The 72,089-nt window shown below is 39.6% G+C and overlaps 4 protein-coding genes, 1 non-coding gene and 1 pseudogene across 6 annotated transcripts; 1 reads left to right on the forward strand and 5 right to left on the reverse strand.

Moving 5' to 3' along the window:
- Positions 1–3,297: 3,297 nt before the first annotated feature.
- On the forward strand, positions 3,298–5,373 carry LOC143622281 (U-box domain-containing protein 45-like). Its single transcript, XM_077093472.1, has 2 exons — positions 3,298–3,711; positions 4,439–5,373. The coding sequence occupies exons 1-2, from the start codon at positions 3,491–3,493 to the stop codon at positions 5,190–5,192; spliced, it is 975 nt and encodes a 324-aa protein (XP_076949587.1). The 5' UTR covers positions 3,298–3,490; the 3' UTR covers positions 5,193–5,373.
- Positions 5,374–6,950: 1,577 nt separating this feature from the next.
- On the reverse strand, positions 6,951–9,543 carry LOC143622329 (altered inheritance of mitochondria protein 32-like). The gene is made up of 5 exons (XM_077093517.1): positions 9,181–9,543; positions 9,019–9,104; positions 7,894–8,199; positions 7,729–7,812; positions 6,951–7,618 (listed from the first exon to the last, which is right to left on the reverse strand). The coding sequence occupies exons 1-5, from the start codon at positions 9,442–9,444 to the stop codon at positions 7,318–7,320; spliced, it is 1,041 nt and encodes a 346-aa protein (XP_076949632.1). The 5' UTR covers positions 9,445–9,543; the 3' UTR covers positions 6,951–7,317.
- A 19,350-nt stretch (positions 9,544–28,893) lies between these two features.
- On the reverse strand, positions 28,894–29,822 carry LOC143622282 (uncharacterized). The gene is made up of 2 exons (XM_077093473.1): positions 29,663–29,822; positions 28,894–29,197 (listed from the first exon to the last, which is right to left on the reverse strand). Exons 1-2 carry the CDS (start codon positions 29,789–29,791, stop codon positions 29,018–29,020), a joined length of 309 nt encoding a protein of 102 aa, XP_076949588.1. The 5' UTR covers positions 29,792–29,822; the 3' UTR covers positions 28,894–29,017.
- A 2,758-nt stretch (positions 29,823–32,580) lies between these two features.
- LOC143622330 (NADH dehydrogenase [ubiquinone] flavoprotein 1, mitochondrial) lies at positions 32,581–36,849 on the reverse strand. The gene is made up of 3 exons (XM_077093518.1): positions 36,703–36,849; positions 34,602–36,064; positions 32,581–32,876 (listed from the first exon to the last, which is right to left on the reverse strand). The coding sequence occupies exons 1-2, from the start codon at positions 36,703–36,705 to the stop codon at positions 34,607–34,609; spliced, it is 1,461 nt and encodes a 486-aa protein (XP_076949633.1). The 5' UTR covers positions 36,706–36,849; the 3' UTR covers positions 32,581–32,876; positions 34,602–34,606.
- A 1,597-nt stretch (positions 36,850–38,446) lies between these two features.
- Positions 38,447–44,029, reverse strand: LOC143622283 (ABC transporter B family member 26, chloroplastic-like; annotated as a pseudogene). Its single transcript, XR_013151669.1, has 17 exons — positions 43,702–44,029; positions 43,446–43,488; positions 43,153–43,197; positions 42,920–43,042; positions 41,730–41,833; positions 41,589–41,643; positions 41,424–41,494; positions 41,222–41,324; positions 40,924–41,134; positions 40,642–40,715; positions 40,426–40,483; positions 40,269–40,343; positions 40,115–40,189; positions 40,002–40,030; positions 39,523–39,775; positions 39,363–39,418; positions 38,447–38,832 (listed from the first exon to the last, which is right to left on the reverse strand). The product of XR_013151669.1 is annotated as an ABC transporter B family member 26, chloroplastic-like (transcript).
- A 291-nt stretch (positions 44,030–44,320) lies between these two features.
- On the reverse strand, positions 44,321–44,392 carry TRNAQ-CUG (transfer RNA glutamine (anticodon CUG)). Its single transcript has one exon. It is a non-coding gene; the product is annotated as a tRNA-Gln (tRNA).
- Positions 44,393–72,089: the final 27,697 nt, after the last annotated feature.

Genomic DNA, 72,089 nt, shown 5'->3' on the forward strand with positions numbered 1-72,089 from the left:
CCAGCTGGTGTTCACGCATCAGCCTGCTCGACGCTCACTTCGCCACAAGGTGCGCGAGTGTCCCATCCTTGACAAATGCTTCGACCAAGTCCTTTACGTCTAAGCATTCTTCAGTGTTGTGACCTTTGGTTTTGTGAAAATCACAATACTTTCTCCGGTCAGCATTGTGGCGATGTCGGATGTATGGAGCCTTCGGCCACGGGAGCTCCTCCGTGGCGAATATCTCAGTCACACTCTTTGTGAGTGGCGTCCACCTGGAGTTCTTCTCCGGTTTCACGTTATCTCTTCCGCCCAACCGATGTTGGAAGCCGGACGGGGTGTCAAAGTTTACCCTTGACTGCCAAATGCCCAGCTTCCGTTTTTTGTTCAATCGGGCGGTAAGGACGTTGTTTTCCCTCGTCTTCTGGGTATAGAGGTTCGTGCTCTGCGGAAGATCTCTGCCCAGTTGCCTCTCAGTTTCCGCAAAGCGTTTAGCTGCGGTCATGATGGCATCCCATGTGGATGGCATGCCATCTTTGCCCGTTAGAGTGCGGATGAGTTCCGGGTCGTTTGCGCCTTGGATGAAAGCGGCGCGAACGAGATCTTCGCTAACGTTGCCCAGGCTTAGCTTCTTCGAGTTGAAGCGAGTGATGAAGTCAGGCAAAGATTCTTCCTCCTCTCGGACGCACTTGAGGATTGTCCACTGCTCCTCAGTGTACTTTCTTTGCTGACTAAAGTGTTGGCTGAACTTCTGTTGGAAGTCTGCCCAATCGTAGATGTGGTGGACCGGTAGACGGTCAAACCACGCTCTAGCTGCCCCGACCAGTGTCATCTGGAACATATAACACCACGTGGGTTCCGTCCAGTTACTGACGGTCGCCCCCGCGATGAATCTGTTCAAGTGATCGTCAGGGTCAGAAATACCATCATACGTGCCTATGTTGGACATTTGTTTGGCACTTCTTGGGGCGATTGCTTCCGCAATGTCCCTTGCGAATTTGGACGTTCCCGCCCTTGCCGCAGTTGGCGTGAATGTTTTGGAGAAGTCCGGTGGGCTGTTGCCCACGTTTATTGGACTGAATGCTTCTCCAAAACGCCTTCTCGGTTGGGAATCCGTTTCTTTACGCTTCCCTTTCGCCTTATGACGAGGGTTCGCGTCTTCCTCGGATTCCTCCAAATCATCGTCGTATTCGAATTCTTCCACTTGTTGGAGTGAACGTAAACGTTCATCCAACTCAGCTTGGAACTCTCTTTGACGTGCTTCGGCCCACGCTTTAACCTCATCGAGTGTTTGGCAGGGGAGCCTCGTCTGTTGATTTTCTAACTGGGTATCGGTGAATCCCAGTGTCTGATTATTTACTTCACTTGCCCCGGCTTGGGTAGCTGGGGTAGTGTTCGTAAAGTTTGTGTACTCGGTATTCCCCCTTATAGCTGGGGTCGTAATTACCGGAGTCTCTTGGTTACTCGGTTTTGGGACCGGAGTATCCTTAACCATCTTTCCAGAAATTTTGAAAAAACTGGAGAAAAATAAAGTTCTAGCTTTATGCACGGATGGCGCCAATGAAGAAACACCGGTAGAACCCCGACAGATTACGAGTAACCTGAGGGTTAGATAGACGTTTCCCACGAGGGGTTAATTCCGGCAAGATGGTTCTTCCGATAACCTGCAAAACAGACACCGTGAGCTCGTCACTAAGAAAGGGGGGGTTCCTCCTTGTGACCACCCTCCGGCGTGAGAATCAGTCTATATTACTCTTTGAATATAAAAGTATATTAAGAATACTAGAGCAGTTATCAGGTAAATTATACAAGATATTAGATGATGAAATGATAATACCATTTGATGTCTTTTATAGCCGAAGGTGGGTTTCCAAGGAGGTTTAGCCGGCCTATTACTCTGCCAACTGTGGCCTACACACGTGCCCTGCTGGTAATTGGTGGATAGGTAGCGGCTGACAGTGACCAGGCGTGCTGTTCACTTTTCCTTTTCCACCAACTACAGGCTAGGCACGTGGTATGGCAGGAGTTGGTGAGCAGGCGGCGGCTATTGGTCACAGTGCTGTGGCGTGTTGTCTGCCATGCTGCTGTCAGTGAGCTGTCGTATCGTTGGTCAGATCTTTTGTCCATACCTCGTCAGGTATCACACAAAAGATCCTCCATTATTATACGGACTGGCTCATCTAGGCGGGAGTTTTCCCCCTCCCGCCTTTATGCGGGAATGTTCCCGACTTTGCTCATTCCTTCTTCAGGTGACTACTGAATTATTACGAGTTTGAGCCTTATGCGTGTAGCCATGCTGTGCGGGTGGCCAGTCCCTAATGGCGGGTATCCGCACCTGCGGGAACAGGCGGATACTTGGAAACCATAGGGAGGCATTTCCTGCGGGACCAGCTTGCGTACCGCATGTGAGGTCGTCACAACTCTGAGCGTGGTGGGTCCTGCGGGTTTGGTAGGTCGCGGCGCAGACGTCCCTATGGTGAAGTCTGCGGGTTCAACTGCGCAGACGTCCGTTTAAGGAGTCTTGCGTGTTCAACTGCGCAGACGTCTCCTTTTAAGGGAGTCTTGCGGGTCCTAACCACCTCTGCTGGGACCTACCTCTTCACATTTCATCCCGAAGTGAGCATCTCTCACCCACTCCGTTCTCCTTAATGAAAATACAAATACAAACATTATAAACCTAAATCACAAAACATACATACTAGAGTCCGAGGTAGAGGTTAGCGAAAACTTATATTATACATAAATAAAACTAACAATTGAGAGTGCAAGGTCTTAGTAACATATCAATAAAAAATAGGCTCCATACCATACGAATCAGTCCGATGACACCTCTTTCCTTACATACACGTATGTCAATCGTAACATTTTTTCGACACGTTGGTGAGTAAACCGCCGACCACATTATTACATAATATAACGGTTGATTTGGGTTGGAGATAGGACAATTTTAATTCAAGAAAAAAATGTGAACCATGATGATATGTACTTTAAGCAAGAATGTGAAAATGTGACAACTTGTATGTGTTATGGAAATGACTCTTGTTTTTTGCTACAAAGATCCATGTAACATGCAGTGGAGCTCTGAAGCAAAGCAATAAAGTAGAGTCTTTTAACTTTAAATGATCTCGGTTATAGTGTTAGGTCGCTTCTCGTATTCCCATAGTTAGTTAAATATTTCAAAGACATGTCTAATAAAAGAATTGGCAAGTGAAAAAGATTAGATTATACACATGTCACATGGTTTGATTATATAAATAAAAATATTGTTCTATATAAGGAAAGTTATTAAAGATCCAATCCCCAACTCACCGGAAAAAAAAAGCAGTGGCTTATAAATATAAATATGGTCCCTCCCTAGCGAATAAATAGAATAGTAGCCTTTGCTTCTCATCCAAATTTACTCTGAGCATCAATCAATCTACTTGCAATATCAACTACCAAATATTCATTCCCACTTCATTATAAATATTGCTTCATTTCTCATTGGAGACTTACTAGATATATATATTCTATGGCCGAAGTTCAAGTCATGGAAGCGCTTTTGTTCGGCGATCATGAAGCGAAAGCAGCTGCCGCAGAGGCCATTCCTCATCTCACAAACAAGCAGAGACAAAAACTGGCTGAAAATGGAGCTATTCCTGCCCTTGTGTCCGTGCTTCATGTTCAACGAGATGTTAAATCGTTGGAATTCGCCATTGTTGCTCTCCTTAGTCTTGGCTATGGAAGCGAAAGGTTCGATTCGTTTATTTTCTATCTCTCTTTCCGGTTTGATTATTACAATGTCTACTATGTTACACCTTCCAAAAGTGTACACTGGGGTATAATATTTTTCTGCGTCTAATTATAGTAGCCGTATGATATGATACGGATTGTATGGCCTTCATGTCGCATCGTACGGCTAAGGCTGTGCATAAAATTGAAATAACCGAAATGTAACATGACGTAACGTATTTAAAAAAACCAAACCCAATAAAACCCAACGGTTTGATACTACTTTTTTTAAAAGACCGATTTCTGTTTCGGTTTTACATCAACCAAAAAGAATTATTAGTTTATAAGAAATAAATAAATGATTCAATGAAAAATATTTAGATTCAAATGTTAATAATAAATTAATAAAAAAAAATTTAAGAATCAAAATTTTAAGCATAAATTCATTATTTTAAGGCATTTTGTTCCTAAAATTTTTAAGCCCAAATGATAAATTTTAAAAAACGAAAGAAAATAGGATAACTAGCCAAACCTATTGTGAATACCAAAAATCGAAAAACCTAACTCGAAAAACCTAACTCGATCCTAAAAAACAAAACAGTTTTCAAAATCCTAAACATCGAATTTTGGTTTTTTTGTTCGGTTTAAACCCAAAACCGACCCAAGCAACCCATTACGCGTAAATAGTGTTTGAATAGCACATTAGGGCCTTATCATCAACCTAATTCTATCTGTGTTTAATTTACAGAAACAAGATCAGGATTACGAAATCAGGAGCTATTCCTCTACTTCTAAACCTAACTCGATCGCAAATAAATCCGTTAATCGATCACGCAACAGCAGCACTTCTAATCTTATCATCATGCTCAGCAAACAAATCACCAATGGCTGCATGTGGCACCATTGAAGCCCTACTTGAAACACTTGTCGAAAACAATAGCACTCAAGTAAAACTTGACATCATAGTCACTCTCCATAACCTATCACCCTACATCCCCACTGTCCTTTTACCATGCACATCATCTTCCTTAATCCACCTCATAAACGAGTGCGAAAAATCATCAAAACTAGTCGAAAGATCGATGGGTTTACTCGAAAACATAGTTTCCGCGTCGGAAGTTGCCCTGCGAGAGATTGCATCGACCACATTTGGGATTCGGGCACTTGTGGAGACGGTTGAGGAAGGTTCAAAGCAGTGTAAAGAGTATGCGGTTGGGATATTGTTGATGATGTGTGAAAGTAGTAGAGAGGTGTACAGAGGGATTATATTAAGAGAAGGGGCGATCCCGGGGTTGTTGCAAGTTAGCATTGATGGGACGAGAAGGGCTAAAACGAGTGCCAAGTCGTTGCTTCAGCTTTTGAGGGATTGTTCAAGTGGTTATAGAAGTGAGAGGTCAAAGAATGTGGTTTTGGAAGAGGTTATGGGTGAGATTGATAGAGGTGAAATGAGGAGGATTGAGGTTGGAATGGTGGAACAGATGATTGCTAGGCTTAACATGTGAATCTTTTTATGGAAACAGAGGTTTAATACTCTGTTTTTTATTGTAAATATGAACATTAAGTTACTAACTGTTGTATATGTGATCAAGTCAAGTTATATCTAATTTGTTTTAGTTTCTTTTTCTAATAACTAATGATAAAAGAAGTGTTGACGGGTTAACCCAACCCGGTACCACCTCGTCACGTAACATAACAAATGCTAAAATCAATTCGACAATTACTATAAGTAAAGAATCACAAGAATGTTCAAACTCTCGCATACTGTAAAGCCCGATACGGACAAACAGTATAGGATCAAATTAAATGCGGTTATCGGTTCCGGTTATAATTAAATTTCGTTCTGTCAGTCTGGTCTGATCTACAACTGATGCTACATAAAATATCCAAAAGAGAGAACAAGAGAGAATAAGAAATAGCACAAAGAGACCATTATGATATGAAGGAGTGGCGTTGTGTCATATGCTGTCTTCCTGAGCCGTGCAGTTGGAGTGGCGGACTCTCTGACAGTCAAATCAATGCAAGTACACTATAAGGCTACTTGTAGTGGGGCTTTAAACGTCAAGTTAAAGCGGCATGTCACTGTCACGTAGATAGTGGGGCTTTAACTAAGACATCTCTTTAACCCCACATTGTGGTTTAAAACCCTGTTACCATGTTAAAGCCTCACAATTTCCTTGTTAAAGCATTTAAGCCCCATCATTTCCTTGCTAAAGCCCTCTTATCACGTTACCATTTCCTTGTTTATCGCCCAGGCCTTAACGCCCCGTTATCACGCCACATCTCACAACAAGTAGCCTAAGAGTTAAGTGTAAATACTTGCTTATCATAACCATTGAAGTAGTGGCTTCAGCACACTGGAATGGGCCTAAATTAAGGCATCTCTAAAACCCTTTCAAATCCAGTTCTCCAATTATCCATTTTCATTTTATAACAATTAAATTAGTAAAATAACATAATACAATTTTTAAATTAAATGTCGGTCAGAAGTTAGTTTGTCAAAAACATGGGACTCCCAGCTTTCCTGAAATCCAGCTTCAAGGACTTTTTAACTCTTGACTCGAACTCATTGTCTGGTATAACCATAACTGAACTGAACCCAATTTTAACACAAACCGAACATGATTTGAAATCAGTTTAGGGTTGACATCGGTTTGTAGCATTATTCTATCTAAAACTCAAACCCAAATCAAACCGGTTAAAACCCAGTTTCAAACCACTCAGAACCAGTCCTTTCCTCTTACAAAACCGTTTTCAACCCACACAAAATTGGACAGTCATAAAACTTATTTAATCATCTTTGACCAAAACCAAAAAAGTTTTGAGCCTGGAACCGATTTGTTCACCTCTACACTCGTCCAAAAGCTCAATCTGATTTAACCTGGAATAATTCATTCTCGTATAAGAACTAAGCTGATTTTAGCTCAGAGTAACTCGTTGGCCAGAATGAATTAATTTATATATTGGTAATTTAAGGCGGCATTTTTAGACTGTATAATTTGATATAGTATCATAGAGGTGAGCCAAATATGAGCTCAATTTCTGTTTCGGCTAAAAATACAAAATCAACAAGGCTGCACTCGTATTATTATTGGCTCAAACCCAGCTCGGTCCGAACTTAGTGAATAACTGAAAATGATTGCAGATAAATATTTAAACTTGAGCATAACCAAGGCTCATCACAAGACTTTCACATGTATAAATCCATATCAAAGCACAGCTTTTTTTTTAAATGAACTCGAAATGAGATGAAAACATGTAAAAGAAAAACACAACACTAGCATAGAAATAACAAGGTCATACGATATAATAACATGCATCAACATCCTGTAAACCCCCTTAGATCACATAAGTACCATTTATTCATCTCACTTGTAGCATACTAACATGGTACCACGAGGTTCATTACAAAAACTAACCAATAAGATCATCAAAATACCATAGTCATGCTAATTTCTACCCTTACAAACAGGGCAATATACCGAATACTACGTTTGTATACCTTCAAAATCTAAGTAGGTTCATATATAATGATAATGATACTTGACAATATCCTTGCCATGTGAAACACTTTGTTTTAAGTTTGTAATAATACCAGTAAAACGAACCGAGTTACCACGAGAGCAAAACTCACCGTGACCTTTTATAAAGGCTATACGCCACGGCCACAGTTGCCACCGCACCAACCACAGCAGCAGCTGTAAAAACTTCATGTTGCTCCCATTTTCTTGTGAAGAAGTTAAACTTGAAAGATGACTTCTTTGCACCTGAATTATCATCTCTGCAGCACGAAAATCCATTAGCACCTTGACAACAGCCTCCAGTGTTTTCCTTCTCGACTTTTGTGTTTTCCTTCACATCATTTCCATTCACAAGTGTCGGTTCAACTGCCTTGTCAGCTTTCTCAACAGGGGTAACACCCATTTCACCCCTGCAGTTGATTGAATCAAGTTTCATCATGGTGATTTAATTGTTAAACAATAATGCAAAACGAATCAATTTGGGTTATACATAATATTTAAAAAGAAAAAATAACCGTACCTCCAAATCCTTTCAATGACCTCACCCTTCTTGATATGTTGGTCAAGCAATTCAGCCACGTCATTTGGAGTAACATAACCATACCTACAATATACGAATAACGCATAATATTAAAGAAAATAAGAGATAACATAATACTATTAATATGGTAACAAGTCATCTTACCAGTGTCCAGAAACTTTCCTATCCTGAACCTTGCTATATATAATCAGGTTCCCAGCATACTTGTGGCCCCCAACATGTGAACAAGCACTCACAAACACCTCATCCTTCAATCCCCTCACTCCAACCTCCTCACTGAACTTCTCAATCAAAACCGGTCCACAAACACCACACCTTTTATCTCTACTGTTGTGAGCACACACAAACACATACGAACCAGTCACTGCTTCCTCTGTTCCTAAAGACCAAGGTTTGCCACTCACAAGCACATCCTCCACAAAACTATCAACGTTTGATTCTTCCAAACCCCTTTAATTAACAAAACCAAACAATGAAATGATCACTTGCCGAAGCGCATTTTGGTGATGCTTTACAAGATTATATACTACAATGATATCCCTAGTTATCGTAAGAAAAAATACGGTAAAATATGGTAACTAAATCCGTTCGAAAAGCAATTAATGCTAGTAACATTCACGGATTTTATCATTAATATCTTATTACACTTGTGGATATTAGCTAAAGAAATATCATTGAAACAAATATGCTAACTAGAGTATCTCTATATCAGAACGATATCAACAAACATCCGACCTAAGATTTCACTGTTCTAAACGTATAAAACTAACTAAACGTGTTAGGTAAAACACTCATAATGATTTGCACATGACATCGTGTATCATTTTGCTTTTAAAACTTGAGTAACACAACAGGTCGTGAATGAAATCGAACAGAAACAAATAAAAACCACAGATCAAACTTCATATACACTTCCGATCACACATACATATAAACACATGTATGCAAATAGAAGTGGAACTGTGGAAGAGTAGAACGCATCACAATTAAATTTTAAACTTAAAGAACAAATTATATGCTAACAAAAGTATCTCTATATCAGAACCATATGAACAAACATTCAACCTAACATTTAACTATTATAAACCTTTCATACCGACTACACGTGTTAGGTAACATACTCGTAATGATTCGCACATAACATCAAGTATCATTTCGCTTTAAAACTCGAGTAAAACAACAGCTCGTCAATCAATCAAATCAAATAAAACGGTAACAATAAAAAGCACATACACAATAATTTCAAAACCCTAGCGAAAGTGAGAATACCTGTACTTAATCAGATCTGGAAAAATCAACACGTCACCATCCGATAAACCAGTACCATCACCGCTCTCACAGATCGTCAACAAAGTCTGCAAAAGCCACATCATCAACACTTTCATAATCATAAACTCGCTAATTAGGTAAAACAGTGAAGCGTAAACTGACCTTAACAGCGATATCGTTCTTACGGTCCTTAATAGCTCCAGCGAGTCGCCTCGGAAGCGGATCCGAGTCGGATGACTCAACGCGAGCAGGCCAGTCGTTGTGAGACTTGTAGCAGAGGAAAACGTGACGGCCGTACGGGTTAACGGATCCGGAGAGATTCTCGGTGTACATCTCTGGGCGTTGGAATCCGAAGGTGACGTCATCGTCTACGATGATGGAGTCGGTGGAAATGTCACTGGTGCCGTTCTCTGATGTGGCGGCCATGCCGGAAATTTGGTGATCGGAAAAAGAGGAGAGATTGAGAGAAGATTGAACGGCTGTGTTTAATAGATTTTTTTGCTTTTTTTATAAAGAGAAAACTACTTGCTGATGTTGCTTTTTGAAAACATTAAAAATTTGGTTTTAACCGGTCACGTTCTGGAATAGGGTTGGATACCGGGTAGGTTTGGCTTGATATTTTTTTTATTAACATCAAAAGTTTATTATTGGTTTATTTTTATTCCTAAACACAAACTAGCCACATTATTAAATAATGTTGTTATGAATCTTCTAACTTGTGACCTAATGGTAATAGGTTTGAATTCTTTAATAAAGATTCAAGTTCGAATCTCACTTGTGTCACTTTAAATAGGTATTGATAATGAAGGATTTAAGTTAAGCCTTGTGCAAAGGTTGTCAGTTTAAACCTCGAGCTTGTGGTGTGTTAGGTCCATACTTTGGTGGTTTGTACTTAGTTGGTTATGGTTTGGGTTATGAATGTAAACCGAGATCATTTATTTTGGGCTTTTTGTTGGGCTTGGGTGTTGGCTACCCTATATATAGATCATATTGTGTAGGGTTTGGGTCGGTCGTTCATTTGTTAATTGTGTTGAACGAGTATTGTATTGCTTAAGCATTAGATGTAATATACGTATGTTTTGAAGCATCCCATTGTGTTTTACGTATTCTTGTTCATCGTTCTTGAATCATCTTGTGTTAGGATTCCGCGCTAACATCAAGTTACTTGATATCATATTGAAAGATCCTTCTTTGGGACTTACAATTGGTATCAAAGCCTTTGACCTATTCAGGCTCGTTATTGTGATATCAACGGATTCAAGATCTAAGTATTTGGTGGTTTGGTTGTTTTCCGACGAGTTATCAATCGGAGAAGAGAAAAAGGGTTTAAGTTTGGTGATAGATTGGTTTAGCTTTGGAAATAAATCAAATCCCACTAAACTCAGAAGTTTATTACTGTCAAAATCCTACTGATTCTCTAGCTCTCGGCCAGATAATCAGTTCTCGGGTAGATTTGAGGGTTCTCGGCCAATCTGTCAAGTCTTCTTTGAAATCTAATCGTTTTCGGTTAGATTTAAGGGTTCTCGGTCAACTTCTTTGGTTTTCGGTCACCAACCTTAGTTCTCGGTCAACAATCTTGGTTCTCGGTCAACTCCTTCAGTTCTCGGCCAACTTTGGTTCTCGGTCAACGCACACAGTGAACATAGTTGGGTCTGATCCATCATATTTGGGCCTGGTGTATTGGACTTTTGAATTTTTGGACTTAAAATTACCGTTGGACTAAATAAACTAAAATGGATCAACTAACTACTAGTACTGGGTCATCCAATGCTTCACTCCATCAAGAACTGGATTCCATAATGGAAACCACTACTCGTGTGCCCCGACTGCTGTCTCATGAGGGGTTTAGCGAGTGGAAGTTTCGTTTCGAAAAGTATGTTAAGATGAAAGATGCCAAAATATGGAAAAGCATAGTTAGGGGTCCCCAAGTCATCACTTATCAACGTGAGAACTCTACTGAAGTTGCTGTAAAGCCTATTGCTATGTATGATGATGATGATGATCTTGCTAAAATAGAAGAGGATGAAAAAGCGCTTTCAACCTTGACTATGACACTTTCACCTGAGATTTCCCTAGGTTTTAGAGAATTGCAATCTGCTAAGGAACTGTGGGAAGCACTGATTGAGGTGCATGAAGGAAATGAGGACATGAAGAGAAGTCGTCAAGATCTACTACAACAAAAAATCAATATGTTTAATCATGTTCTGGGAGAGTCGTTAGAAACTCAGCTTCAGAGGTTCATAGCTCTTATGACTGAAATGAGATATGCTAGCATCAACTTAACAGCTGCTGAAACAAACAAGTTGGTGAACTCATTACCTCAAAGTTGGGACATGAATGTTGTTTTCATTAAGAAGATGAAAGATCTCAACAAGTTAACACTGTCTTAGGTTATGGCCATCATCAAATCATGTGACATGGACGACAAGCAACGTGCCATAAATCATGTAAATTCCTACAGTGCAGTTGGTTACAATGTTGCTTCCAGTAATGCTCTAATCTCACAAGATAACTTCTCATTGTTTAAGACTACTCAGGGACAACAAAAATTTCAACCTCAAGCCTCTCAATGTTTAAGTCCACTCAGGGTCAGGGTCAATATTCTCATGTCTCACCACAACCTGCACCAGTGTTCTTTGTTAAACCTGGTCAATCCTCTACTGTTAATGCTCAGCCTCAAACGTCTGGTGTTTCTCCCAGTCAGACTCCCGTTATTTCAAAAGAAACTCAAGAGAACATCGCTTTGATGGCGGGATTCATGAACTGTTACAATGCTTTTCTTGCGGGATATTTGGTTCAACCTGTAGTGGCTGCCAAACTCGATCACATTCATCCTGATGACGTAGAGGAAATGGATGTCTCTTTGCAAATCGCCATAGCAGTGTTTAGGGCCAAGAAATTTACTAAGAGAACTGGAAGAAACAATTGGAACATGCCTAATAATCAGAAGGTGGGTTTTAACAAGGACACTCTGAGGTGTTACAACTATCACGAGCCAGGTCATTTTGCTCGTGGGTGCGCCAATCAAGCAAAGGAAGGAAATATGGAAAGAGCGTTGGTTTACGTGGGTAATGCTAGAGGAGAAGCTGGGGTAGCTCAGGTGATGGTGAAAGGGGTATGGTTGCTCAACAGTTCTCATGGTCTGATCAGATGGCTGCTCTCAACATAAACTATCAAGCTGTCAACTTTGCTCATGTTGAAGAGTCTGAAGAAGAAAATGCTTCTGAGGATCAAGTCAAGGAACTTCAATTTGCATTTATGGCATTCACTTCTCCCAGCTTATATGAGGTAAGTTCTCTTTTATGTTCTCAAGCTTGTATTGATAAATTAGGGGTATGTTTGGCAAAACTAGTCGCTAGTTGTAGCTGGAAGCTGTTGGCTGGTAGCTGGTAGCTGTTAGTTGTAGCTTTTTAGATATATTTAGATGTTTGGCAGAGTAGCTGGAGCTTTTAATAAAATGTATAAAATTACTAAAATGGGCATAACTAAAATCAATAATAGTAAATATATTTATTTTGGAAGGTTATTTAAGTAAATTATCATACTAAGAGGTTGTAGCTCTTTCTAAACGCTACTAGTAGAAGCTTTAAGCTTTAAGCTTTTTCTCCTGACCTAAAAGCTTCAAGCTCCTTGAACCAAATAGAGCTTTTAATTGAGTAGGAGCTTTTTATTAAAAGCTTGAAGCTTGTAGCTCCTAAAAGCTTCATGCCAAAATATACCCTAGATCTTTACAGATCTCATAACAGTAACATGCTTAGAGAAATGGAAACGGTAAAATCCGAAAATCACAAGCTTAAGAAAACTGAAAATGCTTATTTGGATAAAATAGAGGCATAGAAAAAGGACATTTCCAAACTAAAATCTGATTTTAGTTTGAAATGTTGTCACCATCTAGATGCTAAACAGAAAATTGTTGAATTAACTGCTGAACTGGAAGCCTCTAAGTTAGAAGTACTTAATCTAACTGAAAAATTTAAAGAGGGCTGAATTTGATTTTAGGAAGTTCGATGGCTCCAGTAACGTAGTTAATTCCATGATTGAAAATCAGTTATGGTGTAAAGAGAATGAGGTTGAGGTATAGGATATAATCAGGTACCCCCACCATATAATGACAACTACAAAGGTCTTCCTCTTACCAAAGAGTAGGAAGAAAAGGTTAAAGATATGAAGTATGGTAAACCTGATAATAATGAAAGGATCGAATCAGTAGAAACTACTGCGTCCACTTCAAAAGTGAACGATTCTGATGTGTTTGCCTAATATGCAGATAGAGTAATCATTGAGGATTGGATTGATGAGGATGATGAATCTCGTGTTTTAATTAATAAAGACATTATTTCATATGTTTCTTTAAAATCACCTGTTTTGGATTCTGTTATTCCGACTGTTTGTGTGGGCTCTGTTTTTAAGAGTAAGGATACTTGTGTGGTTGATTCCGTTAAGACTTTGAATTTTGATAATGTGATTAAAAATAAGTTTTAAAGATCAAAAAACTCAAACAAGTATTCATCGCCTAAGTTTGTTAAAGATGGATGCTCTATTGACAAACAAGGCAGTAAGTTAAATAATGTGACAAGTGGTAAGCGTCAAGTAAAGCAAACTGGTCCACACAATCGGACCAGACAAGGAGTTGCCCAGAATAATTTCTATGTAAAACGTCAAACTTGTTTTAACTGTGGCACTCTCGGTCATATTGCCAGAACTTGTCCACAACGTCCATATGTTCCTTATGATGGATTTTATCAGAGGAATATGCCTTATATGCCTCATAACACCTACAGACAAAACTTCAGGCATAATCAGGCTAATCCCTCTGACAATGATTGGAACAGAAACAAATCTGGCAGGTTTAGTCCTCATCAGATCAAGCCTAACATGTTTCGTAAAGAAGGTAGAAAAGGTGCTTCGGTCTCAAAAGCGAACACGAATTCTAAACCGAAACAAGTGTAAAAGATAAAATCGTCTGTTTCTAACTTTCAAAAACCAGAGATCAAGTCATCCATTCGTACATATAATGCCAAATCTTACAATGGTAGACATAAATGGTTGCCTATCTCTCTAGTAAAAGAGTCTTTAAACTCAATGTTAGATGATCAAAAACACATGTCATGGAAACCTGTGACAACCTTAGATGAGTCAGGGTCACCCAGTATAACTATGGACTGGGAACCAAAGTCTAACTAATCTCGCACATCGTTCAGGAACAGCTATGGAGGAATATTATCAGACATTGGTATGTTGATAGTGGCTGTTCCAGGCACATGACAGGAGACATTTCCCAGCTACATGACATTCAAATTTTTAATGGTGGGTATGTGTCCTTTGCGGGAGGAGAAAAGGGGAAGATTACGCAGAAAGGTACTGTAAGTAACGGTGTTTTAAAATTCAAAAATGTTAATTTTGTTCCTGAGTTGAAACACAGTTTGTTGAGCGTGTCACAAATCTGCGATAAAGGATTTTCAATTCATTTTACTAAGATAGATGTTTGATTTTGAAACCTAGTATCATCATACCAAAAGACTGGATTCTTGTTCGATCACAAAGAAAAAATAATGCTTATGTGATTGACATGAACAAAAATGTTCCTGATGAAATAATCTGCTTGTTTTCAAAAGTGTCAGAACATAATGCCATGCTTTGGCATCGTCGTCTTGGTCATGCAAATATGAAACACTTGAACCGTCTTGCTAAAAATGATTTGGTGCGTGGTTTACCAATTAAAGATTTTGTTACTATTGAAAAATGTGTGGCTTGTGCTTTGGGTAAACATCATCGCAAAACTCATAAGCCAAAACTGATTAATACCATTTCATACGTTTTTCAATTGCTACATATGGATCTTTTTGGTCCGGTTCATGTTTTGAGTCTTTCTCGCAGCTCTTATTGTCTAGTTATTACTGATGACTACTCACGTTTTACTTGGGTGTTTTTCTTGTCAAATAAGAGTGAAACTACAGAACTGATCAAGAGGTTTGTGGTTCTTATGGAGAATCAACTTAATCTGAAGTTGAAGGGCATTCGTTGCAACAATGGTACGGAATTCAAGAATGCTTCGTTGAATTATTTTTGTTCAGAAAGGGGGGTACTTCGTCAGTACAGTTCACCTCGGACACCGCAACAGAATGGTGTGGCTTAAAGGAGAAACATGACTCTTATCGAGGCGACAAGGACCATGTTGTGTGACTCCAAATTGCCATTATTTTTCTGGGCTGAAGCTATCAATACGGCATGCTATTTTCAGAATCGGGTGATAATCAACAAGTCTCAAACGAAAACTCCATATGAGATTGTCTATGGTCATAAGCCCACTGTTGCACATTTCAGAGCATTTGGTTGCCCAAGTACTCTATTGAATATGGAGTCAACTCCAAAACTTGAGGCCAAAGCTGATGACTGTTACTTCGTTGGTTATGCTGGTCGTACCACCTATATAGTCTACAATAAGTCAACCAAACAGATTTTGGAATCATATGATGTAACATCATGTAAATTTCGGGCCAAAAATGTCAATTTCCAAAGTCAAGGGACCAATTCTGCCAATTTCCAAACTCCAGGGGCTTAAATGAAAAAAAATATGTTTTCTTGACCCATCGTGCTACGCGACAGGTCAAGAGAGACACCCATCGCGTACCGCGATGGGGTGTCTGACACACAGTGACACGTGTGCCACGTGGCACACGGTGGCAACGTCTGCCGCCACGTGTCACCACGTGGCAACACGTTCGCCACATGGCGCGGCGCCTGCCACGTGTCGCCACGTGGCAATGCTACCCACTGACTCATCAAGCCTACGTCGCGGTACGCGACGGGCTTGCCAAGGGACCCATCGCGTACCACGATGGGGTCCAAAAATGCCTCTATAAATAGCAGCCACGGGTTCTCACAATTCACACACCAAATCTCACACTTAACTCTCTCACTACTCTCTCTTTAAACCTCGAAGTTCGTGCCATCGATCTACCTCGTTAAACGTGTCCCGATCCCTTGTTTTCCGTGCCTATTAACTCAATATACATACCACTTACCGTTAACATTCCAACAAGAAGGAGATGCTGTCCCGAAGTCCCGACGGTCATCTCAAAGTGCGTGCCGAGAAGTGTTGCCCCGGGAAGCGTGCCAAAATGAAGTGTTGATCAAAGTAAAGCGTTGAAAAGCAAGCGGCGTCGAAGTGCTGCCCAAGTATCTAGGGTATTTCTAAGCCAAGCAAGGTAGGCATAATGTCCGACCGAAATAATAATAAAATATTATAAAGGCTTAATACCCTAAGTCGAAATTATACACAATACCTCGAAAATAAAAGAAATACAGATAACAAAGAAAAGATAGAAAGAAAAAGAAATATATATATATATAAGTATTCTTTGTTATAAATATTATTTAAGTATAATGAGTATACTTAAATAATAAAGAAAGAAATACGTTTCTTAAAGAAGAAGAAATGTAGGAATTTTTAAATAAACTAAAGGTTTATAAGTTACTATTAAAACTAAAGGTTTTAAAGTAAAAGAGATTATACGAGCTAAAGGTTCGTTGAGGTAGAGTTTATAAGACTAAAGGTCTTAAGCCGGATCGTGTATCCGACTAACAAAAGTTATACTCGTACTATAGGTGCGAGATAGCAAAGGAAAGAACTCAAGGACGGTGTTGGAAGCCGATCCCATATTAAAAAGGTGAATACGCCCCACTTTTACAAACTTGTTTTCAAACAAATAAACGTGTTATGTGTAAAACTTTACATGAGGCTACGTGTCTCTAAAAACATTGTAAATAAGAGTATAAACCTAGCCCTCAGGCTGTGGTATACGTTTGTCTGGATCCTTACATATGTGGTATGCGGTGGGCACATCGCACCACGCCTGGTTACGACCTCCAGCCACGATGGGCCGAACCAAAGTATGTTCGAGTGAGAATGATCTTGTGTATATTTATGGTACCTAAGTACGTCGAAACGCTGCGGTGTTCTGCTGAGGTGACCTAGTGTAGAGACTCGAGTTTATAATGATTGTTTAACTTGATTATTCCTAAGCCAAGATGGGCCGAAGCTTACGTAGTCTCGAGGGGTGATTAAGTAAAGAAAATATTTTTAGCGTCAGCATATTCACCAGCATTCGTTGCTGACGTACTTTTATTAACATTTTGCAGGTAACTAAGATTAGAGTTTGAAAGACGAAGAGCTCAAGAATCCGATGGCTCAGATAATTTTGTTTAAATATTAAAATATAATGTTTTGTAAACTTATAAAACAAGTAAATATTAAACGAGACTCTCGTCTCGTCCTTTTATAATGTAAATATTTATAAGAAAGATCCTTATGTTTTATTAAGTCTTCCGCATTAACCCGCTACTCTGATTTGTTTACAAATATGATACCAACTATTGATCACACTCCTAGGCATAGAATGGGGGTGTGACATATGATGTTCGTTGGTTGAAAGAAAACAAGACTGATGCCCGTGTTGGTCCTGACTGGTTGTTCGATTGCAATGAACTTTTCAAACCGTTCAACGTGCTTCCAGTAATTGACACAGAAACCCTAGGTGATGCTATCGTAGACGTTGAGAAAAAAGATCAACATGTCGTGTCTCATATATCTCCAGTTCTGGATGATGATCTGACAGAACCACTCAATGTTACTCCGTCCATGTCGGTCGATCAACCAGAAAAGGTTACTGCAACAGTGTCCAGAAAAATCATCCAATTGAGAATGTTATAGGTCCTCTCGAAACAGACGTGTCCACCAGAAGTCTGACATGACACATAAACAGTTGCTTGTTTTCATGTTTTATCTCTCAGATTGAACCAAAAACGGTAGAAATGGCCCTTCAGGAACTGAGCTGGGTGGATGCTATACATGAAGAATTGAATCAATTTGATAAATTGAAAGTTTGGATATTGGTTGAGTTACCGGAAGGAAAGAAAGCGCTAGATACAAGATGGGTTTTTCAAAACAAGCAAGATGACACGGGAGTTATTGTTAGAAACAAGGCACGGTTAGTAGTTTGTGGTTTTCGTCTGGTTGAAGGGTTAGATTACACTGAAGTCTATGCTCCCGTAGCTAGACTTGAGGCCGTAAGGATTTTTCTGGCTTATGCGTCATACATGGGTTTCACGGTGTATCAGATGGATGTTAAGACCGCGTTTCTGTACGGCGAAGTTAAAGAAGAGATTTACGTGGATCAGCCACTGGGGTTTGTGGACTCCAAGAATCCCAATCATGTCTACAAGTTAGATAAAGCATTGTATGGGCTTCATCAGGCTCCTTGGGCGTGGTATGCTACGATGATTGCTCATATTCTGAGTCATGGCTATAAAAGAGGAACCATTGATCAAACTATGTTCCTTACAACTATCGGGAAAGATTTAATTCTAGTTCAGATTTATGTGGATGACATTATCTTTGGATTCACTAGTGCCGAGCTGTGCTCTGAATTTGAAGAAGTAATGAAGAAGAGGTTTGAGATGAGCTCGTTGGGAGAAATGACAACGTTTTTGGGGTTGCAGGTTCGTCAGAGCTTGACGGGAATCTTACTGCATCAAGGAAAGTATGTTGAAGATATGCTTGCAAAATTTGAATTTCAAGATTACAAGAGTGCCACTACTCCTATGGCGGAAAGGCCTCTCCTGTCGTCTGATCCGGAAGGGAGTCTCGTAGATCAAACGTACTATCGGTCAATGATCGGGTCTCTGATGTATCTCATCGCCAGTCTTCCTAACATCATGTTCATTGTCTGCCAGTGTGCTCGCTTCCAGGCTAACCCTAAAATCTCTCATTTAACTGCTGCTAAACGTATTTTTAGATATTTGAAGGGACAACCGAAGTTAGGTCTTTGGTATCCCAAAAACTCAGATTTTGATCTATATGCGTTTGCTGATAGCAATTATGGTGAAGATGGCATTGACAGGAAATCCACATCTGCCGGCTGCCAGTTTTTGGGTGATCATCTTATCTCATGGCAATGCAAGAAACAGCAAACGATGTCTACATCAACTGCCGAGGCTGAATATGTTGTTGCATCAGCTTGCTACTCACAGGTTATCTGGATGCAAAATCAACTACTTGATTACGGTTTGGAATTTCTTGACACTCCTATCTTTTGTGATAATGATGCTGCCATTGCAATTGTTAAGAATCCGGTTAAACACTCCAAAACCAAGCACATCGATATTAAAATTCATTTTATTCACGACTGTTATGACCGAAAATTGATTCATCTTGAACAAGTTCACACTTATAATAATGTGGCGGACTTATTTACAAAACCGGTATGAACAACTAAATTTAATTTGCTTGTGAGTTTTCTTAAAATGCTTCGTTTCAAGGATTGAGTCTTTTTGAAAATAAATTTGCACATATTTTTTAAATTTGCACATATTTAAGGGGGAGAAAAATTAAAATGACAAAAAGAGTGTGTGTGTGTGTGTGTGTTTCTTTATTATTAAAAAAATTATTAAAAAGTGTGTGTTTATTATTAAAAAATTTCAAAAAAAAGTGTGCGTGTGTTTACAAATATTCATTTTCGCTTAAAATTATGTCGGCTGCTCATGTTTGAATGACATATACTTGTATATGTTTGGTCCGGTAATCTACTCGTAAATTCACAGGATAGTCATTTACCTAAAGACTGAAAGCATCCGGGGCGACTGTGATGTGCTTTTGTGTTTTGAATTCTTTCACTTAGAATTTTATCAGTAATTCTAAGTTGGAGGGACATGTATTCTCATATGTGTTTGGTCCTGTTAACCACTTGTGGTCATTTCGGGATAGCCATTTACCTGAAAGCTAAGAGTAACCGGGGTGACTGAGTTTTTAACATATGTGTCTTCTGTAATTCTCTGGGAAATGATATGACTATTCAGTTAACAGCTTTTTGAAGCTTCAAAACATTTTCAAATGAAAATTGATCAAACCATTGGAAAATGATAGAGAAATTGTTTTATGTGTGCCTAACGAGTGAAGTTATTAGGCTTAAAAGGCTCTAGAGTAGTCATTGATTTGTATGGTAGCTTTTCATGATGCGTAAAAGCTAAAGTGATATAAACTAAATATGCTAAACTTACTGTGGAGAGTCATTTTGAAGAAATGTGCATGTTCTCCATATACATCTCTCCGAAGGATAGGCAGAAAAGCAATTACCCAGTCATACACGAGCCCGTTAGTGTCTTGATCACCGAAAATATTGTGTTATCATACTGTAGTGATCCAAATTCGGGACTTACAAGTGCTTATTATTAAAAAAATAAATAAATAAATAAATGATGATGAATGATGTTGAGTATGTATATAATTTGTGCTGTTATTTTTCAATAAGCTTAAAGCTCAAAAGTTTTATTGCTTCCTACAAATTTTTGATCAAGCACTAGGGGGTTGGAGTTAAATTGGGGTGATCTGGGGAAAACCAAATACACTTTGAGAAGCTTTGAGAAGAGATAGGAGGCATCACATGTCCATAAATGATGTCCATCTAAGCTTTATGCCTAACTGAACCTAATCCATATCACTGACGCAATTAAAATCATGCTAAGTTTTTATACCTGCTATCAACCTGTCTCTCTATGCCATAATAACACTGAACATGATTCCTTGTGACATCACCTTAATCAATAAGATTCTATGTTCGGATCGTTTCATAAAAGGCGGCGAATTTTATCAAAAACTGAAATTTGATCTCAAAATCCTGTTAAATTACAAGAAGGCTGGTGTTTTGTGTTATATTTGTTTAATTTTTTTTTGTTTTGTCCTTTTTGTTTTGATCTCGAAACTACTCTCCTCGAAACATGCGTTCAAATTGGGTTTTCTTTGATGTGGGTAAACTACTTTGGGCCTTGGGTTTGCAACTGGTTATTTTATAATTTGGTTTTGGGCCACAGTTTGTAATCTGGGCTCGTCTGGTTGGTCATTATGGAGCTCTCTGGTTGACCGAGATCTCTCTTATTGAGGTTCTGGATGTATGACGCCATTCCAGATGGTACCTTGGATAATATGAGGTTCTGGATGTATGATAGTGAAACTGCCACCGTTGTTATATGCTTACAGAAGGGCAAATGGCAGTTCAGGTTTGTTGATCCAAGAGACTTGCTTAAGTTTGGGGAAAGAGATATCAAGACCCTCAGCACATTTCAAATAATAGCTGACCCAATTTTTAAAACGGTTGCAAAGGAATACACAAGTATGGCAACTTCTATTATCATAACGAAATTTTGGGCAGGTGGTCTGAAGGATGCTGACATTGACTACATGGAGCACGATTAAGAACGAAGCTACAAACCAAGGGGGGATTGTTAAGTCCATACTTTGGTGGTTTGTACTTAGTTGTTATGGTTTGGGTTATGAATGTAAACCGAGATCCTTTATGGATCTCGGTGGGCTTTGGGCTTTTTGTTGGGCTTGGGTGTTGGATACTCTGTATATAGATCATATTGTATAGGGTTTGGGTTGGTCGTTCATTTGTTAATTGTGTTGAACGAGTATTGTATTGCTTAAGCATTGGACGTAATATACATATGTTTTGAAGCATCCCATTGTATTTTACGTATTCTTGTTCATCGTCCTTGAATCATCTTGTGTTAAGATTCCGCACTAACATCAAGTTACTTGATATCAGATTGAAAGATCCTTCTTTGAGACTTACATGGTGACACAACGACTTTCAAGTGGCAACCGACGGTATGGTTTCCCGGGGAAATGCTCAAGCCGAACTCTGAAAGCCAGCGTGTATTATGTTAAGACAACATAATCTGGCCAGAGTAGGTCAACGGGATTCTTCAAATTTAGGGAGTGTGGTAGTTTAAATACAAGAAAGTCGTCGTTTTAAAAGAAATTAATGATGTTATGATGATGATTTTATTTTTTCAAAATCTAAACCCAAATCATTGAATAATTGAAAGCAAATTAAACAGTAAACTTTTTGATTTCATCGTTCGAGATGCTTTGATATCTAAAAGATGTTATATGAGTGGAAGCTTTAATTTGCTTGATGACAAGTTATGGATGTTTGGCTACTAATTTGTATAGGTATAAACTTGTTAATGTACTTATACAGTTATACATGATGTGTGTTTTGTTATCTATAAAATGGTCATGTTTTGAATTATGTCAAAACACGTATGTTTATTATCAAAGTGTTTATTTTATCTTTCTTGTGTGTTTTTAAGTTATAAAATATCTACAAACAGCAGAGTATATTTTTTTTATGAGTTATTGAGTTTCACGTTAAATTTTTCTGTTAGAACTGTAAATTAAAATGCTTGGTACAATTTGAAAGTCTATTGGTTAATCGGTTGACAAATTTTAGAAATTCATTAGCAAAATAAAAACAATGACCAATTTTGAACAATTTACGTATTGCCCAATCTCAAATCCACTCAGAAGGCATAAATGCCACCAACATATCGGAAGGCATTACTCACCTCTACAAACGAATCAAGGTTTTTATCATGAGCGGCACGTAAATGAAAATGAAAGGTAACATTTACCCCTCAAGATAAAACATGGGCTTTCCATTAGTAACCGTGTATTTAAGTGCCTTCATGTACCATCAATGTACCACACATAATCGTGGTTATTGCAATTGTACATATAAAGTATACGGCCGATGTTACATGATCAATTTTTATTCAGTAAATCCGTTCGACACGCACAATAATACTACTAATCATTATTGCTTAAAGACATGTGGCACTATAAATACAATCTCTCTCACCATTGTAAGCTAATGCTTCTTTGATCCCACATTTGAATAATTTGTTGCCTTTGATTTTAACTTTAATTGTGATGTAGGAGGTGGATCATAGGGTTAAACCTTTTGTCACTTAACTAGCACACTATAAATTTTTCAATGGGGACATCCGATAAAGTTACCAGACTCATTGACCCTTTGTAGACATATTTTACCTTAGTATTTATTATATTCATAATTGGCCGTTTAGGCGTTTAATCTCAAGATCCTATGTCTCGCTATTTTCATACCTAAAGGTTTCATGTCGTTGCGCCTGTCAAAGAATTAAGATCTAATTATACTTCTGAAAAAGCATATATATGAAAAATAAATCCAATAACTTTTTTTAAAACTAATATTAGAATTAGCACTTTCTAGTTATCAATAAAACAATAATATATGTAAATCTTCATATAAATTGCATTTCCATTTTACAGTAAATGTAGATAATGTTGCATTACACAGCGAGTAGAACATAAAAGCAAGAAGATTTATAAATAAAATATTAAAAACTTTGATTAAACTCTTAGGTAAATAATTATTTAATTATAGAAAGGTTAAATAAGAATCTAACCGAATAAAACAAATATAGTGCTTTTTATAGTCTTAAGACAAAAAGGGGCATTCCTGGGACAAAGATTATGATACATGTTTTAACTAAGTTTTATTTTATTAAATACTGAACACTTATTTTTATGTCATCATTATAGAACTAAAGGTACAAAACTCTAGTTATTAATTATTAGATAATTATATTTAACAAACTCACAAATAGACATTCTTACTAAAAAAAATATTTTTTTCTTAGTATTTGAAAATATGCTATTGTATTACACGCTTCGCTTCTATTTTCAGGAAAAAGAACTGGTATTAGTATTCCGTCTGTTGCGACATGGCGCCCCAGTCACATGCACTAGATGTATTATTACCAATAAAATCCAAGTTGCAGTTCGACTTGTTACCAATAATATTCATATCGTAAGTTGTTTGACCCTTTAACAGAATAGGTCTTGATATAGTGATTTTTCAATAACTTGTGTCTTTCAATTTGAATGTTGAGTTCTCTCAAATCTTAGGCAATGTTAATATATAGACAAGGAAAAACAAACGGTTGAAAGCTTAATCATGCTTTGTAACATCCTAAAATATTATAATGTTAAATAAAGAAAGTTGCGTTTAGTGATTTCGCGTTATTAATTTATTTAATATCGAGTAAAGAACGGATCATGGACTTAGATTAATTAAGGTGGATTAAGTGGTAATGGGCTTTAGGTCCACGGGCTTCAAGAGGTATAAATATCCTCCTAAACCACCATAAAACCCTAAACCTCATTTCATTCCATCTTAATCTCTACACACTCAAAAACACACACATCCTTCACCTCACACGGCCGCGAGAGAGAGAGAACGGGACTCGTGTCCAAAATCAAGACAACCATTATTAGACCTTCGATATACGAGCTAGATACGAGATAACCAAGCAAACCGCGACCACACCGAACGCGTAAAGGTATGCCTTTTACCTTAAAGTTTACGTTTTTAGGATCGGTTAGCTTTGAAACTTAAACATAAAGTAAATCGGGTCTAAACGAAACGTAAAGTAACAAACTTGATGTTGGAAATGAACTTGACAAACCTATGGCTATGTACGGCGACTTGTTATTAAACGTTTTAAGTCGAAAGCTCCAAACTTTATGTCTTTCCGGGCTAAGTTTTACCCGAACTAGGCCATGGGAATGATCGCGGAGTTGGTTAACGTAATAACCAAGAAATTCTCGATGAAATAAGGGTGATTGTGGTGATTAAGTTTGAACAGAGACAGCAGCTGGGCAACTTCGCCTGCAAGCCATAACTTCGCCTTCATGCAAGTTCGCTTGCAAGCAAGTTCGCCTAGCTGATAACTTCGCCTAAGGCCAAGTTCGCCTAACTGATAACTTCGCCTAAGGCCAAGTTCGCCTAACTGATAACTTCGCCTGGTGATAAGTTCGCCCATGATAACTTCGCCGATCACTAACTTCGCTTATTGTTAAGTTCGCTTAATGATAAGTTCGCTGGAGTTAGCAAATTAGAAAATAAATTAAAAACCTAATGAAAAATGTGTTAAGACAGTTAATGGAAATAAAATTTTTTCAAGCTGACCTGGCAGGTCGACCCCAGCCAGGGGCTCTGCCCCTTGGACCCTGCTAGGGGTTGCCGCCCCTAGACCCCCGCTGCCAGGGGCGCTGCCCCCGGACCCCCGTTCGTTGTGGGTTATATAAAGATAGAAATACAACATGAGTAGTAGTAGTTAATTGATACATGTAAATATTATACAGTTAGCCGTGCACAGCTCAAGAAGGAAATAACGATTAACGGAGAGCGTAACAGGATTCAGGTGAGTTTCTAGCCCCATTTATGTGTTATGTTTTCGGGGCTGTGTGCATACTCAATATGTTTGTTAATACGCTTATCCTAAGAGATAAGTGTATGCCTTATGTGAATAATGTGAGATGTATGTATGATTGCTTGATGGTACGTGAACGATCTTCGGATATTGCACATACTGTCAGGTTGTAACTCTATGTATAAGGTAAGTATGATACGTATGCTTATGTGTATGAACGTGATAAAGTTAATAAAAGAAGGAAAGGATGGTTATATGGTTACGAAGAGGGTACCGGGCCCTAATAATACTCGAGGTATGATGTATGGTTGTATGGTAACGAAGAGGGAATCGAACCCTACTAATATTCGAGAACTAGGGAACCGAACCCTACTAATATTCGAGAAAAGAGGGTACCGAGCCCTAATAATACTCGAGGAAAGAGGGTACCGAGCCCTAATAATACTCGAGGAATGTAGGGCGTAATGCTCTTTATAACGTAAGATATGAAAGCAAGTTAATACAAAAGAAAGTATGAAAGTATGAATGAAAGAATATAAGTTTGTGTGTATTGTATAATGTATGATTAACTAGAACTCACTCAGCGTAGCTAACTTTTAGTATGCACACAGGTGAGTAGGATGAGGCAGCTCGCTTGAGGAGACACGTGGCACTAAATAAGAGGCTGGCATCGGAAGACTCAAGACGTTTAAGTTAACGTTTTATTTATTTTGAAAGACAAGATGTTGTTTTAAGACAAGATGTGTTTTGTTATGAAATGTTTTATGAAAGCTTTTATATTCCGCGAATGTTTTAATTAACTCTGATATTAGAACTGCGTTTATGAGTAAATCCAACACGAAAGTAGGGCTACCGGTAACGAGGCCTTACATGCTTATACATACTCTAAATTTAGTACACAAATTTTGATTAATTAATCAACCAACCTTTTTCCTAAGGAAATAAAGCAACATAGGTGGAAAGCAAGAAGATAGATACTGTTTAAGCCCTTCAACTTTTATATAGTGACCATATAACTTGTTTTGACAAATACCTTAAGGCCCTTCAAATCCTATCTTGATGCATTTTGTTCACAAAGTTAGTTTAAAGTCATGTAGTGGTTTTTTCGTATTTTGATTTTTTTTTAATTTAAATTACGTTTTCTTTATTTAAGTGTGTTTAATTGTTTAATTAATTTAGTTTTATTATTTATGTTTTTTCATTTATTTATAATTTTATTTAAATTAAGGTTTTTTGTTTAATTGATTAATTTATTTTTTATTAAAAAAACACAAATAAGTTATATGTAGTCGAGGGTAAATGCTGCCAGTGATTTTATGCTATTAGGATACTTGAGGATAGAAATAAGGTGGCAATGCAAGATTAGTAGCCGTGGGCCAGGGCCGGTCATAAGGTGTGGTTGGGTGGTCGACGGCCACAGGCCCGACACCCCGCTAGACACGAATTTAAAAAAAAATATATGTATTTTTATTAAATCAATATGTATATATAGTGTTTATACTCAATTACATAACCACTAACTTGGTCTAATATAACAAAGTGGTATTATCCCCAACTCAAAGGTTATGGGTTTTTCACTCTCATTTAATACATGTTTAATCTTATATTTATACAAAAGTATTTTACACAACCCAATTATAACCAAGTAAATCCATATAAAAATTAAATTGTTTAAACCCAACAAAATACTCATTTTACTTAAGGCAACAAATATTTTTGCCTTCAACCCAATTTCTTTTTTTTTTTGCTTTCTCGAAACTGGCTGGGCCGTAGGTGTAAGAATAGTACCCATGAGTGCCTCTTTTTTCCTAAGTGAATATGAAAAAAATATACAAAAAAATAATATACCCTCTCAATGGCTTCTATGAGTGGCTTTTTTGCCTTCTTTAGTTTTTGTAAAAAAGAAATGGCTTTTAGCATTCCGAATTGGTCACGGATACGCCAACAAATCATACAATAATGATATCAAAACGTGCAAGCAACATGATTTTTGAACCGGTATGACATGAATCTCGCTGCTTTGAATATTCCATACAATCATTTCATTAAGTAATTATAGAAATAATACAACATGGGTGGCACACTATAAAAACAATAGTGACTTTGTCATATCTCATTCGGGTCAAAAGACAATAGTGACTTGTCATACGGGTCGTGTGACATAAGGAAAACGGATATGTGGAATCGCACAACGTGTTAGACCTATACATCATACGAATCGTAATGTTTTATAAGGAGTGCATAAGTTGATGTTGTCAAGTTATACGGCCCGGCCAGACACAAACCACTTGACCAATACATTATACCATTTTCACCATGTCATATAAGTGATATAACGTGTATGATAGCCTCACCTAATGTCTAATTATCTGTCTGTATGTATACATCATTGGCATATAGCAACACCCTATTCAGGGCCCCCTCCGAGAAGACGAAAATTTTTTTGAGCCAAAGGCGAAATTTTTTTTGGGCCTTAAGTAAAAGAAACATTTTGTTGAGTTTAAACAATTTAATTTTAAGTGGACTTATTTGGTTATGATTTGAGTTGTGTAAAAAACTTTTGTATAAAAATAAATTTAAAAATGTCTCAACTAAGACTTGAACCTACAACCTCTAGGTAAGGTGTCATACCTCTTTGCCACTAGACCAAGCTAGTGTTTGTGTAATTATGTAGAAACATTGATTATACATACTTTTTTATCATAAAAATATATATAATTTTTTTTTAAAAAAAAATTTCGAGCCTAACGGGATGTCAGGCCTGTGGCCGTCGACTACCCTGCCTCACCCTTGGGCCAGCCCTGACCCTATTGTACCAAAAGTCAAAAACTGACCATGATTAATGTTAATTCAAGAGTAAATTGCATTGACTGTGTAAAATTTATAAATAATTCATTTTTATTCATATGATTTAGCCCAAATTGTCACTTTTGTCCACAAATTTATTTTTTGTTGTCTACTATCATTGTGGTTCCATTGTTTGCCATTTCACTCCAGATGACTAACCCCACAGATATTTTATATTAACTTAAAGGGTACTTCAGTTTCTTAGCTAGTATATAATCTATTAATGTAGAACATACAAATTTTAATGACAAAACAAATATTAAAAATCATAACCACCCACCCACACTCTTGATTTAGTCGGTGAGAGCCAGAAACAAAGCGTGATTTTTCAGTGATTGATTAAGATTAACCATTCATTATTTAGATACAAAAATAAAATATCTGAAAAAACTTTCAAGTGGATGGCATATACAACATATGATGATAAAAAAATGTTTATATTACTTACATGTATAGGGTGGCAATTTCCGACACGAAACGAGAATAATAAGGTTCTGGGTTGTCATATCTAATGTATTTAATTGCAGGTTGTGTTCAGTTAAATTGTTTTTATAAACGCGTTGTGTTCAAGTTTCCCCGTTTTTACTAAGCAGGTCAACCCGTGAAACCGCTTATGACATGTTTTAAACCTATTTTTACAGCCAACCAACTCGATTAACACGCTTACAACTTGATTACTATCCGTCAACCTGTTTTGATATGTTTAGATGAATGATTTAAACAAGTCATGTTCGGGTTAGGTTAATGATTTTGACACAAATAAACATATGGGTGATGTTTAGGTTCAAAAAATTCAACCCAAAACTTATAAACTAGTGACTCACATATCTTTACACATGTTATTTACAAAAAAGATTATTGATCCAAAAACAGAATTAGTACGAGTAACGAGTTGGACCAAAAATTTAGCTAACCAGAAAACAAGTACTAAAGTACATAGAATAATCTGCATTAATAATAATAAGACAGCATCTTGTACATGGTGAAACTTGTACATTGCTCCATACTATTCAATTAGACTCTCAAACTAGAATTTTACAAACTTTTTTTTTTTTTAAGATTGTTCTAATAGGTTTTCCAGATATAAATTCAGTATGTATCTTCCGGTGGAAAGGACATCGAGCCTCTTCTCGCTAGGTTCATATTTACCTTTGCGGAGCTGGTATCTATGTGTCACTGCTGAGATCGTGTAGTTCTGACCTTCGATCGTCACACCATCTCCACACTGCAAGTTCTGCATCAGATATGTAAATGCAAATAAATGAAATTAACATAATATTATAATGGAATATTAATAAAACTAAAAAACTAAACTAAAATAGTAAGAAAATATTTGGACAGAAGATGTAATTCCCATCAACAACTCAAACAAGAGCTCAAGTTAGCAAATAATGTCCACTTTTTCAAGCTTCTGGATGACAATGGGCCGGGTACCGATAATCCTAGTCCCATACCCGGTTGTCGGGTATACCCATTAGTTTGTTAAAAACAAATACGTTGGGATTTCCATTATTTTATTTACCATTCTAATTATTGTACGCATTATTATACATAAACAGCAAATTAAAATATGATACATTGTGTGACCCGCGAGAAAACGTAAAAGTAATCTCACACTGTTTCGGGTATACCCACTGGGCTCGGGTTTTTCTTCAACAAACAAATAATAATAATAATAATGATAAAACTGGAAGGTTACAGTTGGGAAACAACGAATGCCAAGGTTTCGAGGAGGAGGAGTAATTTCGATGACTTTATAGGGGTAGTTTTGGTCTCGTCCTTTCTCCTTCTTCCTGCACACGATCATCATGCTCATATTCATATTCATCTCTGCCTGTTTTGTTTTATTAAACAGAAAGAAATAATAAAATTAAGTTGATTGAACCTAAACAAATCGATATGTAGCATTAGAATATAAATGAAAAGATGATGATAATTATAAATAAGGTCTAACCTTACGGTATGTGGTGATATGAGACGCCATAGCCATCAACAACAAGAAGCAGATACACACACACACGGAGTCCCTGTCTGTCTAATAATTCTCCGCCAGAAGAACCAGTGGTCTCTATGGAACCTCATTATAAAAAAAATCCTACCCTTTTTCTGTTTTTTTCTTTTTTTTCTTCCGACAAAAATTGCGAAATTAGTCCAAAAGGTTTATTTTTTGCATATGGGCCCTCCACGTTTCCCAGTTTCTGCCAATTACATCCAAATCACTAACCCCGTTAAATTTTATCGTTAAGGCAGGGGTAATCAAGTCTTTTCACTCACATGAGGGGGGCTGTGAATTCAGACTGGGGTTTATTTAGGAAGAAAAATGACAAAACTGATCGTCACATGAGGGCACACAAGTGGGTTAACGACCAAACTTAACAAGATTAAGGAATTCGGGTTAAATTGCAAGTGAAATAAAACCATATGGAAGAAAATTGCAAATTTGAAACTACGGGACTAAAACTGCAGATTTGGACAAACCAGAGGGACGAAAACCGCAGTTCACTTAAATAAGTATTATAATAAAGAAAGAGTGAAAAGACTTGATTACCCCTGACTTAACGATAAAATTTAACGGGGTTAGTGATTTGGATGTAATTGACAGAAACTGGGAAACGTGGAGGGCCCATATGCAAAAAAATAAACCTTTTGGACTAATTTCGCATTTTTTTGTCAAACCATAAGGACGAAAATGGCACTTTAATCTTTTTTTTATATGTTTTGATGATTACTTAAAGTTCAATAATGCGTATAGACGTATCCAAATACCTTAATTTAAAAATAGACGTTTTGGTTCAAGTTTCATTTAAAACAAAAACAAAGACTCAAGTTTGGTTGATGGGCTTTCTCATATCTATGTATGGGTTTCCTCTCAAGATAGAATGAAGATGAACCGATGGGTTAATAGTTTATTAGTGATCTGAATTAGTTATTAAATTTTTTTTGAAAAAATAAAATTCACTTACCTTTAATTAAGGGTTTCAATCTACTCTTTTTATAAATGTCTATTTAAAAAGAAGTTAAGTGAGAAAAGTAATATATATATTAGTCAGGGTTACTATTTAATAATTATTTTTTATAACTTGACTTAATTTAAACATATACTAAACTTGATATATTTTTCACTATTACTTTAAACTTTTAAGTTATAGAAAGTATTTTTCCTTGTTCTTGAAGAGATAGGATATTGAACCAACTCGTAAGCCCAAGCAAACCATAAGATGGTCTTAGATTGCACCCGCAAACCTAATCCAATAACCATGTAAGGCGCATGCGGGTGGAAGACCGGTCACCCACATTGGAGACAAACAACACATAACGAGTATTTCTCAGGCCAATCACAATCCATGATTCCTTAAAAGGCAACAAACGGTATGAAGGAAATACGCGGCTAGCTTCGAGGTGTTCAAAGAGAGCTATAGTGAACGTTTCAAATAGGCACCAGAAAAAACATAATATTTTTTTGGTCAAATTATATGGGTTGCCTATATAAAAATAGTGAAGAAAGTGGAATTTTTCTTCCTTTGAAAACTGTCCATATTTTCTCAAAATGATTGTCATCAAATGTTTGTAATTGGGGCTGGACAATTGCTTTAGGTTATGGGTATTGATCACTTGGGTAATTTCTGCTGGAAGTCGCGTTGGTTTGGAGTTTGAGGGATGGCTAGGAAGCAAGGAAGAGCTAAGATGTGCCATTGTAAGGATTGTGGGTAAGATTTGGTGATGTCGAACCATGTTGGATTCCTGGTATTTACATGTTTTTGGCCTTGGCAGGAAATCCGCAAGGATATTATTCTTTCATTTGATGTGATTAACAGTGAAAGAATATTGCGAGAACCAGTTAGCCCATCTTAGCAAGTGTGCTTCTGGGAGAGTTTTTTTCCTTGAACATTTTTGGAAAGGATGACATGTCTTTCAATAAAAAAAGCTATGATCGATAAGATGGAATTGGAACTTCTCGGTTCCTCTTTTGAGAGCCAAGATTTCTTTGTACGTGGAATGATAATGCTTTTCTAACACACTAAGCGTGCCGCTTTTGCATCCACATACTGATCTGACACATTTGTCGTCTTCCGCAATTAGGACCACTGCCCAATACTCGTCAGTAGCATCAGTCTGAATGATTCTTTGTCAGTTGACATGTGAAATCTTTAAAGGTGACATCACATAAGCCAGTTTATTTATTTCTTTTACTTGCAACAGATAATTATGTAACGTTAGATACACCGAAAGATAATTGTTAACTTCATCGCCTGTCTTGTTATGTGTCACGTTTGATGTGTGCCATCACATAGGGTTCCGTAAAAACCGGTCCAGCTGGCTGTTGGCTGAACCATTGACTGTTCTTTTCGTCTAGGTGCTGGTTTATAAAGTAATCTGGTTAGTCCAACCAAATCCAACCGATCTGAACCAAGCCGACACTAACTTCCACTTATGAGTCCTTTCAAAACATAAGAAAACCCATCGTGTACGCACTGGTCACTTAATAAAGGATATCATATTCTTACTCAAATCCTCATTGATGTGAAAATTGCGACTACATAATTTATACAAACAGCTATGCTCTTATACAAGATAAAAGCATTCTTAAATACTATTATCTATGCTAATTTTACTTCCTTGTGACAACAAAGAAATTTGAAGTTTTGAAAGGTTGAGATTGTACCATTACAACATTGCATGCAGCTTATTAACATGTCCAAGTGAAGTGTATGTAAATAATAAACATAGGATGTCCTCGTATCCTTAAACACGCAGAATCAACAAAAGTTGCCCCAGTTGTAAAAAACAGATGCCATTTTCAGTCACATCTTACTTCAATACAAATCTTAAAATTTAACAATGCTCGTAAAAGGTTCATCGATTCGCTTCAGGACTACTTCTGCATATTTATTCCACAGATTGCAGGGCCCTGACTGCAAAACAATTATAAAGTCAGCAAAAGTTACAGAAAAAAAAAATCATACAAAAAACTAAAATCCCAGTTGATATTCTTAGGATGCAGTTTCAAGGCATTAATGTAATAACGGGTCATGTTGGATTATATCTTATTGATAATGTGTCATATGGGTCTCAAACAAAACTGACATGTTTTTAGTCCACAATAGTTCCTTTCCGCATCAATTGCCAATCATTGGTCCTTGAGATTCATGGGCGATTCGGATGTTTATTTAGGTTTGGAACCCTATATTTCCTTTTTTCCCCTTTCAAATAAAACGAAATGCTTTAAATTTTTCTATTTGGAATCGTTAGGTCTAATTCCTATTACTTTTTGGCTGAATTATTCGTCACTGCATATTTACAAAACAGGTGCGGCAATCAGTTGGAGCCCCTTTAGAGAAGAGATAGGGGCGAGTACTACAAGAGCTCGTAAGTAAAGTACGGAACAAGCCTTGTCCAGAGCACGGGTTAAACTGCTCCGTATGGACCGGTATGAAACTAGTAATGATATGTGTGCCCGACTTTAATACTTAGAAAACATATATCAACTGATAATTTGACTTTTTGTATGATTTACATCCTTTCAGAGCTAGCTTCTTATTACTAAGTGATCTGACAACTTCAATCTATTTATTTATAGACTGGTCAATTTATGTTTTGTCTCTAGAGGATCAAAATACTGAAGTTACAAAGATATTGCTTAAAATGAAACCGTTCAAAAGTCACCTAAAATGTATTTTTAATACATAAAACCTACTAACTCTTACTCAAGAAATTAAACTATTATTGAAATAAATAATGTAACTTATTTAATCATACTTAGACTAACTATTAGAATTTATCAAAAACATCTACTCAAGAAAGTTTTCCAGGTCAATCCAACCCGACCATTTCGACCCATACCAAGATATTACCTGTATTAATCAGGTTAATCCGACCCACGATTCTCCCATTTTGCCACCTCTAGCTGTTATATAATCTTTTGTTACTTTAGTCGTTTGTTGTAATGAACTTTGTATGATATCTACAATATTGCGCCCATTCTAAACCAAAAAAAACCGGATTCCTATAATTGTACAAGTACATCGGAAAAAAATTCCAAGAATCCTGGTAATCAGTGATGTAATTTGTTAGCTTGAGCTCTTCGTTAGTTTGTTAATGAGATTGTTGCCTTATTGGAGACAAACAAATTGTTGTTATTCTTTTTCTGTATATCCTAGTACCGCTTATGTCATTAAAAAAATGTGTTATACAGCTGTAATATCCTATGGGAGATGAGTGACTTTCCATTCAAACAGCAACAGACTAACCTAGAAGCATAAAATTCAATTATGCTTTTTGATCTCTCTATAAACTTTAAATTATACATCACCCTTTACTCGCATCTTATGTACCAATAAACTATGTGCATCTGAGTTTAGACTTCAAATACTTGTAAGTTATTGTTATGGATATCAATATTATACATCACCCTTTACTCGCTAATTTCATTTCAATCAAGTATCATTTGGAACTTATGGAAATCATCGCCTGAAACAAGAATCATTGACTGAAACAAAGATTGGGAAGGTTGTAAACGCATGGTACACTTTATGCGACAAAATGGCATTACAAAATAAGAATCCACCAGCATTTAGTCTTGTGTATGTGTGTGTATTGTGTAAAACATAAGAAACAAACAGCATAATGCAAATGCAAACCTGAATCACGCAGCTGCCTGAAGCAACTCTCTATCAGCCCGCTCCCTGATCCTCCTCTCAAGTTCGGGCCTAAAATGCCTAATAAGACCTTGAACGGGCCAAGCAGCAGCATCTCCCAATGCACAAATAGTGTGTCCTTCAATCTGCTTCGTCACCTCCTGAAGCATATCAATTTCCTCCAGCTTTGCGTTCCCAACTTTCATCCTTTCCATAATCATCCAAAGCCACCCAGTACCCTCCCTGCAAGGTGTGCATTGACCGCAGCTCTCATGCTTATAAAAGTAAGAAAGCCTTGCAATCGCATCCACAACATCAGTTGACTTATCCATCACAATAACAGCAGCAGTCCCTAATCCAGACTGAACAGCTTTCAGTGCATCAAAATCCATCAACACATCCTCACATACGTTTTTAGGAAGCAAAGGTACAGATGAACCACCAGGAATCACAGCCAGTAAATTGTCCCATCCGCCCCTAACGCCGCCACAATGCCGCTCTAGCAGCTCCTTCAATGATATACTCATCTCCTCTTCAACTGTGCACGGTTTGTTCACATGACCAGATATGCAAAACAATTTCGTCCCAGAATTGTTCTTTCTCCCAAAACTAGAAAACCACTCAGGCCCACGTCTTAGAATAGTAGGCGACACAGCAACTGTTTCTACATTTGTGACAGTAGTGGGACATCCGTATAGCCCTGAATTAGCAGGGAAAGGCGGTTTCAATCTAGGTTTTCCTTGTTTGCCTTCAAGGCTCTCCAAAAGTGCAGTTTCTTCACCACAAATATAAGCACCAGCACCAAAGTGGATATGCACATCAAAATCATAACCCGACCCACACGCGTTTTTTCCAAGTAGTCCAGCTGCATAGGCTTCCTTTCTAGCCTTTTCAAGGTTAAGCCTTTCGTTCACATATTCACCTCTAATGTAAATATAAGCAGCAGTTGCCCTCATACCAACTCCAGCAATCAAGCAACCTTCTAGAAGCTTATGTGGATCATTTCGCATAATTTCACGATCCTTACACGTTCCAGGTTCACTTTCATCAGCATTAACAACAAGATAAGACGGACGACCATCAGACACCTTAGGCATAAACGACCATTTAAGACCAGATGGAAATCCAGCACCACCACGTCCACGTAGACCAGACGCTTTCATTTCATTTACTATCCAATCAGCACCCTTGATCACTAGATCTTTAGTTCTGTACCAATCACCACGTTTCATGGCACCTTTGAGAAACGGATCATGTAAACCATAAAGATTAGTAAAAATGCGGTCTTCATCTTTCAAACCACCAAAGTGAGTTTTCTCAGGAGGAGGCGGAGGCGGTGGTGGCTGTGCGGTATTACCGGTTGTTGCAGATTGAGTACTAAACAATCTAGTACTTAGCCCCAAATTAGCATTTTGATACCTCAACAAAGCAGCCCGTTGCAGAGAAAGAATGCCTTTCATAGGTGCCTAAAAGAAAACATACTCATGTTTAAATACATAGAATTTAAACTTTATATTATCTACATACAAACCAGAAAGATCTCATTTTAGCTCTTGTAAAAACTAGCATTATCATAAAAGATGTTAGGGATTTTGGGAACTCCACTTGGATAATTCAGAGAGTCGTATGAAAACTTTCAGATTAAAAGTTATTTGGTGGTCCGTGGTCACCCCATTTGTTCGCCCCTAACATCATAACAAACTAAAGCAAACATGCACTCTGCACGTCCTACTTAATGGTTATTATGATTACAATGGTCGACCGATTAATCCAATTACACTTAAAAACTAACAAAAGACACCAGAACTTAAGTGGTGAAGTCAGATCCATTTCATTTGCAACAAGTAACATTACATAGCATAATACCTGTATCTAAAGTATCATCAAATTAAACAGAAACCTAGGGTTAGCAAATATATTTCTTCTATTGTTTCTATCTATCCAATTTGTTCGTAGATCAGAACAATAAACATATATCCGATTGAAATTAACATAACAAATAGGTCAAATTGGATGTATAACAGCTGTAAAACCACAATCAAATCCCTAGGTCAAGTAAATCTAATCGGTGCGTAATCAAACAGAAATGAAATGAGAATCGTACCATACGCCACGAAATGTAGCAATGAAGCTTCAGAAATAATAAGTATTTTTTGAAGTGTATTTATTGTATTGGGAGATGAATTTGACTCCCAATTGTTCGCAACCCAACGGCGTAAAATGGGTTTTGTTGGTCACGGGTTCAGATGAATCGGATCGGTTTGTGATGGTTTAAGGGAACGCGTGGATAGAAAACGGGTCGTCAGTTTTTAGTGACGAATTGGCCCGTTAGGGATGCAACGTGGCCTTAAAAAGGTTTAGCGTTTCAAGTTTAATGGAAAACGATGCGTAATCAATGTTATGCATAAATGATTAAAGCGTTAAGAAATCGTTCACGAATTATTTAATTGGAAGTTCATATGCTCGTTGCTAAGAAATGAATACAAACAAACAAATATGCACACATTTCAGCTGTAGATGTTAATTTATTTTCATTCATTTACGTTCGTGTATTAGTTACATTCAATTATGTTTGTTTTAACCTGTACATTTGTTCTTATTCGTTTATGTTTGTATAAACTATTTTGAAAACTAATTGATTTTCTTGTTGGCTAAGATAACCCTAACTTTAAAGAATTTGATATTCACATTAGACATGCATTCCTTATTGCCCCTCATTTCTAGGAGTGTGAAACACGTAACACCTAGACCTGACCGAAACGTGAAGGCTTTAACATACCCATGAACCAAACCGTTAAGAGCTAGTTAGTTACGTTCCTTAACGGGTTTGGTGGGGTGGGTGATAGAGCCAAGTTCGAGAATGGCTAATCTCCTTCTAAAATAAAAGAACAATAATTGTAAAGATACTTTTTTGATCAATTTTCATGTCCTCCATTAAACACCAAACATGGCTTTTTAGAGGCTTACAAGTACGTAGATAATGCAAGAAAATAGGAAGATAGGTTTAGTGGTATAACTACTTCTAGGAATTAGAAAATAACATAAATAATGAACTAAAATAACTAATGCAACTAAATGTGGGAATGATCAGCGGAACATAGAAAGAACATGGATCTGATAGTTGGGTGGATCATGAGGGATTCGTATTAGTGGGTTCACAGATTTGATGGATAAACCCATGAAGTGAATATCAACGATATATGTTTGATATAATATATTTCAGAGACCAATGGCGTCACGTTCGTACAAACTATTGGACTAAAGGTGTAAATTTTCAATGATAGATACCAAAACCAAAATCAGCTCATACCAAAGGGAGCATCTATTGCATAATCAATATATTGAACACAACCAAAAAAACAAAAAAAAAATCCCAATACCCCACAAACAGTCCCAAGATACGTGTGTTGGGACTTGGGATTGTCTAAATCAATAAACTTAGGAAAATAAGATTGCACCGTATGTATATATGCATGTACAAGATGAGGTGGCTTCATGTAAGGTAGACACATCATCTTCCAAAACTGTTATGCACGTTTCAACATAAAAGAAAAACCAAATTCAACCCGAGACCACGACTTAACTACGTTACAAAACCCTCTTTAGCAGAAAAATGGAAGACAAACACGGCTCATCTTATCCCAAAGACCTCCCATGGCAAGAGCTCAAAGCTAAAGTACATCATGTTGATGAACAAACCATATTCCAAAACAAAGGAATTCATATTGATGCCAAAGACCAAATCGGATTCTCGAGTGATAATAATTCAAATACTAGCAAGCAGACAGATATTGAGAAGATGAAGATCAAGAAGAACCATCTCTGCCTCTGCCGCACCAACAGGTCCCTCAGCCTCAAGATTTATCCACCACACCTCTTGACCAACTTTAGATTAATATTAATCTAACTCTTACTCCCCTAGTTCTCAGCATCAACGTAGCTTATTTAATCCTCATGTTTCTTTATTTAGTTTAATTATTACAGTAATAAATAACAAGACATACTATGTAATGTACTCTTACTTGTTTGATCTAAAGGCCAGTGTTTTGAGGAGATGTAATCACGCATACAATCCGTTTTCACGCAAAAGCGTCTTGTGATCACCTATCTGTACACGTTTCAACATCATATCATCAATCATGAAACAAATTTCAAATTATGAAATGACAGTACCTCAGCGACTCGCCCATTATCCATGACCACGATTCTGTCTGCACCTTTTGCTGTTGATAGCCTGCAAATGCCTTCACTATTAAACCATTTAAACCCCTAAACACAGTACTAGGGCCAAGTCCAACTAGGTTCAAGCTTGACTCGTTTCGTTCTGACTTACGCGAGCTTGGCTCTCGTTTATTATTTATTAAATTTTATATTCATTTTTAATTATTTTATATATTTTTAGTTATAATTTTTGTATATAACATGAGATATACTATTAAGTTAGTTTTATCATAATTTTATACTTTTTAACAAATATTATTATGTAAATATGGCTAGCAGCCCGCTCGAGCTCGATAAGTGAAGCTCAGACTCAAGCTCGTTTATTAAACAAGCTTATTTAAGGCTTGGGTTCGAGCTCGTGTACTAATCAAGCTTATTTAAAGGCTTGGGTTCGAGCTCGAGTACTAATCAAGCTCGTTTATGCTCCCCTCAATTCAGCCGTTTTAACGAGCTGATCTACTTGTCTAGTAGCTCACGAGTCAGCTCGGCTCGTTTGCACTCACACATGTGAAGTCTATGTACAAAAGCAACGGTATAACACACCTGTGTGCTATGAAGATGATCGTCTTCATCTCATTTTTTAATCTCAACATCAGTTCCTATATTACACAAAGTAAAAGGGAGTAAGAATACATTTATTGGTTGTGTATTTGGACACCTACAAATAAATAATTGAATAATGAAAGAAATCAAAAGCTTAAACCTGAAAATAGTATTCAGTTTCTGCATCCAGAGCGCTGGTGGGCTCATCAAGGATCAAAATAAGAGGATCCCTGACAATGGCCCTTGCAATTGCAATTCTTTGCTTCTGACCACCACTTAAAAGCTCATCATCAACTAGGGTTTCATAGGCATCAGGAAGAGAGCAAATGAACTCATGAGCATTTGCTTGTTTTGCAGCCCATTCCACATCTTCTTGCTTCAACTTCCTTGAACATCCATAATTTATGTTTTGACTTTATATCCATCCTAAATAGATGTGGTTCCTGCAAATATCAATAATATAGAATTTATCCATAACTTATGTTTGACTTTATATCCATCCTAAATAGATGTGGTTCCTGCAAATATCAATAATAGAGAATTTATCCATAACTTATGTTTGACTTTATATCCATCCTAAATAGATGTGGTTCCTGCAAATATCAATAATAGAGAATTTATCCATAACTTATGTTTGACTTTATATCCATCCTAAATAGATGTGGTTCCTGCAAATATCAATAATAGAGAATTTTATATTTTTGTTTATTGAAAACATTTATCATAAAAAGACACTTTCCGTTACTCCAAACCTGTCCAACATATCCAATATTCTCTCTCAACCATCTCATGTCCAAGTCTTTAAGTGGATGACCGTCAACTAGTATCTGCAACCGAGTGCAGTTTTACATAATTGAATCGACTTCCCTCTTTAGGTAACATAACAATATTAAAATGGCCGTGTACCTGCCCGTGTGTTGGCTCATACAGACCAAGTAAGAGATGCACTAAAGTGCTTTTTCCACTACCACTTAGACCAACCTGAAGGGCAAAAGCAAGGTGGTTACTAACTTACTACTGCATCATTTGAAAGGGTAAAATGTATGAAATTGTAAGTTCTTACAATTGCCAGCACTTCATTTTGGGTGTATAGAGATGTTGAGTTGTTCTAGAGTGGGCATCTGTAGAAATGGACAAATAGGTCAGTCAGGCCCACTGAGATAGCAACAAGCAGATCTTCAACGAAGTAAAAGTTGTGTGAAACGGACATGCTATGATCATGTGATGGCCTCGCAAAGTTTTTTGTCAAAAAATGCAAAGTAAGAGTAAGTGAAAGTACCTTTGTTCGTGAAGGGTAGTGAAATGACACATTTATGAACTCAAATTGTGCCCTTAGTTTCTGCAACTTAACTCCTATAAATAATTAAAAATGCCAATTAGAGCTCAAATAATCAAGGGTTTTCAAATTTTAATCTCAAACACAGTGAAACTTAAAACTTGACAGGTAAAGGGGGGGGGGGGGGGGGGGGCTTAAGCAGAAATATATACTTTTTTATGATTTAAAATGATCCAGTCTTAATAGAAGGGAAACATGAATGAAAGAATATAACAGTTTGCATACCTTTTGCTGAAAAGTGATGACTAGGCAAGATATCAATTAGCTGAAAGACCTTTTCACTTGCTCCAACACACTGAAGTAATGATGAGCAATTGTCTGCTAACCTCCATGCTGCATATATCAACCACTCGCAGTACAAAACATACTTTGTAAGTTGCTCTGCGGAGGCATCACCAGCCAAGACACACATTCCTCCCAGTATAATAGCAACAACCTAAAAAAAGGTGAGAAGAAATTAGATCATATTTTAACATCTATGCTATTGTAAATGGTAGTTACATTTCATAAGGGTTCAGTAAACCTGTGTTAGACGGTAGAGAGTGTTGAAACTAAAATTCCATAGTCCATATGCAGCACTTTCTCTTGCACTTACAAAAGCCACTTTGTCCAGCCATTGCTTATATCTAGAAGCATTAAGTACACAATAGGTGATTTAACATCAATCCATTACAATTTTTAGAACTTTGAAGAGTATGTAAATATATCCGAGTAAATGAAATTGCCTTTTATGTTCTTTTGTTTCTGTTCCATTAACACGGATCGTTCTCACCAAAGAAAGAGCTTCTTGAGAAACCTGAAATTTTGAGGTGGGGACAGGTCAACTTAGCTAACATGAGGGCACAAAATTGTAATTGGAGAAAAATATAAAAAACCAGGTTAGTTTTTACTTCATTGGCATGAGCAGTTGAATCTTGAATAAGCTTTGCTGCTTTCTTCTGGTACCTTTCAGACAGAAGATAACATCACCTTTCAGGAATGCATAAAGTAAGTAAGATGACAGATTTTAGATTTTTAAATATATTACTAACCGTCCATAAAACAGAAAGATGATACACAGAAGAATGCATATAAAGCAAGGTGATAACGCAAGAGGCCAACTTAATGTCAGCAGATTAATCAGGGCTCCTGTTCCCTGAGATTTTGCTTACAAATTAAAACAAATGTGGAAAAGAATAAATGTGAACATGGATGTTAAAAAAAGAATTAACCTGAAGAGAGTTCCGCACAATCAAATGTAAATTGTTTGAAACGATATGCGACAACTTTTGACAGTCTGCCCCTAGCCTGCTGGTTAAGTTTCCAACCGGTTCTCTATCAAAGAAATATATATCCTGAAAAATAAGCACCTTTTAAACATACATTTATAAAAGTGTATAAATACATAACAGACTATTGTAAAAGTGAAGCATGATGCATATGCTTGCTAAGAAACAGAAACCACCTGTAGTAACAGATTTGTGTATAAAGTTTTCCTTAGACGCTTGAGCTGTGAGATCATATGAAGTGTCAATTAGTGGGCAAGTATAAAGCAAGAGGCCATAAAACAGAAAGATGATACACAGAAGAATGCATATAAAGCAAGCTGATAACGCAAGAGGCCAACTTAATGTCAGCAGATTAATCAGGGCTCCTGTTCCCTGAGATTTTGCTTACAAATTAAAACAAATGTGGAAAAGAATAAATGTGAACATGGATGTTAAAAAAAGAATTAACCTGAAGAGAGTTCCGCACAATCAAATGTAAATTGTTTGAAACGATATGCGACAACTTTTGACAGTCTGCCCCTAGCCTGCTGGTTAAGTTTCCAACCGGTTCTCTATCAAAGAAATATATATCCTGAAAAATAAGCACCTTTTAAACATACATTTATAAAAGTGTATAAATACATAACAGACTATTGTAAAAGTGAAGCATGATGCATATGCTTGCTAAGAAACAGAAACCACCTGTAGTAACAGATTTGTGTATAAAGTTTTCCTTAGACGCTTGAGCTGTGAGATCATATGAAGTGTCAATTAGTGGGCAAGTATAAAGCAAGAGGCCATAAAACAGAAAGATGATACACAGAAGAATGCATATAAAGCAAGCTGATAACGCAAGAGGCCAACTTAATGTCAGCAGATTAATCAGGGCTCCTGTTCCCTGAGATTTTGCTTACAAATTAAAACAAATGTGGAAAAGAATAAATGTGAACATGGATGTTAAAAAAAGAATTAACCTGAAGAGAGTTCCGCACAATCAAATGTAAATTGTTTGAAACGATATGCGACAACTTTTGACAGTCTGCCCCTAGCCTGCTGGTTAAGTTTCCAACCGGTTCTCTATCAAAGAAATATATATCCTGAAAAATAAGCACCTTTTAAACATACATTTATAAAAGTGTATAAATACATAACAGACTATTGTAAAAGTGAAGCATGATGCATATGCTTGCTAAGAAACAGAAACCACCTGTAGTAACAGATTTGTGTATAAAGTTTTCCTTAGACGCTTGAGCTGTGAGATCATATGAAGTGTCAATTAGTGGGCAAGTATTTGCATACAACGAACTAAAGGCAATCTACCACCTCATCCGGAATAAAACTTTATTAATAACAAGAATAATCATTGTTGGCAAAAACCCACAAGCAACTACTAGTAGAATCTTTAGAGAGTCAATCGTTAAACCTAAACTAATTAATGACGGAGGAATAACCCAACGAATGTAGTATATTATATTGTAACTTGAAAGAAGATTTACTCACCAGGACCATGTTAGCAATTCCAAAACAACCACTTCGTAATCCACTGTAATCCACAAGAACCGATCTCAGTTAGTACTTTGTAGCTAGAACTTCAAAGTCAAAAACACTCCGATCCCTCAAAAGATTTTTAATATGGTTATCAAAGCGTTAAATGCATAACATTATCAATCTCTTATTGCATCAATATAACATAATGTACATAATGAACAATGCAGTAATATGTGACAGCTTATGCACTGGCATTGTTCATTCTTACCTGCAAATTCCCGAAGCAAAACACAGAAACGTCAAGATCTTCAAGTTTCTATACAACAACAACGGTTCTCCGTTCTGTGCTGCGAAGACGGATGCTGCCAGTAAACTTGGCATGGATATCTCTGCAAGCTGCATATGAAAATCAACGATTAATTGCAAACACATTCATTACTCATTGAATAACAGTCAATCGATAAACAAACATACTAACCGCTGCGTAAGTTAAAGAAGATAACCCAATGTATATAAACAATTTATCATGATCATGAGCCACCAGTCTCCAAATTCGATGGAGAAGATACCAAACAGTAATGGGATTGGTTGTTTTAATAATAATATGAGGTTCATGTTCCCCTAGGTAGAAACTCAATCCATCTTGGTGATAAGTTATGGTTCGTAGCCCTAAGTTTGAAATTGGTGGGTGAACCTTGGAATCGGATACTCGCGGGGTGTGAAAATGTAGTCTTGGAACACCGAATGGGGTTGTTTTTAAGATTTTGATGCGTGAAATTGATGAATTTGGTGTGTGCTTGAGTGGTGTTCATTGGGTGCACACCAGGTGTTCGATCAAATGCTGCTTACATTTTGTACCATTTGAAAATAGAATAAAAAAAAAGAGTAGGTCCTACCGAGATTTGAACTCGGGTTACTGGATTCAGAGTCCAATGTCCTAACCACTAGACCATAGGACCTTGTTGAAACAGTTTCTTATGTTATGTTATTTATTTCGGTTATCTGTTATTTCTTTTCTATCATGACAAAAAAAAAAAAACCACCGAATGTTGCCGGTTAAAATAATACACACTTTTTAGATAACATGTTGAATTAGCGGAAAATTTATACGATCCAAATAGCAAATACCATAATCATTAACTCTAATAGATGCCCGGCACAAACCTGTTGAAGTCCACATGCCCGGCACAACATGATTAGGTGACTTTGTAAAAACATTTTTTTGCTAAAATCGGTTGGGTTAGGTTGGGCCAAGTATTGTTGAGTTGACGCTCTCGTGATTCATGGAAATGTACTAGTACAAAATCATATACAAAACGAACAACAAATAAACAAAAACTTACCTATTTTATACGAACATGATGATTCGAACCGTTGTCATCAACGAGAATTTCAACAAAATCTTGAACTTAATTCTTGACTACAAAACACGCAAACAATTGTTGACGTTTGTGGCTGATTATTATGTTCCACATGAGTCTTTTAAAACTAAGAACTCATATGTCTCTTATGCTACAACAACCTAAGTAGTAAGCACCGTCAAAGATGGTCACACGCCCAAGGATACACCGAGTAACATTGTGTACTTGTTTATGGGAGACAAAAGAAAAGAAAAGTTGGAACGGAAAAATAGGGGGTGTTAATAATGTGATGTCGCTTGACACTCTTAAGCTGAATTCAGTTTCATCTGCGTCTCTCTCATATTTTGATTTGTTAATAGTACCGTATGAAAAAAATCTTGATAAAAATTGAAACTTTTAAAAACCAATTGAAACGGGTAAATTATTTAGCGAACCAAAATAATGAAATTAGAATCTCGTAAATGAGTTTAAATAATAGGTCATTATCTGTGTATATAACATGTGAAGTGGATCGATTGTGGTGTAAAAGCTCGGACATCATGTGTGATCTTAGTACTCCATAATGGTAACATGTGCCTTTAAGACATGCATTTGCCTATACTTTGGATGTGTCCATTGTCCAACACATAATGTTTTGTCCCTTTACAAAGGTCGTTTAGGCCTTTATTTTCTCATAGCTTAAATTCCTTTTTCATTTTTTGGCAAATTGATATATTCATATACCGAATAAAATGATCTAACTACAATAGAGATATTGGTAAGCGGGCAACAAGCTGCTTCGAAACCCCCTTTTAAATGGCAAAACCGACTCTACTAAAAACAAATTTATAGTTATTTGGCGTCGATAAGATGAAATTGTGAAAAGTTCCATATTATTCCTCTTCAATTGTAAATTCTATCTTTATGCTATAGATGAAATCAAATATATCCATCTTGATTTAAATGGCAAAAGAGTATAAGAACCGTGTGGTTGTCATTGTATAGGTATGTCTAGTCCTTCTGAAGAAACACTAAGTGAACCCTGGGCAGATTATAGATAATCTGGGGGTTAAGTAATGTTTCCCACGAGGTTGAGGTCTTGCTGAGAAGGTTGTTCTTCAGGGGACCTGCAAAACAGACACCGTAAGCTCGTCACTGAGAAGGGGGGGTTCCTCCTTGTGACCACCCTCCGGCGTAAGAATCAGACTAGATTGCTCTGAATATAAGTGTATATTAAGAGATTGCTAGATAAGAGAGATATCTGATGATGTCCTTACCATTCCAAGGTGTTGGAGTATTTATAGCCGAAGGTAGGTTTCCTAGAAGGTACAGCCGGCTGAATAGTATTCCTGTTCCACCAACAGTGGACTACGCACAGGCCATGCTGGTTGGTGGATAGGCTACGGCCAACAGTAACAAGGTCGGCTGTACACTGTTCCTTGACTGCCGGCTACGCACTGTTCCACCAACTGTAGGCTGCGCACGTCCCATCGTAAGGGTTGGTGATTAGGCAGCGGCTAATAGTGACAAACAGTACTAGAGGGTGCTCCTCCTCGTATTGTTGTCGGTGAGCTGTCACCCTGTGATAGGTTCATGGGCTGTTCTGGTCAAATTGTCTGTTCTGCCCATACCTTATTAGGTATAGTACAAAAGATCTTCCAAAAGCATACGGACTGGCTCATTTAGGCGGGAGTATTCCTGCCTTGCTCATTCCTTCATGTGACTACTGAAGTAGCTAATGCCTTGTGCGTGTAGCCTTCCTGTTAGTGCGGGTAGCCTTCCCTGATGGCTTGTATCCGCAGCTGCGGGAACAGGCGGGGTACTTCACCATTGGGAGGCTTTCCCTGCGGGTACAGCTGGCGTACTGCGCGTAAGGTTCTCTGAGCATGGTGGGTCCTGCTGGAGCAGTTGGTCGTTGCGCAGACGTCCCTGTTCAAGGTGAGTCTTGCGGGTCCAACTGGGCTCTACTGGGACCTACCTCTTCAAGTCCCCCCAGTCCAATGTTCTTCTCATGAATTATTAATAAGTGAGGTGAACTTTTGGACTTAGCAAGGGGTTTTGAAAAGGGGTTTAGTTTTTAGGTTTTCCGTGGTGATTCTTCCCGCGGTTTTCCTGATGTCACGCAGAAATTCCCGACTTTCCTGCTTGATCTTTGGGTATGATGCGGGTAGGTCTGTAACCTCCTCGCAAGTCAGGAGCGTTGAGTCCCACTTGTGTGGATTGTCCATGAGGTTTTGGTAGTTTTGAACATAGTGATCAATTATGTTCAAACTACCAATTCCATCCCGGAGCTTCAAACAATGTAGTTCTCGACGTTCCCGCTATGCGGGAATGTTATTTCCGTTTCCGCAAGCATTGCCCAGAAGATCCTTCTTGGTTTCAATTCCATGCGGAGCGCTAGGTATGTGAAGGGTTTTGCCTTAACACTGTACCTGCGCTCGTCTTACGGTTACTTTACTTCCAAGGTATTCCTGGCGTCAATTCCCTGCGGGTGCTAGCTATGTGAAGGGTTTTGCCTTAACACTGTACCCGCACCCGTCTTATAGTTACTTGGTTGCCGAGGTATTCTTGGCTTCAATTCCCTGCGGGTGCTAGGTATGTGAAGGGTTTTGCCTTTACACCGTACCCGCACCCGTCTTACGGTTACTTGGTTCCCAAGGTAAGGGGTATTTTCCCGCTTACTTTTGAATCTTTTTGAATTTTTTTGAAATTCGAAGAGTTGGTAAAAGGATAACAGTCCAAACCTGTGAAACGTCGTGCGACGGTTTCTTCTGACTGTGTCAGGACGTGCAGGAAGTTATGGTGACGTGACAGTACCTGGTCATTCCAGACGCTTTTTCAGGCGCGTCGGCCCGATTTTTCGGGCGCGTGGCCGCGAAATTTATGGTATGCGTCCTTTCAACAGCTGTTGCCAGCTTGCTTTTTGCCACATGTCATAGTTTCATTGCACCTTCGATTTCTCTCTCCTCCGCATTAAATTCATCGCATTAATTGCGATTAGTATATAAAGGGGGAGAGGGTTCTTTGTAATTCACACTTTCACTTTTCTCTTCATCTTCTAAACGATTTCCGGCGAATACTCACCTTTTCAGGCAAGCATTCTCTTGAAATCGTTTTCTTCTTTCATCTTGTAAGATGTCTTCTCATGATCTCGAATCTACAGCCGATGACAAGAGTACTGCTGGCGAGTGCCAGTGTGCTCTGCCCGTCGATCTGTATCGGTACGTCGTCAGGAAGTTCATGCTCGAGTCTCTCGAGCCTGAGTTTCCTGAACCCCATCAGACGGTGTACGATGCCCCCAGAGGCAAGATCGGGGTATATGCTGCATTCTTTGTTTATGGGAATCTTAGGTTCCTATTGACAAAGTTTGTTTACCGTGTCCTTGAGAGGCACGGTGTGCACCTGACCGAGGTGCATCCGATGGCGATTGCCAAGATTCGCCACTTCGAGTGGGTGTGCCGGATACTGGGCATTGAGCCCTATGTTGACCGCCTGATGACCTTCTACTCCTGGAGGTGCATCCAGGGGTGGTATACGTTGATAACCCGGATTAAGGGTTTGAAGATTTGCGCAACCGAGCGCAGTCTTCGCTCGTGGAAGCGGGAGTTCTTCTACATCTCCGCTCGCGCCATCTCCCTTGCCATGAAGTTCAAAAATGGGCAAGCACTTCCCAGCCTTCACGCCTCCAACTACGAGGAGGCGGAATGGTTTTCGAAGATATCCCGAGTCCAATCTCCGGTTTACCGGTTTGCGGAGTCCGGGATGGTAATGCTCGGGATGAGCCGGGTGTGGAAGGATGCGGATGCGCGAAAGATCCCGATCGTCCTCGAATACGGTTCGAACTCTATTCCTTACGGTATGCTTTGTTTCTTTTTGTTGATTTAGAATCTCTTCTAACTTTTTTCCTGTTTATTTCAGAGGGGAACGACTTTCAGTCTCTCCTGCAGCCGCGGGAGAGTGATGGTCCCGCTCGGATGGGTACTCGTGCTCTTGATGAGAACGAGTTGCGCATCTTGGAGCAAACGAGGGATCGGTTTGTGGAGGTCTACCCGCTCGGCCACGAGATCCTGAGCGCCAGGCGGTCAGTGTAACACCCTTGGTAAACACAACATCGTCTCACTCTTAGGCTATCCCACATCGGCCGTGGACAAGAGAGATCATTGGTTCGTAAGTAATGTCCAGCCTCTTAACATCACCAACGCGTTTTGGGCAACCAAAAACAAATCCGTAAGCTCTTCGTGGGCAGAGCGGACAATATTGGTGGTGCGAGGGGCGGGGTGTTACAGGTTGGTATCAGAGCTCGTTGACTTTAGGATAGGTGGTTAGACGTAACGGCCTAGAATACCTAAGAGTCCCTTCTCGCGCATGAGAGAAATCTCATGTTTGCGCGCTTATTGTTAATTACTCGTTATTTATGAATATGCTCGCACTTGCGCAGTATATGATTTTATGTTTTATTTCGCGATATTTCGATTTTTGTTGAATTTCGATTTTTATTGATTTTACTTACATACTCGTTTGTTGGATTTGAAAATCCGAAAAGTCATGGTGATACATGAATAGTTGATTTTCAATTTCCATTTACGATTATGTTCTGAGGTTGGAGACTTGAAAAGTCATGGTGATACATGAATTGTCAACTTCCAATACTCATTTTCTTGTGTATTTTATATTGAAGATTGAAAAGTCATGGTGATACATGAATCGTCAATCTCCAATACTCGTTTGCTCGTATATTTTAAATTGGGAATTCGGAAAGTCATGGTGATACATGAATTGTCGATTCTTGATTCGAATTTGTTACCTTTATTAAGTCTGCATTTAGGATCATTTATTTTACTTTAACTTTTGATAGTATCTAACTCTGCGAAACCAAGCTCTTCGAGGTTATACTTTGCGCTAAAACCAAGATATTAACTAAAATTTAAACTTTTATAGAATGCCTCCGCTATATCGCCGATTTCAGAGAAGAGAAGCCTCGCGCAGACGCTCGCAGCAACGTTCCCAGGAAATGGCCACCGCGATAGCCCAAGCTTTGAGCCAAAACAATACCAACACCTCTGGTTACAACATTAAGTCCTTTAACGCGGGTAACCCTCCAAAGTTCACAGGTCTTGAAGGAGCCACCGTGATGCTCCAGTGGCTTGAGAAAATAGAAAACACTTTCCTCCACACCCAATGCCCCTCAGACAGACGAACCCTATATGCTTCCAGTGTCCTGGAATCCAGAGCGCTTACATGGTGGAATGGAGTAGCTCATGCGCGTGGCGCAGAGGCTGCTTCTAGCATGACATGGGAGGAATTCAAGGAAATTCTTACGCGAGAATTCTGCCCTCCCAACGAAGTTAAGCGCCTGGAGGAAGAATTCTGGAACTTGAAGCAATACAGTGGCGAAGCGCGCGAGTACGCGACGCGCTTCCACGAGCTAAGCTTACTGGTCCCTCACCTTGTTACCCCTTCACGCCGAGCAATCGAGAAATTCCTTGGGGGTCTCCCCATGGAAATTCAAGATTCTGTATGGGCCAGAAACCCAGTTACCCTCTCTGACGCCATCGAGTTGGCCGCTGTGCTCAGCGACAACCATGTCAGAGCAGGAACCCTGTTCCTGCGGGGAACTGAGAAGACCAAACTCACCAAGACTGCCCCTGAACCAACAGAAACCAAACCAGAACCCTCAAACCGTAACAACCTCAAGCGCAGGCGCAAGGCCTATGCGCTTACCAACCCGCCCATTGTCCAGCAACCCGCATACCAACCCCCAGTTTACGCCCCTCAACCTCTGTCAGCCTACCCAACACCTCCTATAGGCCACAACTATGCCATAACCAATCCCGCACTCCCTGCCCCGCCTCCTAAGAAACCTTACACAGGAAACCATCCCTTTTGCCCAACCTGTAGATTTCACCACCCAACCCAGACCCCGTGTCGACTTTGTACCCGATGTGGCCGCACTGGTCACACTGCTGAGAACTGTAGAGTCCTTCCCGCCAATCCAATTGCGCCAACACCACCAGTCTACCCGCAGAACCCACAACCAACCTACCAAAACCCACGACCCAGATCGTGCTTTAACTGCGGTGATCCCAGTCATTTCCGGAACGCGTGCCCGAGACTGCAAGTGCAAATCACACAAGCGAATCCGGTGAACCAGATTTCGAACCAAGTGACGCGTGGACGAGCTTTTAACATAACCGCGCACCAAGCGCAAGCGAATAATGACGTAGTTAATGGTACATTTTTGCTTAACGGATTTTATGCTTCTGTACTTTTTGATACTGGCGCCGATCGAAGTTTTATCTCTCACGCCTTCGAGCAGAAGCTTGCGCGACCGCGCAACGATTTAAAAGAAGATTTTTCAGTTGAATTGGCTAATGGTGAAATTATTTTAATTAACTCAGTAATTAAGGATTGTACGCTTAACCTTAACGAAAACGATTTTCTGATCGACCTCATCCCCATGCCTCTTGGAAGCTTTGATGTTATCATTGGTATGGACTGGCTCTCGAAGAATCGCGCCGAAGTTATTTGCGCCAAGAAATTGATTCGAATACCTCGAGAAAATGGTGATCTTCATATTTACGGCGAAAAACCCTCCAGTGGTCTTAAACTTATGTCTTGCGCCGAAGCCCAAAGGCTCATGCGGAAGAAGTATATTGCATTCCTAGGCCATGTGGTTAAGCCTGCTGAAGAGAAGAAGCTTCGCGATATCCCTGTTGTGCGTGATTTCCCTGAAGTTTTTCCTGATGATCTTCCTGGTATCCCTCCCGCTCGTGAAGTCGAGTTCCGTATTGATCTTGTCCCTGGTGCTTCCCCCGTAGCTAAATCTCCTTATCGTCTTGCACCCGCTGAGATGCAAGAATTGGCCAGCCAACTTCAAGAGTTGACTGCTAAAGGATTCATTCGCCCTAGCTCTTCGCCCTGGGGTGCTCCGGTGTTGTTCGTTAAAAAGAAAGATGGATCGTTTCGCATGTGTATTGATTACCGCGAGTTGAACAAACTCACCATTAAAAACCGGTATCCCTTACCGCGTATTGACGACCTCTTTGATCAACTCCAAGGTGCCTCTTGTTTCTCGAAGATTGATCTCCGCTCTGGCTATCATCAGTTGCGCATCCGCGATGAAGATGTTCCGAAAACTGCTTTTCGAACTCGTTATGGCCATTTTGAATTCTTGGTCATGTCCTTCGGTTTAACCAACGCACCCGCCGTTTTCATGGATCTAATGAATCGGGTGTGTAGGCCTTTCTTGGATAAATTCGTGATTGTGTTTATCGATGATGTTCTGGTGTATTCTAAGACCAAGGCCGAGCACGAGCAACATCTTCGGTTGGTGTTGCAAAAGCTTAGAGCTGAGCAACTCTATGCTAAGCTTTCCAAGTGTGAATTTTGGTCTGATGAAGTACAGTTTCTTGGCCATGTTGTCAACAAGATGGGTATTCATGTCGACCCATCCAAGATTGAAGCAATCAAGAACTGGATCACGCCATCCTCTCCTTCTGAGATCCGTTCCTTTCTGGGCTTAGCTGGTTATTACCGGCGCTTCATTTCGAACTTCTCGAAGATCGCTTTGCCTTTAACAGCTCTAACGCACAAAGGTAAACCGTACATTTGGGGCTCGAAGCAAGAAGAAGCCTTTCTATCGCTCAAGCAATTGTTGTGTGAAGCTCCTGTTCTTGCGCTACCTGAGGGTAATGATGATTTTGTCGTGTATTGCGATGCATCCAACCAAGGTCTCGGTTGTGTTCTTATGCAACGAGGCAAGGTTATCGCTTACGCATCAAGGCAACTTAAGGTTCATGAAAAGAATTATACGACTCACGACCTCGAACTTGGTGCAGTTGTTTTTGCCTTGAAGATCTGGAGACACTACCTCTATGGTACTAAGTGTATCCTCTACACTGACCATAAAAGCCTTCAGCATATCTTTGATCAGAAGGAACTTAACATGAGACAACGCCGATGGAACGAACTCATCAGCGATTACGATTGTGAGATCCGGTATCATCCTGGTAAGGCTAATGTGGTAGCCGATGCGCTCAGCCGAAAACCCTGCCAACTTAACTGTATCTTGCCGCGCACCCAGCTTCACTTCGCGCCGATTCAAAGCAACCTTGAATCGCGTATTCGTGACGCGCAGCGCGCATCCATCAGTAATGGTAACCTTCGCGCCGAGTTAGCGTGTGGCGCGGAAGCACTCTTTGTCCCTAATCTGAGTGGAATTCTCTGCTATCTTAATCGCATCTGGATTCCCTTTGATGAGAATCTTCGCGCTGATATCCTGAGTGAAGCGCATAAATCTCGATATTCTATTCATCCTGGCGCTGATAAGATGTACAAGGATTTGCGCATTACTTATTGGTGGCCCGGTATGAAAAAGGATATTGCTGTGTTCGTAGCTAAATGTCTGACTTGTTCTAAAGTAAAAGCTGAACACCAACGCCCATCTGGTTTGCTCGAACAACCAGAAATTCCTACGTGGAAATGGGAATGTGTAGCGATGGACTTTATTACCAAGTTACCTTTGACAGCAAGCAAACATGATAGCATTTGGGTAATAGTGGATCGTTTGACTAAGTCTGCTCACTTTCTGCCCATTCGTGAAAACTACCGTGTTGAGCAACTCGCGCAGCTTTATGTCAAGGAAATTGTCTGCCGCCATGGTACTCCTTTGAGCATCATATCCGATCGCGATGGCCGTTTTATATCTCGCTTTTGGAAATCTCTCCAATCTGCGCTAGGAACTCGCTTGGACATGAGTACGGCATATCATCCTCAGACTGACGGTCAGTCTGAGCGAACTATTCAAACTCTTGAGGATATGCTCCGATCTTGTGTTCTTGACTTTGGAGGTAATTGGGATTCGCACCTGCCTTTGATCGAGTTCTCTTATAATAACAGCTATCATTCCAGTATCGGTATGGCCCCATTTGAAGCACTTTACGGTCGTAAATGCCGCTCCCCGATCTGTTGGAGCGAAGTGGGTGAAACTCAAATCACAGGACCCGAACTTGTTCAAGAGACAACTGATAAAATCGCCAAGATCCGTGATCATCTGCTGACTGCCAGGAGCCGACAGAAGAGTTACGCAGATCGTAGGCGAAAGCCTCTCGAATTTCAAGTTGGTGATCTTGTTCTCCTCAAAGTGTCGCCTTGGAAAGGTGTTGTCCGCTTTGGGAAGAAAGGTAAGCTTGCTCCTCGTTATGTTGGTCCATTCAAGATTCTCGCGCGTGTGGGAAAAGTTGCCTACAGACTTGACCTGCCGCCCGCGCTCAGTAATGTGCATCCAACGTTCCATGTATCTAATCTCAAGAAGTGTTTAGCTGACGAGAACCTTCACATTCCACTTGATGAAGTTCAAGTTGATGAATCTATGCATTTCGTTGAGAAGCCTGTTGAGATTATGGATCGCGAGGTTAAGCAAACCAAGCGCAGTCGTATCCCTATCGTGAAAGTTCGCTGGGAGTCCAAGCGCGGAGCCGAGTTTACATGGGAAAGGGAAGATCAAATGAAGATCAAGTACCCGCACCTGTTCTCTGCGCAACCTACTTCGAGATAAATTTCGGGACGAAATTTCTTAAAGTAGGGGAGACTGTGACATCTGCCCTGATCCGACCCGACCCAGGTACCCGTTTCTCTGACCCGATCTCTTTCTTTTATGATTTAATATTTATTTATACTTATATTTTACTTTTAATAATAATATATATTTTCCTTCCCGCCTCTTTCTCTCTCTTTCTTTCCGCCGTCCCGTCCCTCTTCCTTCTCTCTTTCCGCCTTCTTTTCCCTCTTGTCGCCGTCCCGCCCTTACGCCTTGTTTCCCTCCTCCTTGCTTGTCCTTTGGTTCTTCCCGCCTAAGGATGTCTGCAGCTCCACGCGCCAGACTCCTTACATGGAAGCCTGCGTGAAGACATCTTGTTCCTGCGATGCGTGAAGAGAACTCTTCTCGCAGCGCGCTAAGAATGCATGTTCTTCCCGCAATGCGCTAAGAATGTATGTTCTTCCCGCGATGCGCTTAGAATTCTTGTTCTTCACGCAGCACGCTAAGGATGTGATTCTTCCCGCAGTGCGCTAAGGTTTGTTGTGCCAGCCTTCGCGCTCGCGCACTCAGCCTTCTCGCGCTTGACCCTTTAGTCTAGTCTTCTGTTTATTCTAGCCGTTTGCTTTTGTAATGTCTTTTCTTCTGAGCTGTTGACCTAACCTATCTAATGTCTGAATAGTTACTTTCGGCGCAGCATGCGTAGCAACCCCATTGGTTGACAGAAAAAGTGACTGACATTATCTTTTGAGATCTGCTTTTTCCATGCCTGACCTGTACCTTTATCTGAACCGCCCATGCCTTTTTACTGTTCCCTGTCAGCCTTTTTCTCTTTTTCCCTGCTGCCATATCTTTTGATATCTTTTACTTGCTTTTGATATCTTTTGTTATCTTTTGTTTTGTCTTGTTCTGTTTGTCTTGGAATCTTTTCCCCCTTTTTCTGGATTCATGTCTCCTAGGGTTTCCCTATAAATAATAATCTTATTTTTCCTAACACTACACACACAAAACACTTATTATCTCTCTTCCTTTGCTCTCTGCCGATTGTCCTTCTGCCGCCTCCTCTCTTGCCTCTGTTTTCTCCTCTCCTCTGCCCTGATTTTCGGTAATATATATATAATAATTTACTTATGCAAACTTATAATCAAGACTTAAAACAAATCATTAAAACAATAATCTTATTTATAGGTTAACTTGTGCTTGTTTAAAGTTGGTTCTTGCTTTATCTTACACCGCATCGTTTATCAAGTGAGTTATCTCGTATCTAATCCCTTTTTATTTTAAATGCTTTGGGATGTTCATGTGTTCATACAAAACTTGAGTCTTAAACTGTTTATGAACTTTAGTCGCGCAGTATCCCATGTGTTGAGGACGTAGACTTGGCTGTTTATTTGTATGTGTGGATCATTAACCGTATGGACGGTCTATTCCGCAGTTTTCATGGTACCATTAGATGAACACGGGAGAACATTCGTTTATGATTTTCTCTTTTGTTTACACATGCACAGTTAGTCTTGTTTGTGAGCTCAATTGTGAGCACTGGCAGTCTTGTCTCTTAGAGTTGGTCCCGATCAGATTACACCCTTGTTGAAAACCAGACATACACATGTTGCGCGCAGATTTATTGTTATCTATGTATTGTATTAAACTTGATTTCTCACCAACACGCAAGTGTTTGACGTTTATTTTAACACATGTTCAGGTTTGCAGTAGCTGTTTTGGAGCTTGTGGACACGTAGGACGTTTTTACTTTTGGACCTAGAATTAAAATGTATCAGGACAAGTTAATGATGTTTGAATGTTATAATTTATAATATATTGATTTATGTTTGATTTATGTTCTTTATTTTCCCCGCTGCGCGTGCGCGATAAAATGTGTATTAATAAATATTGACACCAATAGTGTCACGAGTAATGAAACAATATGTGGCGCCCCGATGTATAATCCGCCTTTGGTCGGGGTGTTACTGTGACATCTGCCCTGATCCGACTCGACCCAGGTACCCGTTTCTCTGACCCGATCTCTTTCTTTTATGATTTAATATTTATTTATACTTATATTTTACTTTTAATAATAATATATATTTTCCTTCTCGCCTCTTTCTCTCTCTTTCTTTCCGCCGTCCCGTCCCTCTTCCTTCTCTCTTTCCGCCTTCTTTTCCCTCTTGTCGCCGTCCCGCCCTTACGCCTTGTTTCCCTCCTCCTTGCTTGTCCTTTGGTTCTTCCCGCCTAAGGATGTCTGCAGCTCCACGCGCCAGACTCCTTACATGGAAGCCTGCGTGAAGACATCTTGTTCCTGCGATGCGTGAAGAGAACTCTTCTCGCAGCGCGCTAAGAATGCATGTTCTTCCCGCAATGCGCTAAGAATGTATGTTCTTCCCGCGATGCGCTTAGAATTCTTGTTCTTCACGCAGCACGCTAAGGATGTGATTCTTCCCGCAGTGCGCTAAGGTTTGTTGTGCCAGCCTTCGCGCTCGCGCACTCAGCCTTCTCGCGCTTGACCCTTTAGTCTAGTCTTCTGTTTATTCTAGCCGTTTGCTTTTGTAATGTCTTTTCTTCTGAGCTGTTGACCTAACCTATCTAATGTCTGAATAGTTACTTTCGGCGCAGCATGCGTAGCAACCCCATTGGTTGACAGAAAAAGTGACTGACATTATCTTTTGAGATCTGCTTTTTCCATGCCTGACCTGTACCTTTATCTGAACCGCCCATGCCTTTTTACTGTTCCCTGTCAGCCTTTTTCTCTTTTTCCCTGCTGCCATATCTTTTGATATCTTTTACTTGCTTTTGATATCTTTTGTTATCTTTTGTTTTGTCTTGTTCTGTTTGTCTTGGAATCTTTTCCCCCTTTTTCTGGATTCATGTCTCCTAGGGTTTCCCTATAAATAATAATCTTATTTTTCCTAACACTACACACACAAAACACTTATTATCTCTCTTCCTTTGCTCTCTGCCGATTGTCCTTCTGCCGCCTCCTCTCTTGCCTCTGTTTTCTCCTCTCCTCTGCCCTGATTTTCGGTAATATATATATAATAATTTACTTATGCAAACTTATAATCAAGACTTAAAACAAATCATTAAAACAATAATCTTATTTATAGGTTAACTTGTGCTTGTTTAAAGTTGGTTCTTGCTTTATCTTACACCGCATCGTTTATCAAGTGAGTTATCTCGTATCTAATCCCTTTTTATTTTAAATGCTTTGGGATGTTCATGTGTTCATACAAAACTTGAGTCTTAAACTGTTTATGAACTTTAGTCGCGCAGTATCCCATGTGTTGAGGACGTAGACTTGGCTGTTTATTTGTATGTGTGGATCATTAACCGTATGGACGGTCTATTCCGCAGTTTTCATGGTACCATTAGATGAACACGGGAGAACATTCGTTTATGATTTTCTCTTTTGTTTACACATGCACAGTTAGTCTTGTTTGTGAGCTCAATTGTGAGCACTGGCAGTCTTGTCTCTTAGAGTTGGTCCCGATCAGATTACACCCTTGTTGAAAACCAGACATACACATGTTGCGCGCAGATTTATTGTTATCTATGTATTGTATTAAACTTGATTTCTCACCAACACGCAAGTGTTTGACGTTTATTTTAACACATGTTCAGGTTTGCAGTAGCTGTTTTGGAGCTTGTGGACACGTAGGACGTTTTTACTTTTGGACCTAGAATTAAAATGTATCAGGACAAGTTAATGATGTTTGAATGTTATAATTTATAATATATTGATTTATGTTTGATTTATGTTCTTTATTTTCCCCGCTGCGCGTGCGCGATAAAATGTGTATTAATAAATATTGACACCAATAGTGTCACGAGTAATGAAACAATATGTGGCGCCCCGATGTATAATCCGCCTTTGGTCGGGGTGTTACAGGTTGGTATCAGAGCCACTCTTGTGCCGTTCTGGATGTTGGGACACGCCTCATCGAGGACGATGAGTCCAAAGGGGGGTTGTCTGTAACACCCTTGGTAAACACAACATCGTCTCACTCTTAGGCTATCCCACATCGGCCGTGGACAAGAGAGATCATTGGTTCATAAGTAATGTCCAGCCTCTTAACATCACCAACGCGTTTTGGGCAACCAAAAACAAATCCGTAAGCTCTTCGTGGGCAGAGCGGACAATATTGGTGGTGCGAGGGGCGGGGTGTTACAGTCAGGTAAGGCGTTATTCAACCCTCGACCCCTCAATGTTGAAACCTCTGCTGGAATTCCTCTAATCGTATGTTCTGATGAGGAATCCGCAGATGGTCCTCCGTTGGTGCGGAAGAAGAAAGCTGCCGGCGAGAAGGGGAAGGAGAAGGTGGGCTCCACTGCCGATCCAGTGCCTCGGTCTGACTCAGAGGCCGAGAGCGAAGAGGTGGCGGAGAACCCCGGTGGTGAGAAGACCACCGCTCCGGAGGCTGTGACGACTGTCACCTCCGGAGAGCCCCGGATGACGACGGTGAGCGGCGCGAAGAGGCCGGCTCCATCGGGTTCATCTCCGCCTGTCCGTACTTTCAGGCTCAAGAAAACCCGTGAGTACAAACTTTATTTTTAACTTCATAGTTTTCCATCTTTAATACTTTTCTTTGTGCAGGCGTGGATGTTGACGCATTCCAGGGTGGAGCAGGGAAGACTACTCCCCCGCCAATGACGGTAGGCCTGGTCAGCCTTCCTGAGGCGACGACCCAGGTGGCTGCGCCTGCTTCCGCTGGTTCAGTTGCTCATTCCATTGAGCCAACTGTTCCAGCTGTGATGACGTCACCGCCGGCTGTGAGTGCCATTTTTACAGCATCTTTCACTGAGCCGGCGGTTACTTTTGCTGCGGACTCTGCAACGGCGACCGCGGCGGACTTCACCATGCCTCCTCCGTAATCGGCATCGACGGCCGATCCTTCAGGTATGCATGGGGATTCTCGCCGACCTCTGCCTCCTTCCCGTCTACCTGACCTCTTGGACGGATTTCCCTTGGGTTCAGGTGACGGGTTTGGCGGCTATCGGCCTGTTATTGACCCTACAGGTGCGTAGGGTTCTCTTGGCCTATTATTATTATTATTATTATTATTATTTTATTTTTTTTTATATCATCTTTTCCTAACTGCTTTTTGTTTTTTGCAGTGTTGGATTCCAATGAAGTGTATGTTCCACGATGGAACATCCGCCGAGGAACAACCCTTCGCACCCCTGTGGAGTGCGTGGATTGGGCTCGTCACGCAGCTTCCTGTGGTGCGTTGGGGGAAGCCATGGCTAGCTACCAGGAGGGTAGGCTAACCAATGAGCTTCGGGTTCTCCTAGCCCGGATGCAGCCGCGCGTCGAGCTGCTTTGTCGTGAAAAAGACAAGTTAAAAGCAGCTCGCATTCAAGAAGTGGCTCAGGCGCGGGCTGTCCGGGAGGAGAATAGGAGGCTCTCCGCCGCGGCTGCAGAGAAGGAGAAGGCGTTCAAGGCCCTTGAAGTTGAGGTTCAGGCCCGTCTCGAGGCCCGTTCCAAGGCTGCCCAAGCTGTTAACGAACAGCTTCGGCTGGCTAAGGAAACTGCTAGGAACGCAACTGAGAGGGCCACCAAGGCTGAAGCTGTTGCTGAGCCTCTACGCCTCGAGAATGAGGAACTTAAAGCTAAACTAGAGGCGCTCCAACAGGCTCATGATGCCTTGGCGATGGAGGACGCGAAGAAGCTCCAAGAAATCCTGGACCAGAGGGGCGTGCTTGACCACACTGAGCGGAAGCTAAAGGGCGTCGAAGAGGCTGCTGCAAAGGAAGTGTTGCTTGCCAACCTGAATAAAAATGAAGCTGAACGCGCCTGTACCCAAGCTCAAGCCGCCCTCCAAGAAGCTCTGGTTGCCATGGAATGGCTTCTTCGAGAAGCGTTGTCTAAGGTAAGCTTTTCATGTTTTTACGCTTTTCTTTGTAAATAGAAAAGGTTCTGATACTTGTATTTTTTCTTTGTAGGTTGTGCATCGGGTCTTCTCAGAGACGTCTTATGACGATGCTATGAGCGCAGCCCTCAACGCTTCTCATGAGGATGGGGAAAAGGCCGGCTTCCTGCTTGGTCTAGGGTTCGTTGAGAAAGGCATCCCGCCTTCCAGCTTCCCTTTGTATAATGTTGATACTGAAGCTGTTTACGACCAAGCAGTGAATCAGTATGCCGCCTTCCCGCATCCGGTGGTGGAGAAGGTGAACGAAGTCGCTGCTGCTGATGATGGGCTAGCTATCCTTAAAGCTTTCCTTGAACCACCACGCTCTACTGATGGAGCGGGTCCAAGTGGAAGTGGTCCTGAAGCTTGATTCTGAAGATCCCTTTCCGCCATTAGCGTAGATTTTTGCTTCTGTATAGCTATCTTTGTAATATTTGATTTTGATGGAATAAAGATTGTGTTTGTTCTTTGCCTTGTTTATTTTACGCATGTTTTGATCTAACTTAGCAATTTCTTTAGTACTTAGATAAGTTAACTTTTTAACGTGGTAAATTATAAATTTGTTTCGCTTCCTCTTTCATGATTGTGCGGGTATGACCGTCACTTACACTTAGTAGGATGGCTTAACTTTACTTATATCCGACCAGCGTGGAAGTTTTCCTCATCTTTTCCTTTGAAATTTTCTAAGTTTTCAAAATAAGTTAACCTTTGGACGTGGTAGATGATAGGTTGAAGTTTTGCTTCCTTGTTCGTGATTGTGCGGGTAAGACCGTCACTTGCACTTACAAGGATGGCTAAACTTTACTTACATCCAACCTGCGTGTAGGTTTTCCTTAAAACTTGAGATTTTTAGCGTTGTGTTTATGCGGGTTTTGCCGCCTTCCACACGTAACGACTTACTTCTTCCCCCATTTATGCGGTGAATACCGGCACATCAGTGTGGGAAGTTCATAAGTATAAAGGTAAGGCTAACACATTGTGAAAGGAGAATCATTTCCATTAGAAGTGGCTCTAGGCCTTTACAAGTTTGGAATTGATCTACATATAACATTTGCGTAATTGAGCTCCATTCCATGTTCTTGGGATGGGAGTGCCATCGAGCCTTTCGAGCCGGTATGCGCCCTTTCCCAGGACTTCTTTGATAATGTATGGCCCTTCCCAGACCGGGGCCAGCTTTCCTGGGCGTTCTTGGTTCGAAGCCTCATTGTTACGCAGTATGTAGTCTCCTACATTGAAGTTGCAGAGTTTTACCCGCGTGTTGTAGTACTTTTGCATTTGTCGCTTGTAGTTCTCTTCACGCACTGCAGCTAAGTCTCTGCGTTCCTCGGTTAGCATAAGATCTAACCGTCTTTCCGCATCATTGTCTTCTGGCTGAATCAAGACCCTTGGTGAGGGTAAACCAATTTCGACCGGGACCATGGCTTCAGTGCCATAAGTGAGACTGAACGGGGTTTCTCCCGTACTGGCCTTCTTCAGCGTCCTGTTTGCCCAAAGGACGTGCGGAAGCTCGTCCACCCAGCCGGATCTGTGTTCCAAGAGTCTTTTCTTTATGCCTTCGACGATGCTCTTATTTGCTCTTTCCACCTCACCATTACCTTGCGGGTGTGCCACTGAGGTAAAGGTGTGGGTGATTTGAAGTTCTTTCAGCCACTGTTGTAGCTTCTTGTCAGCAAAGTTGGTGCCGTTATCGCTCACCAGATTCTGTGGAAGTCCAAAACGACAAATAATAAATTCTCAAATAAATTTTTTGATATGTTTCGCGGTTGTTTGGGCTAAGGGTTTTGCTTCTATCCACTTGGTGAAGTAGTCGATGGCTACCACTAGGAACTGAACATTTCCTGCTGCTGTAGGAAATGGGCCTGTCACATCGATGGCCCGCTTCTGAAATGGCCATGAAGAGGTGACTGGAACAAGTTCATTCTTCGGGCGGTGCGTGTTGGGTGCGTAGAGCTGGCAAGACCTGCATTTTCTGATGTATGCCAGCGCATCCGTATGCATCCCCGGCCAAAAGTATCCCGCGTTGTTTAGCTTAGCTACAACAGCGCGAGGACCTGCGTGTACTCCACAGATGCCTTCGTGTACTTCCCTTAGGAGGTAGTCAGCATCTTGGTTGTCCACGCATCTCAAGAGTGGGCCAAGAAAGTTACGTCTGTAAAGGATGTCATCGATGAGTTGATAATTCAGTGCTTTACAGCGTAGTTTTCTTGCCTGTGTTTTTGACTCTGGTAGTGTGCCTGCCGCAAGGTATTTTATTATTGGTGTCATCCATGTTTCCGTGCCGGTTTGGATGACACAAATTTCCTTGTGCGGGACCGAAGGTGTCTCGAGGAGTTCAATGCGGATATCCTTTCCTAAGTGGGTGAAGGCTAATGATGCAAGCTTGCTTAATGCATCCGCAGATTTGTTTTCACTTCGCTTGACGTGTATGACTTTGCAGTCGTTGAAATCGCGCATAAGAGATTTTGCTTGTGCGAGGTACAGGGCCATTGTGTCGTTCACGGCCGTGTACGTCCCGTTGATTTGATTGGCTACTAACATGGAATCCACGTGGGCTTCCAAGTTTTTCACTCCCATCTTACGCGCAATTCTCAGCCCAGCCAAGAATGCCTCATACTCGGCTTCGTTATTCGTACTTGGAAAGTCCAGTCGAATAGCGTAAGTGTATTCTTGGCCTGCTGGGTTGGTTAGTTTCAGCCCTGCGCCTGAACCCTCGTTACTGGCTGCTCCATCAGTGTAGAGTCGCCAGACATCATTGATGTCTTGTGCTGGAGAGGGTTGAGCCTCTTCCTGGCACTCTTTTTCCCGCGATGCAGGTACTTCCGCAATAAAGTCGGCCAAAACCTGGCCTTTTATGGCTGGTCTTGGCTTATACTTTATCGCGTACTCCCCCAACTCAATTGCCCATTTGGCTAGGCGTCCCGATAACTCGGATTTGCCTAGAACGTTTGCGAGTTTGAAGTTGGAGAGAATGGTGATTGGGTGACCCTGGAAATATCGTCTTAACCTGCGTGAAGCGTGTATAAGTGCTAAGACTAATTTTTCGAGGGTAGAGTACCGGGTTTCTACGTCTGTTAGGATACGGCTGACATAATAGATTGGCATCTGGATGCCTTTTCGCTCTACTAGCAGGACTGCCCTGGTTGCTCTATCTGTTGCGGAAAGGTATAGGATCAGCTCCTCTCCCGCTTTTGGTGCTGTGAGCGTTGGGAGTTCGATCAAGCGTGATCGAATCTCCTGAAAAGCTGCTTCCGCTTCTGGTGTCCAGCGGAAGTGCGTTTTCTTTAAACAGTTTCTCAACGTTGACACGAAGGGAAACGACTTATCCGCGTGGTTTGCCAAAAAGCGGTTAAGTGCTACTAGTCGTTCATTCAGTGTCTGAGCCTGTTTGATGGTCGTAGGTGATTCCATTTTGAGAATGGCTTCGACCTTTTCAGGGTTCGCTCTGAAGCCATCTTTAGTGACGATGACCCCCAAGAACTTCCCTTCTTCCATTCCAAAGGCACATTTGCTCGGGTTGAGCTTCATGTTTATCTTCCTGAGCGTGTTGAAAGTTTCTTCGATGTCTTTCAACATCGCTTCTGGGTCAGGGCTTTTGATGACCAAGTCATCCATGTAGACTTCCAAGTTTCTCCCGATTTGGGCATGAAACTGGTTGTCCATCAGGCGTTGGTATGTGGACCCGGCATTCTTAAGTCCGAATGGCATCATTTTGTAACAAAATGTGCCATCGGGCGTCCGAAAAGCGGTTTTGTCCTGATCATCAACGGCCATGTGGATTTGGTGGTACCCCTTATACGCGTCCAGGAAGCATTTAAGGCGGAACGGTGCCAACGAATCCACCTTAAGATCAATTTCGGGTAACGGATAACAATCTTTGGGGCATGCTTTGTTCAAGTCCTTGAAATCTATGCACATGCGCCATTGTTTGTTATTCTTCGGTACCATAACGGGATTTGCAACCCAAGTTTGATATCTACTAACGCGTACGATGCCTGCGTCAAGGAGTTCCTTGACTTGGGTTCTACACGCGTTAGTTTGTTCTGGCCCCATAACTCTGCGCTTTTGTACGATTGGCGTAACAGCCGGATCGCATTTGAGCTTATGCTCTGCCTTACTTCGGGGTACACCAGTCATGTCAGCTGGTGCCCACGCGAAGATGTCAGCGTTTTTCTGTAATAAGCGCTTGAGTAAGGTGCGTGTGGGATCAACAACTGTTGGGCCAATGGAAACGGCCTGGTCAGGGTACTTGCCGTTGAAGGCCCATCTTTCTGGCTCGGTGATGGTTGGTTTAGCCATCTTTGGTTTGGGTTTAGATGAGACAGATGCGATGCATACCTGGGGAATGCCGGTGATCATCGCTACACCCTCAGCTGTTGGCCATCCCATCATGCCGTGGACTGAGGATACCACGGTGTTGAATCTTGCCATCCCGTCTCTTCCGAAGATAATGTCGTATGTGTGGTGTGGCTTCTTCATTAAAACAAAATCCACGTCTTCTGTGCGTGAGTGATTCCCGTCCGTAAGAGTGACGGGGAAAGATAGGATGCTCAGGGGGGTGTTTGTGCTGCCATCGAACCCTTCCATCGAGGCGCAGATCGTTTCCAGGCGCTCTTTGTCTTCGTCATCTAGCTTGTCGAAGAACTGCATGTACATCACCGTTGACGAGGCGCCGTTGTCAGCAAGAGTGCGAGAAGTGATGTAGTGCCCCAGCTGGCTTTTGATGACGATAGGGCCTTCTTTGCTGGGTCCTCCTGGCACTCGCGGGAAGCGCACCTCAGCTTCCTTCCACGCGCATGGTTCTGTCGTTCGCCTTTTTCTTCCTCTGATCTTCCCATGAACCATGTTGATGCTGATGTCAACGGGCTTTCGTCCGTTGCCTCGGTACCGGTTGTCGTTCCTTCCTCCCTTCTTGATTGATGCCACCAGGTGTGCCAGTCTTCCATCCTTGACGAATGCTTCAACAATATCCTTCAAGGATGTACACTCTTCCGTACTATGACCTTTTGTCCCGTGGAAGTCACAGGATTTACTCTGATCCGCATTAGGTCGCTGCCGGATCATTGGAGCTTTTGGCCATGGTAGCTTTTCAGTGGCAAATATCTCCGTGACGCTTTTGGTGAGTGGCGTCCACCGGTGTTTTTGGCTTGAAGGGTGTGTGTGATTTCTTCCGCCAACAAGAGGGTGAGAGCTGGACGAGGTGTCAAAGTTTACCCTTGACTGCCAGATACCTAGCTTCCTCTTTTTGTTCTGCCGGGCGATCCGAACATTGTTTTCTCTGGTCCTCTGCGTGTAGAGGTGTGTACTCTGTGGAAGATCCCTTCCCAGTTGCTTCACCGTCTCGGCAAAGCGCTTGGCCGCCGTCATGATGGCATCCCATGTTGATGGCATGCCATCCTTACCCGTCAATGTGCGGATAAGCTCTGGGTATTCGGCGCCCTGTATGAAAGCAGCGCGAACAAGATCTTCACTTATGTTGCCGAGACTTAGCTTTTTGGAGTTGAAGCGAGTGATGAAGTCTAGTAAAGATTCATCCTCCTCTCTAACGCAGTTGAGGATCGTCCACTGTTCTTCAGTATATTTCCTCTGCTGGCTGAAGTGCTGGCTGAACTTGTTCTGAAAGTCCGCCCAATCATAAATGTGGTGGACCGGTAAACGATCGAACCATGCCCTGGCCGCTCCAACCAGAGTCATCTGGAAAATATAACACCACGTGGGTTCCGTCCAGTTACTGACGGTTGCCCCCGCAATGAATCTGTTCAAGTGGTCGTCTGGGTCGGATAGACCATCATAAGTGCCGATGTTGGACATTTGTTTGGCACTTCTCGGGGCGATTGCTTCCGCAATGTCCCTTGCGAACTTAGACTTTCCTGCATTTGCAGCAGTTGGTCTAAAGGTTTTGGAGAAGTCGCGCGGGCTTCTCTCCGCATTTTTTGGTTTAAAGACTTCCCCAAAATTCCTTGTCGGCTGGAAGTCCGTTTCCTTACGCTTCCCTTTTGCCTTATGGCGAGGGTTTGCGTCGGTATCGGATTCTTCCCGCTCATCGTCTGAGTACTCGCACTCACTATTCATATTGAGATGTTGGCGAGTACTGCCGAATTCGTCAGCCTGTTGAACTGAACGCAAGCGTTCATCCAACTCAGCCTGGAACTCTTTCTGTCGTGCTTCGGCCCACGCCTTGACTTGATCTAGTGTTTGGCGAGGGACCCTCGTTCGTTTCTCCAACTGGGCATCAGTGAACCCCAGTGGAATATTTACTGCACTTGCCCCGGCTTGGGTAGCCCGGGTAGTGTTCGTAAGATTTGTATAACCGCCGGTGTTCCCAGTTACTGGGGTTGTGGTCACCGGGGTTTCTTGGTCACTTACTGGCCTTGGGACCGGAGTAACGTTAACCATTTCTTCAGAAATTTTGAAAAACTAAGAATTAGTTCTAGCTTTTATGCACGGATGGCGCCAATGAAGAAACACTAAGTGAACCCTGGGCAGATTATAGATAATCTGGGGGTTAAGTAATGTTTCCCACGAGGTTGAGGTCTTGCTGAGAAGGTTGTTCTTCAGGGGACCTGCAAAACAGACACCGTAAGCTCGTCACTGAGAAGGGGGGGGGGGTTCCTCCTTGTGACCACCCTCCGGCGTAAGAATCAGACTAGATTGCTCTGAATATAAGTGTATATTAAGAGATTGCTAGATAAGAGAGATATCTGATGATGTCCTTACCATTCCAAGGTGTTGGAGTATTTATAGCCGAAGGTAGGTTTCCTAGAAGGTACAGCCGGCTGAATAGTATTCATGTTCCACCAACAGTGGACTACGCACAGGCCATGCTGGTTGGTGGATAGGCTACGGCCAACAGTAACAAGGTCGGCTGTACACTGTTCCTTGACTGCCGGCTACGCACTGTTCCACCAACTGTAGGCTGCGCACGTCCCATCGTAAGGGTTGGTGATTAGGCAGCGGCTAATAGTGACAAACAGTACTAGAGGGTGCTCCTCCTCGTATTGTTGTCGGTGAGCTGTCACCCTGTGATAGGTTCATGGGCTGTTCTGGTCAAATTGTCTGTTCTGCCCATACCTTATTAGGTATAGTACAAAAGATCTTCCAGAAGCATACGGACTGGCTCATTTAGGTGGGAGTATTCCTGCTTTGCTCATTCCTTCATGTGACTACTGAAGTAGCTAATGCCTTGTGCGTGTAGCCTTCCTGTTAGTGCGGGTAGCCTTCCCTGATGGCTTGTATCCGCAGCTGCGGGAACAGGCGGGGTACTTCACCATTGGGAGGCTTTCCCTGCGGGTACAGCTGGCGTACTGCGCGTAAGGTTCTCTGAGCATGGTGGGTCCTGCTGGAGCAGTTGGTCGTTGCGCAGACGTCCCTGTTCAAGGTGAGTCTTGCGGGTCCAACTGGGCTCTGCTGGACCTACCTCTTCACATTCTCACCATACTGTACGTGTTATAAAGTAACTATTTACAGTACTATCACTACAATTGTAAAAGATTTCATTTTAAAAAAAACAAGAAATTTAATCTCAACAAATAAATTATGCAAATTGTCCTCATGGTTTGCCAAAAGTAGCAGGTTTGGATCATAACTTTGTGTTTGGGAAGTAATAAGTTTGTGACATGTGGTTTTCGTTTTGTAACACTCATGAGTACTAATACTAATATTTATCTTTAACAGAAAAAAGACCACATGTCTCCCACATGAAGGTATTTAGTAATTATTATAATTTATTTCTTTCACTTCAATTGCATGGTTTGATCTCTCTTTCTCGATCTAACTTTGCTTAATGATTCAAAATTAACAATGGTGGCGGTAGCAACGGCGGTGATTGTGCTGATGGCCGCGACAACAATGACGGCGGCGATGGTGGTGGTCAGGTAGTGGCTAGGTGGTGGTCAGGTGATGGGTGAAAGAGGGAATATAATTGAAAAAAATGTGCGTGGTTTAGTTTTTTTGATGTATTTAGAGAGAATGAGATTTCTTGTTTAATAATAGGCGATTCCATTTCATTGACCAACCAAACACATTATTTTTTTTATTTCATACAATGATCTATATTATACCATCATTCATGTATACCAAATATTATCTTAGATATAGCGTCTATCTTGTTACTTTTGGCATATAACCCATTATATCACAATTTATAAAGGATAAGAATGTCAATACGTCAAGTTAAGAATTAGAGACGTAAATCTTGACCATGGTTGCATTATTGGACATACATTTATTGCAATAAATATCCACGTTATACTAAAAACAAACACTTCATATTCGTTCTGACCCGTCAATGGATATGAATTATGAATTTTCAATGATTTTAGAGATCCAGTAGTGTATCCATGCCTACACAATTACAATTCGGTTTCCAAATATTTGGAGATCATAAAAACAATTATAGCGTGCTAACGGTGTATTATAATAAACAGGAGTAAATGTTACTCTCCTAATGATCCCAATTCATGATAAAACCTATAAATTTAATCATATGCGAGATGAAAAATTGATTATTAGTTAGATTACAATATCGGTTGTTAAAGCTGGTTATTATTGAGATAAGGACGCCACTTGTTAAAACCGTTTCATGACCTATATAGTTAATGAATAACACAGATCCACCCGTCTACGAAAATGGATATTTTTGATAATAATAACACATACATCTATAGTGATTTAAATGAGAAAGTGAAATTCTCATAAACTTGATTAAATGGGGCCTAAGGAGGTGCCCATTCTCCACCCAATTGTGGTTCTCATTTGAAATTTTATAGAAAACAAAATATTACGTGTATGTGAGTTGGATGTTTGTAATTCAAACCAAATCCAGATCTACTAGTAAAAGATCATCAAAAAGAATAAGGAACTCAATTAATTACAAATATAATTTCGTCTTTTAACTATCTACGAATATAAAATTACTTTTACTTATGGACAAGAAGAGACAAGAAGACGTTAACGAATTAACCTAAATCATTTTTACATTATATTATTAATTTTAATATCTTAAAAAGAAATGAAGTAACAAATCATTATTATTTCATAGTTTATACTATAAAGAATACTTTTACAGAAAGAGAAGCTTTAGTGAAGATCATGATGTGACACGAGTGTACTAGTGTACTAGTTAACTTTGAACGGCTAATTCGAGTTGTGAAATTTGATAAGTGTTTCAAAAAATGCTTCAAGATCTGATTTCATTAAAAAGACCATCAAGGTAAGCAAAAACGAAAATAATATTTGGATAAACATGAAACATCTACCTATTTTAATAAAGTAAAATAATTGTAGACACGTGTCGGTTTGTGGTTAATCCTTACAATTTTTTCCCTCCACAACTAATATATGTCAGATACTTATTCTAATAAAGTAAAATAATTATGACATATGTCAGTTTATGGTTAAACCTCACAATTTTTATCCCTTCATAACAAAGATATTAATTGACCAAAATATATGTTAATTCCCTTACATTTTATTTTTATTATATTTATACATTTTTTTATAAAAATGAATATTAACATATTATTTTACTATATATTCCAAAATATTTGATGAAATCCAAAAATTAGCAACAAACCATGTTTATTAATGATTGAAAAAAATATATAATTTCAAATGTTATCATTAACATATTTTACTATTTATATTGTTGAAGATTATAAAGGAAAACAAAACTCGAACATACTTTCATTTTACAAAGTATTTTTTTAATTATTAAACCATAAATCTATGCTTAAAAGTTGATCATATTTTTAAAATCAATTTATAAATTATAAATATTTTAAATCTATCAATTTATTTTTTTCGGTTAAGTTAGTAAACTGTATATTTTTCGGTTAATTTAGTAATTATATACCAATCACTTTCATATTAACAAAGTTTTCATATTTAATTTTTGTTTTTTATAAAGGATTGTTTCGGGTTTTGTGGAACTTAAACTTCGTTTTAACAGTAAAAAAAATGGTAAATAGATTATTTGGTTGGGTCAAAATTTGTTATGAGTCAAAAATGAGAAATCTGAGTTTTTTTTAAGTTTGAGAATGCAAATAAATTTATCGTCAAATTTGTTACGGGTTCAACGTGTTGACTTGAAAATGTCAAACGGATAAAAGTTAGAATTTTAAACATGGTTTGGGTTTCAAATTTATTTTTAAGGACATTTTTGGAAAAAAAAATCAAAAGGTTTGGGATTTGGTAAATTGACTATTTTCCTCTCAAATATTGAAATTTAAGAATAGATAGTGAACACTTACGACATGCCACTCTCAAGCTTATCAATGTTTCTAACTTGTATCAAATTTGAACATTTGTGTCAGTATTAACTTTTTCTTCAATGGTGATCAGAACGTTGTATAAAAAACATTTCATGCAAAATTATGCTCAAATGAAGCAAATATTCACAAAATTGAATGAGTTAACATGTTATTTTTTATGTTGCCAAACTTATCAAAACAAATTTCATGGTTTAGCTCAGAAAAACATAGTTCTTAAAGAACATCCGTCGTTATAATTTAATGTTCTCCTTTCTTACTGTGAGTTGTAAGTTGGCAAATATATCAATAAAGTAACGTTTCTTCAGTATTTAGGCTTAATTGTCAGAACTACTATTATATGACTATTGTATGAAAAGTTTTTTTCCTAAATTCGTTCAATTATACATATATGATAATGACAATAATAGTTTCAATAAAATGTCCGTTCTCGGGTACGTTTTTGCATGTGCATTTTTTTATTAAATTCATTAAAAAATCATTTTGTGATCTAGATAAAATCAATTTATATACAAATAGTATAGATACAACAGTAGATGAAATACATTTTTTCATATACGTTATATAATTATTTTCTTTACTTGTAATTTTATAATTTGAATAATCTCGTGTGTTACACGGGCTCTAAAACTAGTAAATAAACATAAAGGAGGATTTTGTGTAAAAATGTAACATATTTTATTCATATTCACATTAAAGGTAATAAATAAATTTGTAACAAATTTCAAGATAATTACAATATTGTCTACAATCAAGATTTAAAAAAAAAAAAGCTTCAAAGACTCTATATATTAATCTTCTTCGATAAAGAAAAGGGATATTGGTTTTAAATACCCCAATTTTGACCCAATGATAGACAGCACTCTCAACTTACAAAATGTTTCCCAACACTCCCAACTTTTAACATATTTTCTTCTGGCACTCCCGGAGTAACGAGACACTAACTTCGTTACTTTTTGGGGTAAAAAATGTCATTTTTCAAAATTCAAGAAATAAAATCAAAATTTTGTTTATTATATATTCCACCATCCCTCTCCACCCAACCATCACCCCTCTTCCCTGCCGATAACCACCAACCACCACCACCATTGACAGCCACCAACCACTACCGTCAAAGTTCAAGGTAATTCAGTGGGTTTACTTATGGACAAGAAGAGACAAGAAGAGGTTAACGAATTAACCTAAATCATTTTTACATTATATTATTAATTTTAATCTCTTAGAAAGAAATGAAGTAACAAATCATTATTTTTTCATAGTTTTTACTATAAAGAATACTTTTACATAAAGAGAAGCTTAAGTGAAGATCAAAATGTGACACGAGTGTATTAGTTAACTTTGAACGGCTAATTCGAGTTGTGAAATTTAATAAGTGTTTCAAAAAATGCTTCAAGATCTGATTTCATTAAAAAACCATCTAAGATAAGCAAAATCGAAAATAATATTTGGATAAATAGGATACATAAATAAACATAAAGAAGGATTTTGTGTAAAAATGTAACATATTAATTCATATTCACATTAAAGGTTATAAATAAATTTGTAACAAATTTCAAGATAATTACAATATTGTCTACAATCAAGAATTAAAAAAAAAAAGCTTCAAAGACTCT

This window comes from Bidens hawaiensis, unplaced genomic scaffold (assembly GCF_021521415.1).
Source record: "Bidens hawaiensis isolate Kalapana, Puna unplaced genomic scaffold, B.hawaiensis_p1.1 tig00003115_1, whole genome shotgun sequence".
In the NCBI taxonomy this organism is placed as follows: domain Eukaryota; kingdom Viridiplantae; phylum Streptophyta; class Magnoliopsida; order Asterales; family Asteraceae; genus Bidens; species Bidens hawaiensis.

Excerpts from the sequence above, each read along its gene's own strand:
- LOC143622329 (XM_077093517.1), bottom strand. The coding sequence starts at position 9,444 with ATGGCCGCCACATCAGAGAACGGCACCAGTGACATTTCCACCGACTCC. Across the intron at positions 8,200-9,018 it reads CCAGATCTGATTAAGTACAG|GGGTTTGGAAGAATCAAACG; the intron begins GTATTCTCACTT and ends TGTTAATTAAAG. Across the intron at positions 7,619-7,728 it reads GTCATTGAAAGGATTTGGAG|GGGTGAAATGGGTGTTACCC; the intron begins GTACGGTTATTT and ends AATCAACTGCAG.
- LOC143622281 (XM_077093472.1), top strand. The coding sequence starts at position 3,491 with ATGGCCGAAGTTCAAGTCATGGAAGCGCTTTTGTTCGGCGATCATGAA. Across the intron at positions 3,712-4,438 it reads CTTGGCTATGGAAGCGAAAG|AAACAAGATCAGGATTACGA; the intron begins GTTCGATTCGTT and ends TTTAATTTACAG.
- LOC143622282 (XM_077093473.1), bottom strand. The coding sequence starts at position 29,791 with ATGAATATGAATATGAGCATGATGATCGTGTGCAGGAAGAAGGAGAAA. Across the intron at positions 29,198-29,662 it reads GCATTCGTTGTTTCCCAACT|AACTTGCAGTGTGGAGATGG; the intron begins GTAACCTTCCAG and ends TATCTGATGCAG.